The sequence below is a fragment of the Xyrauchen texanus genome, chromosome 11 (assembly GCF_025860055.1).
Source record: "Xyrauchen texanus isolate HMW12.3.18 chromosome 11, RBS_HiC_50CHRs, whole genome shotgun sequence".
Lineage (NCBI taxonomy): Eukaryota > Metazoa > Chordata > Actinopteri > Cypriniformes > Catostomidae > Xyrauchen > Xyrauchen texanus.
Genome location: NC_068286.1, coordinates 42,678,489 through 42,729,765, shown reverse-complemented (window position 1 = coordinate 42,729,765; position 51,277 = coordinate 42,678,489). Strand labels below are relative to the sequence as shown.

The window sequence follows — 51,277 nt, the reverse complement described above, 5'->3', positions numbered from 1 at the left end:
AACATCCAGTGAGTGGCAGTTCTGTGGACAGAAATGCCTTGTTGATGAGAGGGGTCAACAGAGAATGTCCAGACGGGTTTGAACTGACAACGTCTACGGTAACTCAGATAACTGTTTCAGATAACTTCTCATACACAACTCTGTACAGTTGTGATGAGAAGAATATAATCTCAGAATGCTATTCCGAAATGCGGGTTGGTATTGTTTTGGCAGCACGAGGGGGTCCTACACGATATTAAGCAGATGGTTTTAATGTTCTGGCTGATTGGTGTAATTTTCTGATTATCCTGATATGTGTTAAGACACATTGTGTATGAATGTGACAAGAATTCATTAAACTGCTATTTGGTTTAAGCCTGAAAAATTATCGTTCTTTCTGTCTTTCAGATCTCTCAATTCTATTAAGGCACGAATGTCATCAGAGAGAGAGAGAGAGAGAGAGAGAGAGGGAGAGAGAGAGAGGTGTAATTCCCTTTCTCCCTCTGTGCTTTTATTATACTCGTTGTCACCGCCAGAAGTGCTCCGTGTTCCGTTACCAAGACAATCACGGATCACGAGGCTCGTCATTCCGTCCCCGCGTCTCCCGTAACCGGAGTCTTGGGAATGTCGAATCCCAGGAAAGACTTTGACGTTAAGCAGATCTTGCGCATCCGCTGGCGATGGTTCGGCCACCCCACATCTCCTCCTCCCGATAGCCAGCCTTCGGGAGATCTTTTCAGCAGCATCCGTGGCACCGGGGGCCCCTCATCCTCCAGCGGGGATCCTCCCTCCAACGCCACCGCCGGTGCCAGCTCGAGTAACGGCAACTCTTCCTCCAACATATACAACAACCGAAAGTTTGGGGATTCGGGTCCGAGCAGCGGGCAGTCGGCGGTGGTGGTAGTGGGCGCCTCCGCGTGTCCTCGGTCCATGAGCCAGCAGGAGTGCCGGAGCCCCCCGCCGGTGCCTTGGGTCTTTCCTGCCCACTCGCGCTCCAGCGAGAGCCTGGAGCCGCTCCAGCAACAGCAGCAACAGCAGCAACAACAGCAGCAGCTGCAGCAGAAGCAGCAAAGGTCCACGCGTGTATCAGACGCTCCTGGCCCTGGAGACGAGGAGAACAACAACCACAACGTGGAGTCTGACTCGAGCTCCTGCAGGTATGGGAAAGCATAACTACTGGTCTGGCAACAGTGGTGCTCTGCATGGCGCTTGTACTGAACTGGTACCACTTCACACCAGATGCATCGCCAGCTGTTCTCCATTAGAATGAAAACTGAAAACAAAATCGGGCAATAAAAATAAAAATAACGAGCTATAAACGAGACACTTGCTTTATGTTGTTTCCGTTGCGTTGCGTGCGTGTACCTTTTTTTTTTTTTTTCTCCTTAGAATTCTATTGTGTGTCTGTAACACCGAATGTACTAAAATGCAATTTTCTGCTATTTAGGAATTGTTTTATAGCGTGTATCTGAGGAATTTCTTAATAAAATAGTCATTTGTAATAGTCTAATAATCTGTGCCTGATATAGATTGTGTTTTAATTGATAATGGAGATTTAGGAGATTGATTCACTTCACCTTTAGGCTAATATCAGGGTTTTTTGTGCATGACTCTCAGTCTACATGTAATTTAAGCCTGCCTACTTAAAGTGAGAGGTTAATGCATTTTAACAGCGGTTTTAGAGAACTGCAATATATATATATATATATATATATTGTAAATTCATGCATATATTCACTATTTAGTTGACACCAGCAGTCATAGACAATGTTGGCTAGGTTACTCAAAATAATTTAGTTATCCTCTACAAATGACTATTTACTTCTCCAAAATGATAAAATATACTTGGGATAATACCATAATACTAATTACTTTTAATTTACTTTCTAAAACAATTTTCATAGAAAAGTTGTTTTTCTGGTCATCAAATAAAAGTGTATATTTCCTCCTTGTGTATCGTTGAACACCCTTTAGCTGTCACAGAAACACAAGCAGACATACTGTACATATGAACGTATGAATTCACATTTTAAATATATTATATATAAATGGTCTTTAAAAATTGTGTAACCCAAGTAATGTTGGCTATACTTACTTTAATTGAAAATCAATAATTGTAAACTGATTACAATCATTTAAAATTTAACATGTTACATTTTTTTTCAATTTAAAATAATTAGATTTCAGTAACTAATTACTTTGTAATCTGATTACACCTATGGCTCTTTTTCAGCTGCTTTAAATCACTTTTATGATGTGTGAAGAGTGGTGATACTTCAGTGTGACAGAAAGATTTAAATTCATGTTCCTTTTGTTGCATCATAATGGCACGTAAAGCTGTTATTTGTCTTGCCTATGATGTAGTAGCGTTCTTATGCAGAGTAGAGTGATTATAATGTAAAGTCCACCAGATGCTTGTGTATCGTGGTGATGTATACATAAATTGTGTAATTGTCCGTCACACAAATTCAGCGTGATGAAGAGATGGGAAGAGCTGTGAATTTGAAATGAGAGAGTTTGAAATAGAGACGAGAAAAGGAAGAGATAAACAATCATTGGTTCTATGTGAGGTGTTGCAGTATTACAGAAAGTTACTTTAATAAGATTTAATAAGATGTGTTTTTGCAATTGTAGCCTGTTAGTTAGTTTGTCACAGGACAGAAAAGACAGAAAAGTGTTTGTGCAAGTGTCTCTGTCTCCTTGATTTGACACCCATTATTGGGTTTAATGATTCATTCTGATTCCTACTTGATGCAGTGTCTATTTGCATATAGTCAGTTATGTGATTGCTATCCGATTATGTTTGCATATTTCATTCACATGTTGCGACAAAAATGTGTCTCCACAAATATGCATATAACAAGTTCACTTCTGTGACAGTTGCAGCATTTGATGTGGCCATTATCAACTAAACAGACTTCCAAATTGGGCTTCCAAACATCCACTGATGTAGTTCCTTATAGGAGGAGTAAAGTTTACATATGTGACTAGAACAAAGAGATGCATTTACATTTGGCGGTTATATTGTATGCATCTCATATTGCATCTTGGATGGCATTTACTTGCTAGCAAGTGTAAATTCCCCCTTGGTTTAGGAAAAAATAACATTAATGCATTGCACTTGGTTTGTGTGTGTGTGTGATTTGATTGTTGTGTGGAGTTCATACTCTGGTTGTAATAATAATAATAATAATAATACGTTTTATTTATATAGAGCCTTTCTAAAACCCAAGGTCGCTTTACAGAATCAATCATTGCAAGAAATGAATCAAGGAAATGGTAGTTGCTTATGTATGGGTATGTTTTAGAGAGACAAGGTGTATGTATTTGTGTGCTCATGAGAAAGAGACAAGGATGTGGGTCTGTCAGTGTGGTGCAACTCTTAAAGGCACTTAGTCACTCGTCACCTTGGAGACGGTAGATTGAACTTAATGCTTCTGCTCACCCAGTGCAGAACAGTTGTTACCAAAAGAGATAACCACACAATCACACCCACAAGAAACGGAATCTAAAAACCATGAGAATCTATATCTGTAACTTCTCTCCCCACACAAAGCCCTATCAGACAGGTTAAAACATGTTTCTTATTTATGTGTTTTGATTGGCTTAGCTGGTTAGGGAATGTTATTTTGGGCAGCTTGTCTTTAATTTCCCTCATGACAATCCTTCCTCCTCCTTTTTTTTTTCTGCTCCGTTTCTATGGTTTTCTTTGTGCGCGGCTCCTCTACATAAGTGTGTCAATATATGTATGTGATGTTATGTAAATCCATTTGTAGAATAAGACGCCGAGTCTTGTAAGTTGCCGTTTGATATAAGTGTGTGCGTTTGCATAATTAATGTTCACCAGACTTTTCTAAAATGCTAAATTCTTCTCTCACCCTCTTCATCTGATCTATTCACTCCTTCCCTTTCTGAATTGGCCTACAGAGGCTTAAATCTGATCCAGGAATCAGAACCAGAATGGTGTCATAATCCCAGCTCAAATCCATTCTGAAACGACAGCGAATTTCAGAGGAGCTCATTAAAGCCTGGAAACCACCTCTTTTCCCTTTAACTGCAACTCAAGTGATTATACATGAATATGCATATTTTAACTTTTCATTTTGAAGACCTGGATGTCAGTGTTTTTACAGGTGGTTTAGAAAAGGGAGCATACTAATAAAAGGATGGAGAGAAAGACAGAGATGGAGAGAGCAGTAGTACAGATGTCAGTCCTGTTTTAGAACGCTAAATACAGTTTCAAGACTCGCAGTTGAAGTTGCGAGTCTTGTGGGTTTGGTTTTCTGTGCGGTTTTGTGAACTTGGTGTGACCACATTTTGTGCTCTACACTTATGGCATTTTTCCACTGCACATTACGGTTCGACTCACCTCAACTCTACTCACTTTACTTTTCTGAGCTTGCATTTCCATTGCAGTTTAGTGCCTCCTCAACGTGGGTGTGATTATAGGCTGATCGTCATAGTTGCGCCGCCTCTACTGCCGTGACATCATCTTAAACACGACACAAACTGACCAAAACAATAACTCGACCCAAGCTGTTAGCTACTAGCTCATTGTAATGCATAAAGCAGTTGTTGCATGGTGATTTTACACAATGTGTAACAGTTAAATTGGCCTGGTTGTTTTAGAAGCAAGCTTCCAGTAGTTGATCAAATAATAAAGTGAAGCTTTCAAGCAGAGTACAGAGTTAACGTTACAAAACATACCATCCTCCATTGTGGATCAACACCAGTCCAGGGCACTCTCCCTCCCATTCAGTGGGGATTTCTTTAAGACTGCAAGGGAAGCTCAGCTTCCCCTATAATGTCAAAAAAATAATGGTCAAATATGTACTACTGTGTAAACTATTTATTGACTAAAAATGCGTTAGAACACGTTCATCTCGAAGACGAGTTCGTTCAGAATCAGCTACATTACATATAGCAGGTCGGCTGACTCGATTTACTTCTCATACATTCCCGTAGCGTCAGTGCATTTCCCTGTTGAAGCCGAGCGTCCATTGACTTCAACGGGGCTGCTCTGAACAGTTTTTTCAGTGCTCCGAAAATAGACGGTCATTGGATAAATGCTGCGATTATGTCCCGCCCACGGACGCGCAGCGTCTCTGGGGGTGAATGAGGAGTGGGCTGGCCCGGACTCCGGGCTTCAGCGTGATGATTGGAGGATCTGTCGAAAGACTGCATCTCCTTTTGATTGACAGCGAATCTGTACTATAAGAAGTCACTGAAGCTATTTCGCGCTCAGTCCCATCGCGGATTTCTCAAGTGTAGTCAAAAGACAAACTGCTGCAACCTATTTCTTTATATTTGTTTGGTGAAATTGCTAGTCAATTTGCATAATACATTTCACACAATTATACACCACATTCCTTGTTTCAGTTTTACCAAGTTTAATATATTTTGTTTTAGAGCGTTCGTTTGTTCATTCATTCATTCATACAGTAGGCTAGGCTAGCGTTGTACGGGTGAAACTGCGCACGATGGCAGACGGTGCTAATATTGTCGACCTGATTTTGGCGAAGCCATTTGAAAGTCTTCCTTACGAGGAAAAAATTAGAATTAAACAGCAGGGCAGATCAACACCTAAGATTGATTTAGTGCAAAAAATAGGGTAAATAAGTTTATAATGTAGGCCGAAAATGAGCTTCCCCTCTTTGAAAGACCAGCAGCCGCCACTGCTCCCATTGCTCACCGGTCTAGATAGCGTCCATTTGGTCGAACCACTTCCACTTTTCCTTGATATTTCTGTAGTCACTTTAAAAATTTTTTTTTTGCTTTTCCCCATACTGTTGGTAGGTCCGGTGGTAGCCGTGTGCGGCCAACAGCTGATACACTTCCTGAGAGACTTTATCGTTTCGCTTATCGCTAACGAGTGGACCGTCTGCACCTAGTATATTCACCACGGCGTGTTTGTGCGCACAGCCATGTCTTTTTTCACAATTCGAAAGTCGCGTGAACAAATTATACTGTTATCGCTGTTAGTATCAGGTACCAGGTACTATCCACAGCGGAAAACCCCCAAAAAGCGAGCAGAGTCGAGTTGAGTCGAGTTGTACCATGCAGTGGAAAAGCCCCATTAGTTCAACTTAAAAAAGCATTTAAATGCACTGTTGGTTAATTACCTTCTGACAGATAAACTCAATTAGACTTTGTTCATTAACTTACGTTATATCAGTCCTGATGATACTTTCTGATGTTATACAAATTTAAAAAAACTATGTATTTTACTTTATTCATTGTCACTATGGTATAGACGTCGACCGATAGTGAATTTTGCCAATTCCGAGCAGGTGGTGCAAAAGGCAGATAACCAATTAAAATAGATAAAACCAATAATATTCTTAGCACTGGCCACAGCGGAACATAGAGGATTATAAAGCAACTATCGTCACCTAAAACTATTTTATCGGTCTAACTCTTCTATAGGAACAGATGATATTTGTGGCTATCACGAGAAAAAAGAGTTGGCAGTTATTTGTTCCAACAGACAGTATTCGAGCTACTACTGTAGGCTGTTGTATGAACAGGGCAATTTGAGAGTCACACCCCATTAGTAAATGCGATTGCCAATCCCAAATATCAATTGTTTGAACGTAGCCAGAAAGAACAGAGAAATATGACAGAAAATGAGGATATTCTGAGAAATGCAAACTGAAGGAGTAAGTAAAAGAGTGCAAATATGAAGGGACTAGTTTCCGCTGGGGATGTTCAGGAACTGGCAGGTGTTTATCTGGCTTTTGGAGATAACTTGCTGCCTCTCTCCTGTGTGTGTATGTGTTTAGGTGTGTGTGATGTTTACTTAAGCAGGTTGTGTTTGGAGGATTGTGGATTTGCTTGTGTGCATGCTGTGTTTGAGAGAGACTCAAGTGTATGTGCGTGTGTGTGTCTGCTTTATGTTGACTTTAGTCTCTATATTCATATGAGACTAAATCCAAAAAAAAAAAGCTGGAGGGTGGAAACCTGCTACCCAAATGAACAATAATACACTTAAGAGACGGAATCTCTATAGTTTCTCTCTGTAGCTGTACTCGTCCTCCAATCTTCCTAAATAAATAATGCAATAGTGGAATAGTTCACCCGAAAATGAAACTTCTGTCATCATTACTCACCCTGTGTTGTTCCATACCTGCATGGACATAGCAGCCATTGTAACCGTGGTGAAAAATATCCCCTCCGACACACACACTTACACAAACTTACTGGAAAATTATACATTATATTTTAAGACTTTTAAAGCTGGCATGCAAAGAAATTGCAGCCGACCACCACATAAAACAATGGCTTTAAGACTAAGGCTTAATGATTTTCTAAGTCCCAAAGACTTGATTCCGAGTCAAGTCAAGTCCGAACTCGAGCTCCCAAACTCTACAAAACAACTTTTGACATAAAAAAATTTCTCTTTTTCTCTCAGTCTTTATAAATCCTCATCTCTTTCTTGTTTCAGACCTGTAGCTCATTTGATTGGTTCACGAAACAGGGGCTAAAATTGTTGTAATATTGCATTTTATTCTTGGTTTGGTTTGCTTTCACAAGGCAACATTTCAAAACGAACCAAAACTGTGTTAATTAAAGTCACATGTCAGCAAACTCTCCCCTTATTTGTCACAATGTTTGTGCGCTGTTCCGGGATTTAGTGCATACATTGAAATACCTGTTAAAAATACAGTATATACACCTGTAAAAATTTGTCAGCTGTTACAAATTTTCAAGTATTGTTTATGTTATGCGTCACCGCATGGTACAGAATGCGCATTCCAATCAGAGTTTGCGCTGCAAATAAACATTATCCGACATGGATAAAATGAGTTGTAAAATTTACGCCATGGTCTTTTTATCCATAATTTGTTGCTTTTGCATTTTTTTCTGCATTGAAAAGTGCTTGTTGCTGTTCTCACTGTCACAGAGCTCACTCTCTCCTTCTTTCGTTTTCGCGAGCACACACACAAACACAAACAGCAAAGTGGAGCCATGCAAAAATGTATTCTTTTTTTCATCTTCAAAAAGTTGCTGACACCATCTTGCAGCACCAGTGTTCTGCTGCTATCCTAAAGAGAGAAGCGATCTTGCTAATATTACCTAGTATTACATTACCTGTTTTAAACATACAAATATATAATATATATATATATATATATATATATAGATAATATAGTTGCCTAAAGGCTATATCCACTAGTGGTTGGCTGATTGTGGCAGGGCGGAGGGCGGGGCCGGGTCGTGATTCTGCACACCCGCCCCTAATCAGGCTAATTAAAGGCAGACCGAAGATGGCAGTGCGACAGAGAGAGAGATTTACAGACAGCTGTCTGACACCTGTGTGTGGGTGTGTGTTTGTGTTTTTGGTTAATTTTTATATTAAACTATTATTTATATATATATGGACGGGGATGACCTGCCGGCAGATGGGGCGGAAGGCACGCCCCTCCCCAGGGAAAGAAGGGTGGGAATTTCTTTAGAGAATTTTTTTATTATCTGCATCGGCCGATAAATTTTCACGTTTGGCCGATTTGTTTCTTGAGTGCACTGAGAATCGCCTGCTTGCATGTGGAGCGACTGACACAACCATAAAATGCATAAAAGCAGACGCGTTTGAGCTCATAATGTTAAAGTGCCCGCCAGTTTCATTCTCCCTCTCCCTCCTCAGCAGTTCCTTGTAACTTTTAACTTTCTTTTCTAATGATAAAAGGCAATTATCAATAAAACTTCTATTATATACCATTGGCATATCTTGTTTAAACAGATGTAATAAACTAACCTCACAAAACTTCAGCAGATCCAGCATCCTGTGGAGCGCTCATATATCTTCCCCTGAAGCGTGTATTCTATCAGCCTCTCCTCAACAGTTCCCTGTAATTTTTAACAGTCTTGTCTAATGATAAAAAGGCAAATATCAATAAAACTAATGTCTTAAACCATCTGCAAATATGCACAAAACTCATTTAAAGACATGTAATTCAGGAACCTCACGAAAATCCAGCATTTTCTTCCCGTCGAGCGCACATCTAATTTTCTCAGTTTTGATAGCGCTACAGTGTTCTCCTTCTCCACAGGCTTACTTGCTGGATATTGTGATTAATCACAGCATGCACTATTAATTTTCAAGGATCCTGGATGAGTCAGAAGCTCGGCAACTGTGATTGTAGACAGAATTTTGACTATAGAGATGTGTTCACAAAAGCACCATTAAGAGAGGCAGAGAGAAAGAGAGAGAAAAGATAAGTGTGAACATGGGAAATGGGCACTGGAAAGGCAATCTGTGGAGGAAGAGAGAAACAGAGACAGAAATGACAGGAAGCGAGTGATAAAGAGAGAGAGAGAGACAGCGGAGACGACAGCCGTTTGGGAGCAGCCTAAATTGCTTTGTGTATTTCACGGCCAACTTCATCATCAAAGCTAATTACTAACAGCTCTCTAAAGCCCTCTATATTTATCCATCCACTGATCGTGCACACGTGTGTGTAATTGTGTGTGCGTAGATCTAATTTAGCAAGGAAAGCTTATACCTGAGTTAAACATTATTTACATTTTTTAAACGTTCTTTTCTTTACACAAGAGTAAGGTTCCAGAAGAAAACTTCCCTTTTATTTCTACAATAGACAAACTTAATTTTAACAATGATGTATAAACCTTTCAAGACAGGCATATGAGCTCTGAGTTTGTTAATCAATCGACTTAAAACAAATTCTGTTGAATAGCCTAATTACCAGTGAACTATGCTACCCACAATCCTGAAGAGGGATCCACCAATCAGAGAAGTTGCTGTTACAGTATTATGACAATGTAATTCGGTTGGTTAGATGTGCCCTTCCGGCCCCGTCTGCTGGCAGGTCATCCCCGTCTTCCTGGATCTGGGAGGGGACAAGGGGAGGGAAACAAAAAAACAAACGCGGTACTTACACAATGTAACCAACCACAAACACAATAATAATATTTTAAATGAGAGGGAAAGGCCAACACGGAGCAGCAGCAGGAGAGAGAGAGGAGAGAGAGAATTTTTTTTAATTTACTCGCCGGTTCTTCGATTTGCCATAGCCTGGTCCTCGGCGACTCCTCCACCCTATATTGGATGACAGCCGTGACTCCCCAGGCAGATCCGAGGCAGTCCTCCAGCCCCTAGCGGACGGAACGGCCCACGCGTTTTCGGTGGACGGAAGGGGTCTCCCCCGCCCCTGGCAATGGTCCTCCCGCTACAGGCGGTCAGCCAGGATCCCTTCCCTGTTTGCGGTCGGCCGTTCTTTGACCCCGCTGCGTTTTAGCGACTGGTAGGTGTCCTGACCACTCCAGACAGTCAGCTAGGAGTCCCTCCTCCCCTCGCGGTCAGCTGCCCTTCCTCCGCTCTCTAGCGGCCAGGCTCCTCCAATCCCCCGCGGAAGGCCGTGGCTGCTCCGTTTTGGTGGATGGTAGTGGTGAGGACTCTACTACGGTGCATCCCTCCTCCTTCCCGGGTTGCAGCACCAGTGTAACACAGTAAAATGGAAAGGTGGAGGCGAGAACTGGCTTGACAATATAAATAATAGTTTAATAATAAACTTAAACAAAAAGACAAACACATGCCGGGAAGCTGCCCGTAACTCTCTCTCTGTCGCACTGCCATTTCCAGTCGCCATTATCCCTCTCTGGCTTAATCCACCTAATTAGGGGCCAGGTGTGCGGAATCACGACCCGGCCCCACCCTCCGCCCTGCCACAATATTGTTTTTACACTTGTAGTTATTCACAAAAGGCTTCATGAGATAAGAATTGATGTACACAGTCTTGTACTTTTGTTAATTTAATTCGATTTACTTATAGCCTACTTTCATGCTTCAATTTAAAGTAATGTTGCAGTTCATCTTGAAGCTAGTTGTTTGATTTGTGGCTCGAAAGTAGAGCTGGGTATTGATACACATTTTTCAATTCCTGTTCACAAGCTCTCGATTAGAATCAATTTGATTAAATTCCAATTCATTTGGATATATTTCTGGAGTGGTGGTGGTGTAGTGGGCTAAAGCACTAAACTGTTAATTGGAAGGTTGTTGGTTTGATCCCCACGACCACCACCATTGTGTCCTTGAGCAAGGCACTTAACTCCAGGTTGTTCCGGGGGGATTGTCCCTGTAATAAGTGCACTGTTAGTCGCTTTGGATAAAAGCGTCTGCCAAATGCATAAAAAATAAAAAAAATATTTCAGCTACATTTTTCTTACATAAGATAGAAATTGTCAGCTAATGTGGTTAATGCAGTGTATCTTCTAACTCGGTTAATGTTATGGGTAACACTTTACAATATTGTTCCATTTGTCAAGATTAGTAAACATCATTAGTTAACATGAACTAACAATGAACAATACTTAATACCATTTATTAATCTTAGATAATGTTAATCTCATCATAAACTATTAAACATATATATTTTTTAAATCCAAAGTTGTACTTGTTAAAATAGGCACTATGAACTAAGATTAATTCATTCTTCAAAAAAGTTATTGTTAATTGTTTGTTCATGATACCTAATGTCTTAATTAATAAGCAACAAATGGAACCTTATTGTAAAGTGTTAGTTTTTCATAATTTTCGGCACCTTTTAGCTCTTACAAATTTACACCCTCCATGTAGGCCTAGCCCATCAAGAAATATGATGTCTTGAAATTGCATTTATTATAGTACATATATATTGTTACATGTTTATCCTTTACATGCATAATTTGTACTATTTACTAAGTATTTATATTGATATTTGCAAATCAGAAAAAGTGCAATAATTGAAAAAGTGGGTGGTCACTTTTGCACTCTATTGTAATCAAACAGGTTCTCATTTCAGCCATACTTACCAGTTCAGTTAAAATTTGTTAATTTGTGTTTTCAGGACATCAAACAGCAGTGTGACGTTGTCCTCATGTGTGTCGATGGAGCCATGTGTGTCAGATGAACACTTCCAGGCACACAGTCATGCTGAACACACCTTCATACGCATGGAGACCTACTTGAGAACCAGGAAGCTCTGTGATGTCGTACTTCTCGCCGGGGAACGCAGAATACCAGCACACAGGTTAAAAAAGCAGCACTACACCCACATATCAGAAGATTCACACAAATAGGACTTAAAACAAACTGCCTTAAATTAACAGGGGGAGAGATCTTTTTAAAAGGCAGTTTGACCCATGCTCTTGGTTGCCGCGCATCTTTTCACTTGTAAACAGGCCTTTGCATACTACTCGTGCTACATAGAAAATGAGAGAAAACTAATTTGACCAAATATACACTATAATGGCCCCACTAAATATGGGCCCATATTTTTGGAAGCTTTAGCCACATACATAATGCAAGTTTTTTGCATTAAAGTTAAAATGTAGTTACATTACAGTATAAGGCTATACAGTTTATTAGGTTCATTATAAAATAATATATAGATTTTTTATTTTTTACACTTTTTGGTTGTCTACAGTTAAAGTAAGGAATTGAACCTGATTGAACATGAGGGGAACAGTCTCAATATATCCATTAAAAGTCACATTTAGACCAATTGGTTAAAAGTATTTTCAAAAATGGCTAAGAAATGGGGAATCTTGTGTTGTGAACGTTAAAGTACGTTTACATAGCACATCCAACACTTGTATTTCAAAGGAAAATCCTGTTTTTAGATGTCTCCTTTAAAATCGAGCTCACAGAGTTTGGTCTTTCATCTTTCACTATAACATTTCAGTATATCAAGAATTAAGGCTCACACACACAAATCATGCACACCCACATACGAAAGTGGAAGAAGTTTTCTTTAGATTGAAGTGTTATGTAAGGTTATATGGCAGCACCGTGGCACTGCATTCCTCTATTGTTCTCTGGCCCATTCATCCTCTCTCCCCTCCTTCATTATTTTACCATCCTCTTTGTTTTGTTTCCATGTTTTTGTTGATGGCATAGTTTTGCTGATTGCAGAGATAGAAGGTTTAGTTGGTGTTTCATTTATAATGATGCACAAGAACACATAGAGACTCTGAGAGACTCATGACATACTTGGTCTTGGTGGCGACTCATTTTGGGCTAATGAAATCTGTGATGATCTATCACCTAACCCCAAACCCTGTTAGGTGTTCTGACATTATGGGGACCAAATAGGATAGTAAAACCTGAAAGTAGCTACATTGTATGGACCAACCATCGGTTTCCAGAATAAAAAACTATTTAATGTAGGGTACAGCTATGTTAGGACTGAAGGCACTTTTGATTTAAATTTCCCCAAAACACTAAATAGCAACAAAAGCTTCCCGGTACTTTCCTAAATGCCTGTTTGTCACTAAGCACTGCAAAATAGTGATGATTCATGAAGTCATCGCGTGTAATAATGTTTGATTTTGATGTAATTTTATATTATATTTAATAATTTTTTAAATGTTGCAAATGTATAAAGCTAATGAAAAACCCTGAAATTCTCACATTTATTTTGTGACAAAATACTAATAGTACTAATATATCAGTCATTTTCAGTTTTGTTCAAGGTGATTAAATCAAAAGTTTATAATAACTGTACAATACGTGAAAGAATAGTATTTTGGGTAAACAAATGGTGCACCCTTTTCTGAAGTGGTTATTTTGAATAAGCATTATCTTAAATTGTTATTCAAAAAATAATTTTGAACAAATTGACAAACTTTGTACTACAACTACATTATTGTCCCTATATTTACACAATATCACTATAACCCCCCTGGGGGTCTTTTACGCCAAATATGGGGGCCTTTTACACCAAGTGTGGGATAAAAGTCACCCTCACCATCTTTTAAAAAAAATAACAAATAAATCTGGAATTGTTTCTTGTCACACAAATTACGTTGCTCCATTAATATTCAATACAAATAAATAAAGTTGTTCAAAAAAAATAACCCTACACATTTTCCTTAAAGGAGTATTTCACCCAAAAATGAAAATTTGCTGATAATTTACTCACCCTTAGGCCTTCAAAGAGTTTCTTTCTTCATCAAAACAGAATTTAAGATTATTAGGATTTAATTTCAGGCCTCATCCTTCAAACATCAATGGTACAGGTGATATCACACAGAAGAGAAGCTTCACAAACGTGAATTGAGTGCAGGTGCGGTGAATTAGAAATCGAGTGATGAGGAACGGAGTGCTGAGGGAGGCGTGACAATGACAAAGTTTTCAGACATACCTGAGTTCACTGGGAAAACTGCATGGGCACAGCCAATGAATTCAGATATCAACCCTTTGTTTCTTTCGATGGTCTGAAATCCTCAGGGGTTAAATGTTCCCTGCACACCCTCCAATATTTGAGAGAACGTAGGGGTGTACTGATATAGAGGACTCAAGATGGCGCAGAGTGTGGCTGCTGCATTGCGAGTTTTTTGTTTGTTTTGTCTACAATTCTTATGCTTTTGTCTTAGATGTTGTCTGCCTTATTGTCTACGATAGACAAACACTTTTTGACAATAGCACACCATAAACAGGACTTTATATACCTCAATGCTGATTACAAACAACACAGTGAAGCCCTTTGTCTGGGCAGCCCGGTGGCGGAAAAGCAGCCAGAAAAGGGGAAGGAGAGTCAGCGTTCTCATCAGACTAAGAAGTCGCGCAAATCGATCCCTTCTACCCAGTATTCTACTGGCAAATGTTTGAACAACAAGTTTGAACAAAAGTCTCTGAACAACAAGCTCTGCGAGCTGAGAGCACGGATCTCTTTCCAATGAGAGAAGAGGGACTGCTGCCTTATCTGCCTTACAGAAACTTGGATGTCTGCGGAGACTCCAAACTCAGCCATCGAACCCACGGGTTTATCCGTGCACCAAGAGGATAGAGCGAACGACCCCTCAGGAAAAAGCAGAGGTGGTGGTGTACAGTATGTTTTATGATCAACCAATTCTGGTGTGATAAGAGGAAGTCTTTCTGCTCTGCTGATCTGTGTTGACCATTCTGACTACCGAGGGAATTCACAGCAGTCATTATCACAGCTGTGTACATCCCCCCACAATCCGACACAGACCGGGCACTCAAGGTACTGTATGGGAGTACAAGCAAGCAGGAAACCGCGCACCCTGAGGCCGTGTTCAGGGGACCGGGGACTTTAACAAAGCCAACCTCAAGTCAATATCACTGAAATACTACCAACACATCAGTTTCAACACACGAGGGGACCGGGTTTTGGACCATTCTACTCTCCCGGCCGGGATGGCTACAAATCCCTCTCCACCCACCATTTGGAAAATCAGACCACTCTTCCGTTCTACTTCTGCCCGCTTACAGGCAGAAACTGAAATGGGAAGCACCCGCCCTCAGAACGATCCAGTGCTGGTCGGACCAATCAGATTGTATGTAACAAGACTGTTTTGATCATGCGAACTGGGAGATGTTCCGGTCCACCTCCGATGACGATAACTAGCTCTACGCTGATAGTGTTTCATCAGGAAGTGCATAGAGGATGTTGTACCAACCAAAACAATACGGATCTACCCCAACCAGAAACCATAGATTAATAGCGCTGTTTGTGCGGACCCCCGCATTTAATTCTAGGAACATGGAGGAGTATAAACAAGCCAGTTATGCCGATCAGAGCAGCCAAAACGATCAGAGCAGCCAAACGCCAATACAGGTACAAGATTGAAGTAAAGTTCAACACCACCAACTCTAGAAGCATGTGGCAGGGAATTAATATCATTATGGACATCAAAGGGAATAAAAACTCTGTGAACTCCGCTGCCTCTCTCTTTGTGCTTTTGTTTCTAAAAATAATCAATTATTTGGGTTCAGAAGAACTTTATTTGTCGACTGGAGTTGTGTGGATTTATTTGATGCACCCTAAATATGCATGCATATGGACTGTCAAAAAATGGAGTACATTCACTTGCGTTGTTTAAAGGAGGAGGCCTGAAATTAAATCCTAAAAATCTTAAATTCTGTTTTGATGAAGAAAGGGCCCTGATGTTCCCTTCATATTAAATATGCTTTTATTAAAATCTAAAAATGCTAAATGTTTTGAGTGAAGGTTAGGGGATAGAACATATCATTAGCTCAGTATGAAAACAATGCAAGTCAATGGAAAGTCCACACCATCATGTTAGAAAAACAAATAGGTGTGTTTGAGTGTGAATTTATGTATTCAAGATGTATTTGATGTATTTCAAGATCTCATCCTTTACAATATTCTACACATACCCCACCCCCTCTTTTTTTTTTTTTATACATTTCTTTCAGATACCAGTAATACCTTATAAAAATAAGTAGTATACTGTAGTATACTACTTGGATGATTTGATTTGATTTGGCAAATTTACCACCACAGTGGTATAAAAAATACTTGCATGTGGGCAGAATTCAGGTAGATCTTGTTTCTGCCAGTCACCAGTACTATCAAAACAAAAAATCTCTTTGAGGGATCATAGCAGTGTTGCCATTTCTTAAGGATCCTTTTTTATTAATTTCTACATGCTTGTTGGGTTTATGAGGTTTAGTGTCCTGCTGTTTCTAATCTGATGTACCTACTAATAAGGTATTTAATGTAAATAAATTAAATCTCACAACTTATCAAACTTTATTCTTGGCACACACAACCAACACACTTCACAAATCACTTGGTAACTTAATAAAAAAGTTAACAAAAACAAATCTCACAAACTTTGTTTTTCTTTCAAGTTGGCACAACTCAGACACACACACTCAGACTGTATTCTTTGCTACAACAATTACCTTTTTTTCCCTATAAGTCTAATAGATTTAAAACCGCAAGCTTTGAAAGTGTGTTTGTGTGTGTGTGTGTGTGAATATCTTTGGAGCTGGATTTAAATAGGATATCCTCAAATTTGCCGTGCTTCAGTTCACAGATCCACAAATCCCGTCTCTTACTGTGATTTCTCTCATTCTCTGTTTGTGTTGTGAGTCTCGCTCTATTTTTTCTTTTTTCCGATTTTCCAGCTTTCTGTCATGCTTTACCTTTAGCACACAATAATCCTAACCCTGTCTATTCAGTGATCCAGAAGATATATAAAAAATATATTTTTTAAAAAGAGAACATGTGGGCACTCAGTGAGATAACATAAAATTTAAGTCTCTCTCTCACTCTCTCTCGTTTTTAGACTGGTTCTCTCATCAGTGTCTGATTACTTTGCGGCCATGTTTACCAGTGATGTCCGAGAGGCAAAACAAGAGGAGGTCAAACTGGAGGGTGTGGACCCAGATGCTTTATGGGTCTTAGTTCAGTATGCCTACACAGGTATGTGTTTTTACATTTACATTTATGCATTTGGCAGACGCTTTTATCCAAAGCGACTTACAGTGCACTTATTACAGGGACAATTCCCCCTGAGCAACTTGGATTAAGTGTCTTGCTCAAGGACACAATGATGGTGGCTGTGGGGATCGAACCAGCAACCTTCTGATTACCAGTGATGTGCTTTAGTCCACACGCCACCACTTTTTATGGGACAGAAGTTGCAGATAAGAATTTGTTAGAGAGAAATAAACATAAAAGTGACCTTTTTATGCCGTAAACGTTTGAACGTTGGATTTTGAACTTTCTTTTTTTTTTTTATGGAATATTGTTATGAAATTGAAATGCGTTAATCTTATTTATTTATGTATTTTTTGAGCATTTTTGTCTTTGCTCACCCCTCCACACCCAATTTAGCAACATTTGGTGTAATTTTGTGGTGAGACTATCTGTTTTTCGACCAATGGAAGAGTATTTGGGTCACCTGTTTGAAAGTAGTCATTATTTTTGCAATTCCGCTTGTTGCCACTAGTGGTGCAAAAATATCAAACTGCACCTGTAATATTGAATTTGTTGAATCATTTTGGAGTCCACTTAGACGCACACTCTTTCTCTCTGCAGGACGTTTGGAGTTAAGAGAAGATACTATAGAGAGTTTGTTGTCAGCTTCCTGTCTTCTGCAGCTATCTGCAGTGGTGCAGGCCTGCTGCAGTTACCTGATGAAACAGCTTCATCCCTCCAACTGTCTGGGCATTCAATCCTTTGCAGATGCTCAGGGCTGTTTGGACCTCCATAAGGTGGCATATAACTACACTATGGTGAGCGCACACACACACACACACACACACACTTAGTAGTTATACACTCCCTTAAAGGAATAGTTCATGCACAATAAAAAATCAGACATTATTTATCGACTCCAAACCAGTGTGACTTACTTTCTTTCATGGAACATGAAAGGAACATTTAAAGAATATCCCGATGACTGAATTTTTGCACATAACAAACCACACTAAAGTGTCATAAAGGTAGTCCATATACCAAGTCTTTTGTAGGAATACGATCTCTTTGTACTTTATGATGAACAGACTTTTTTAAATTTAAAGTCGGCACGAAACGGATGTTGTGACCGATTTAACTTCCGTATTGTAATGTATTTCCGAGTAAAACAGCTTATTGAACAAGACATTTTTGGGAGGGGATTTGAGTTTATCCATTTGTTTTTTATTTATTTATTTTATTATATAAAAGTTATCCCATTTTCTCCCAAATTTGACATGCCCAATTCCTACTACTTACTAGGTCCTCATGGTGGTGCGGTTACTCACCTCAATCCAGGTGGCGGAGGACAAGTCCCAGTTGCCTCTGCTTCTGAGACACTCAATCACATGGTTCACTGTGCATGACACTGCAGATACTCACAGCATGTGGAGACTCATGCTATTCTCCACGATCCACTCACAACTTAGCACGTGCCCCATTAAGAGCAAGAACCAATCATCATGACCACGAGGAGGTTACCTCATGTGACTCTACCCTCCCTAGCAACCTGGCCAATTTGGTTGCTTGGGAGACCTGGCTGGAGTCACTTAGCACACCCTGGATTCGAACTCATGACTCCAGGGGTAGTAGTCAGCTTCAGTACACACTGAGCTACCCAGGCCCGAATAGCGGAACGGAGGCAGATCTGAATGCGAGCTGACAGTGGATACACACACCCCTACCACGTGCTGCTCGAGTCAGAGCTAGTTACCGGTGATATTGAGCAGTGATCTGAAAACATTTATGATCAAACTTAAAACATACACGCACAAGCACATTGTGGTCTTTGCTTACTAAGAGGCTGTTGCCATTGAAAAAGAGTGAGTAAAAGATAACCATGTTTTAACCTTTAAGCGGCTGTGCCTCAGGTGGTAGAGTGGGTTGGTCACTAATCGTAGGGTTGGCGGTTCGATTCCTAGCCAACATGACTCCACACAAGTGTCCTTGGGCAAGACACTGAACCACAAGTTGCTCCCAATGGCAGGCTAGTGCCTTGCATGGCAGTTCTTCCATCATTGGTATGTGTGTGTGAATGGGTGAATGAGTTCACAGTGTAAAGCGCTTTGAAAACCGCTATACACCTTGCCATCTTCACTAATATGTGATTGACGTGAGTAAATCAAGTCAAGCCATTTTATTATGTATAGCACTTTTCAAAGCAGCTTTACAGAGAATTATGCAGGAATTAATGATGTGATGTCCTCATTGTGCAGTAAATAATGACAGGAGTTTTATTTTTGGGTGAGCTATTCCTTAATTGGCTCAAAAGATTCACGGGCAAATTCAGAAATAACCTCCCCACCACGAGAGTTTAGAGAACATTAAACCCCTTTGCTTTTTATCTTTAATGAACACCCGTCTCTTTTAGCCTAACTTTTCTTTCATTCTTTTTTATTTGTTTTTCTCCCAACTAGTCTTATCCTGAAGGATTTAACTTTTTCAGTTCACTGAGCCATAACTTTCTACATGCAAGTGAATTAGAGACCACTTTTGTGTTGCGCGCACAACCTCACACGATATGCTTAACGTTAAAAAGAAATGCACAAACAAAAGGGGTGAATTCACTAAACAGCGTTGCCGCATTTCTGAACAGTAATTCGCAGGAAAGTGCAAAAACTGCCGTCTTATTCAGTAATCATCCTCAAAACAGTTCAACCAGATGCTAACCTTGCACCATATGCATTTAAATCAAGTAATTGTCATTCTTTGTACACAAACATGGATTCTTTCCATGTAAATAAGTGTCATTTTAGATTGTGCTTTATGAGAATATTTAGTGCTATTTGCTTGCCGCAGTTAACAACACTATTACCGGCCACATAAAGCAGGCACAGGTGGTGATTTAAATTTCATTTAAAAGAGATTGATAGACACTGCCGACGGACATGTTTGTTTGTGTGTGTTGTTGTTTCATTATAGCGCATAGCAAACGTTGTAACAGTATTTGTGTGTGTGTGTGTGTTGCTCATCCAATGTTGCAAAACTGCTGAAAAAAACTCTACAACAAATAAATAAATTTGGAATCAAATAACCATTCGTAAACTTCCTGGTTCTCTCTCAAAGTTGTTACTTCTGACGGAGTCTCTCCCTCATCAGTGTCTGACTCCGGTTCAAACATATAGGGCTGAACACCACTATTTTCGATGTCAGTCATATTGCTTATTATATCTAGTTATCCAAAGCAGAGATGTCAAAACTCCGCCCTATTCTGGATATGGGGCGGGGCGCACCAGCTCATTTGCATTTAAATACACACACACACAAAAACAGCTCCTTTTTATTCCCACCCAAAAATTGGCTGTAGGGGGGGTTCAATGAGAAGGAAGCGGCGAGAACCGGCTTGTCAATATAAATAATGTTTTAATTAAACTCAAAACAAAAAGCACAAACATAAACACACACATGACGGACATGCCCGTAATTCTCTCTCTCTCTCAAACCATCGTCAGGGGCCGCCTTTATCCCTCGCGCGCCCCATCAGGCTGATTGGGGACCGGGCGTGCAACATTCCAGCCCGACCCTGCCCCCCTACACTCCACACTCCTCCGGCGTTACCTCAGGCCAGGGTGCCACCAGCATGACCACCCTCCCCTCTTTCCCTGGGGAGGGGCGTGCTTTGCGCCCCGTCAGGTCATCCCCGCCTTCCTCAACCTGGGAGGAGACAGGAGGGGAAAAACAACAACAACAAAAAAACTAAATAGGCGAGGGAAAAGGCCAACATGGTGTGACAGAGAGAGAGAGAGAGAGGAGAGAGAGAAGAAGCTCACTCACCGGTTCTCTAATGTGCCGTCGCGTGGTCCTCGAGCACTCCTCCACACTCTTCGGCGGACGACAGCCGCTCCTCCCCGGGCGGACCGGAGTCAAACCTCCGACCCCCACTGGACAGAACGCCCCTCCGCTTTTCTGGCGGCACATGGGGACATTCCTCCGCCCCTGGCAGCAGCCCTACCGCTCCAGGCGATCGGGGAGTTACTTCCCTCCTCCCCTCGCGGACGGCGGTCTTCCCTCGACCCCTCCGCGTTTCTTGGGTACAGCAGGGCACTCCTCCGCCCCTGGCAGCGGCTCCATTGCTCCAGGCGGTCGGGGAATCCAGTCCCCACTCACCCCGCGGACGACGGCCATTCCCCACGTCCGGGCGGTCGGGCTACTCCGTCACCCGGCAGAGGCAGTGGTGCTCCCCGGGTGGACTGCAGTGTCGAGGACTCTGCGACGGGCATCCCTCCTCCTTCCCTGGTTTCGGCACCAATGTAGGGGGATTCAATGGGAAGGAGGAGGCGAGAACCGGCTTGTCAATATAAATAATGTTTTAATTAAACTCAAAACAAAAAGCACAACCATAAACACACACATATGACGGACATGCCCGTGATTCTCTCTCTCTCTCGAACCGTCATCACCTGCCGCCTTTATCCCTCACGCGCCCCATCAGGCTGATTGGGGACTGGCCGTGCGACATTCCAGCCCGGCCCTGCCCCCCTCCGCTCCACATTGGCATTTTCAACATGGTATAATAAATGATCTGTAAAGTATTTTGAGCTGAAACTTCACAGACACATTCTGGGGACACCAAATATTTAAATTACATCTTGTGAAAAGGGGCATAATAGGCGCCCTTTAAAGCGCTGATTAAGGGTGTCTGAACTGCAATGATGTAGTGAGGCTGGAAAGTCCAAGCACAGTATGCCAAATCACGTAGTCTACTCAGATCTAAGCCCGCAAAAACTGAAAATTTCACCTCGCAAATTGTTATGTTTGCACCTTCACCTGATTTGCAGAATTCCTTTTATGAATCAGGTATTCTAAGTGTCTATGTGGCTGTCTGCCTCATCTATAGGCATCTGTGTCCATCTGGCTATCTGTGTTTGTGTCTGTGGATGTGAGTGAGCGAATGGGACCATTTTGCATAGCTGTGAAGGCAGTGTTGGTGAAAAGCTCCCTGAACGAGGCGAGTGTGTTTAATTGGACATGCTGCCGTTCCTCTTCACAAATTTTCCGCTCAGCTTTTGAAGTTCTTCTGCTCCTGAGGGAAACTCATTCAAGGATGTATAACCCCTAATAGCCCGCCCACAGTTCACAACAGGAGGGTTGTTGGGGAGACTGCATTGAAAACTTGCTTGATTTTCCATCTGTTACCTATATGTCTTTCCTGACCTTGTTTATTTTTTTTTTATTTCCCCCTCCCTCAGCAATGCAACGATGTCAACCCCCCTCTTCTCTTCTCTCTTATCAGTCAATGTGTAAAAGAAGATGCAAAAGTTCTGGCTCAAAAAACCTTTACTGTGTTGTAATGGAATTCTCATTAATACAACACTTCATTCCGGACGGTCCTCTAATATGATTGGACAAGCTGCATTCCAAGAGTGCTGGTATTTAGCTGGATAAATATGGGCAAAGTGGGACACTTTTGGAAATTTTACTTTTCCTGGCACTTGCAATCCAAATTCCATACAACCTGACATTATAGCTTGATTGAAAACTAAGGATGTCTCCAATGTTAGTCAAAAGCAAAAATGAAGAATTACTTACAGCAGTAAGATGAAGAAACTTTGAAGACCCTCTTTTGACCAAATCCCAGATTTTTTCAGACAGTACTGGTAAAGTGGGACACTTGTATCGTCAAAGTGGGACACTGTGGGTTTATTGCAAGTATTTGTCTTGTTTGTAACAGGCTTACAAAAACATTTAAATATTTACTTGTTAAATCAAGTCAAATATATATATATTTTTTAATTCTCCTTAAAATATTCATTAAGATTAACCAGTTTTAAAATACTAAATCAGTGTGTATCAATGTAAATCAGGAAGGAAAATCTTTTGAAAAAGATAAACACAGATCAGTATTTGAATATAGGATCATTTTGCTTGCAACAGTGTATAGTCTTGAATATTAAATGAATGTTCTGGGATCAATACAAGTTAAGCTCAACTGGCAGCATTTGTGGCATAATATTGATAACCACAAAAATGTATTTAGATTTGTTCGTCCTTTATATTGACTTTTTTTTATCCCCTCTTCTCCCAATTTGGAAAACCCAATTCCCACTACTTAGTAGGTCCTCGTGGTGGTGCGGTTACTCACCTCAATCCAGGTGGTGGAGTACAAGTCTCAGTTGCCTCCGTTTCTGAGACAGTCAATCACGTGGTTCACTGTGCATGACACCACAGAGACTTGACACCGCAGAGCTTGTGGAGGCTCATACTACCCACCACGACTTACCACGCCCTATTGAGAGCGAGAACCGCTAATCACGACCACGAGGAAGTTATCCCATGACTCTACCCTCACTAGAAACCGGGCCAATTTGGTTGCTTAGGAGACCTGGCTGGAGTCACTCAGCACACCCTGGATTCGAACTCACAGCTCCAGGCATGGTAGTCAGCATCAATACTCACTGAGCTACCCAGGCCCCTCCTTTGTCCCTCTTGTGTTTTGAGTGAAGCTGTACAGAAATTGTTGGTTATGTTTTAATAAAACAGACTCACGTGAACTGCGGAAACCAGTTCCCGCTTCCTCCTTTGTCTGGCCAACCCAAACCTTTGTTACAATCATCAACCTAAAATCTCTCGATGTTTTGCCATTTAAGGAAATACATATGAATAAAATGGGGATCAAACTTAACTGTCCCAATTTACCCATAAATATAAGTATAAGGCTGTGTGCCTGTGGCTTGGTGACATGTTTGGTTGATCCTGCTTTGGCCTCATTTGTAAATATTCAGCATTAGCTCCCTCATTAGGCTTTTGTAGGAATATGTGAGCATTGCCCTATTAAATTTAGGTAGAATGAAACCATACATATAAACCAGTGTTGTATAAATTATCCATTTGTTATACTTCAGTAAAAGTAAAGATACCTTCATGGAAACTGACTCAAGTAAAAGTAGCTCATGAGAAAACGACTAGTATTAAAGTAAGTGATATTCAATTTACTTAAAAGTACAAGTACTGTGAATTGCATAAATTACGGAACAGTTCATCAAACCCATGGCAATTTATTTGATTGTTGGTGCTCATCATTTTTCACCCTCATGCCATCCCAGATGTTAATGAGTTTCTTTCAGCTGCAGTACCATACAAAGATTTTGAGAAGAATAATTCAGCTCTATTGGTCAATTTAATGCAAGGTAATGGTGGCCAGACATTTCAAGCTGCAAAAAGCACATTAAGGGAGCATACAGTTATCCATACAACTACAGTGGTTAGTTGTAAAAGGAGTAATATTTTCGTCTGTTTTCACCCAAAACCAGTTGGATCCATTCAGAAGACATTGGTGAAACAATTGGAGTCTTATGGCCTAATCTTATGCTGCATTTATCTGCTTTTTGGAGCTTCAAGGTCTGGCTACCATTCACTTACAGTGAATTGACCTACATAACAGCAGTATTCTTCTGAAAATCTTTTTTTTAACTATCCCTTTATTGGCGCATTCAAGTCACATCAGAATGATAATATTTATGGGACTAGTGTAAATGAACATCACATTCCATAAAAATTGGAACATTGAAGGAGGGAGTTGAGTCATATTAGTGACCAGAACTGAAACTTGTGGGGATGGGTTCTTTTCATTTGGGCCAATAAGCAACCACCCAGAACACCCTGACAACTGCATAGCAATGTGCTGAAACAAACGTATCAAGAGCATAACAAGAACCTGACAACCACCTAGAACATCCTGTCAACTGCAGAGTAATGTGCAAAAAACACAGAAAGACTGAAACACTACTTAGCAACCACATGGTAACAACCTGGCAACCACATACAGTAGCAATGCGCCAAAACACACTGCAGAGATCACCTTGACAACTACATAGCAGGCCCTAGCAACATCCAGAAAACCCTAGTTTAAACATACTATAGCATAAATGTGCTACAAAGCAAATATAACACTTTAGCAACCACCAGATAACTAGTTTTGCTTAGGCAAAGACCATTCACATCTTCATAAAATATAACAATACATATTGTTGGACATTTTCATGAGTGTGACTGGTGTAGTCTGCGTTGTGTTATTTTTTTCAGTGGAAATAATTGGACACCAGGCAGCGATGGGAGAATCAGCTAAACATTTACTTTCTGATGAGAGAAAGTAATACAAAATAGTCTTTGAAACGTGTGCTCACCCTCCACAATCTGTCAAATAAATAGGCAATGCAATCACCATGTGCTCAGCCCCAATGACAAACAGAACCCCCCCCCCCCCAATAAAAATAATCAACCATAGCATAGTAAAATAACATTAAATACATTCAAAAAAAGAGAAACATTTGTATAAATTTTTTTTTAAAACAAAGATGAAATTTGATTTATAGGAGCTCAAAATACACCTACCTCTCCCATGCAGGCACATGCCAAAAGGGAAGAGGAGGAGCCAGAAAAAGGAAATTAAAATGACTGGTACATTGCAGACAGTAAATTAAAGGGGATAATGCACACACATACAACCAGACACATCAGGCATACCAATTAATATTTTGTGTAATTCTATACATGAAACATATATAAAACACAGAACATATTTACACCTGTTACATGAGCACTGGTAATTATTCATCCACATCATACCTTGTTTAAATGTAAAATGTATATGCATGTGATTGACTTTTATATGTACAGGTCTACCGGAAAGACGGGAGACTGATCGTACATAACTTTATTATTTAACAGCTTTCATAATGTTTAAGCCGAAACGTTTCAAATTAATTAGTCAAACATAAATAAAAAAATAAAAAATAAACTGACATGAGCGGTTTCTTGTTTTCGCCTGTGGAGACAGACGTCGGAACACATAATCTGGTGCGTGCTTCCCTTGTGATTTTGATTCAGATTTGTGATTCGCAAATTATTTATTCAGACCGCTTTTTTGAATCTTTTTGTTCAGTTCAAAGGAGCCAAATTGAAAAGATTTGACTCAAATGAATTTTCAACGAATCACACGTCACCATAGCCGATCTGCGTGCATTTTTGCACGTACAGCTGTTATTTTTTTGCGGTGTTCATTCGCAAAACTAACAAAAGGGTCTGGAGAATTTTTCCGGAGTAAAAGTATCAATTTTTTCTTAAAAATATAGTGAAGTGAAAGTAAAAGTCCAAAGAAATAATTATACTCAAGTAAAGAACAAATATTAAAAAACTGTACAGTAACAAGTAAAGTAAAAAGTATTTTTAATTTAATAATGTGTAATTTGTCAAGTTGACCTTTGGCAATCATGGCGCTAATGCGCTAATGTGCTAACATGCATGACCAAAAAAATTTGCCGATTAAACTCTTTTATTGTAATTTAAGATGACACTGATACAACTGCAAAGATGGGTGTATTAAAGAGTGTTAATGGGCAGAATACAAACAAATGAATAATGAGAGGCATATGTTTGAATGGCATTTGGCTGCTGATGGCACATGAGTGAATGGACACTACAGAGCATTTGAGTATATTTGATTCCTTTTGTAGATAAATAAAAAAATAAACATTTGCATGACATTCGATATTCTTGGAAAAATGTCTCTACGCAAACGGTCGTACAGATGTTGGTAAATTTGCACCTGTACGCTAGTAACTATAGATGCTAGTATATTCATTTTAACTGACGTTAACTGACTGAACGGTAAATTAGCTGCTGGCCTCAAAGTAGGTGGAGCTCCAGATCACACCAACTTGTACCAATGGCAGTAAGAAGGTGTTTCACAGCCGGTTAGAAGTTTTCCTGAAATTTCATACTGGTGAGCTGTTACAAACCACCAAAACAAACTCAAAAACCCCTTCATTTTGGCAAGAATTTGTTCTAAATGACGTCACACCCGTTCATTCTTTGATTCCATCTGAAGTGTGCAGGGGACTTTACAGTGAGACATTTACAATGGAAGTAAATGGGGCCAATTTTTGGAGGATTTGAAGGCAAAATTGTGATGCTTAAAATTTATGTAAACCCTTACTGTAAATTAATTATTGTGTTAAAACATGTATTATATAAAATCATGTTAACACACGCATATTGGTTACATGTTGTGTCTGTAATTTTGAAACAGTGAGTAGTTTATTGATTAGCCCCATTAACTTCCATTATAAGTTTCTCAGTGTAACCCAGAATTTTGCTATTTTTTAATAAATGGAGGGGAAAAGTGATTGTGGGAATCAACATTTTGTTAAATATGCTGTCGATTGAGCTTCACTTGTATTGAACACAGAACATTCCTTTAAACCTCTCTCTCTAGGAGCACTTTATGGAGGTCATGAGGCATCAGGAATTTCTGCTCTTGCCTGTGTGTGAGGTGGAGAAGCTGTTAGCTTCTGATGACATGAATGTTCCTGAAGAGGAAACCGTGGTAACGGCCCTGCTCAGCTGGGTCCATCATGACGCGCCCACCCGTCAATCACAGCTGCCTGCTCTCCTCGCTCACATCCGCCTACCTCTGCTTAAACCACAGGTGAGTCCACCATCCAACTTTCCCCCATCCATCAGTCAGTCAGTCTTCTGCTGTGCAGTTGCATAATAAGACAGCATGATCAGTCTACCCATAAATCAACATCAGAAAGTCATTCATCTGCATTAATCCTGCAAACAGCTTATCAGTTAATTCAGTGATCAGTCAGTAAGGCAGTCAGTCGCAGTGCTACGTGCGCTTGTGCTTCATGGTTAAAGTCCTGCAGTAGAATGCTGAACAGCCTTTACATTTTTGCAAAGGTCCAAGGGGCCCCAAAACAAATTCTAAACTGTATTTTTGAATAGGAAAGGGGCCCAGAGACATTTTTTCCAAAGTTTTCCATGCTTGTTCAATGAACCATAAACAAGTAATGAACATGCACCTGTGGAAGGGTCATTAAGAGTAGCTTCTTTCAGCCACTCTGATTTCCTTATGCAATGTGTTCCTGATTTGATTGTGCAAAATTGCATCCCCACATCTGTAAGCATCCTTTTTGGCCTGACAAAGCTGCCTGAGTTTGGCTGTAAACCATGGTTTGTCATTGCTGTATGTAAAATAAGTCCTAGTAGGAATGCACATGTCCAAACTGAAACTGAAATACAATGTCACTGGGAATTACAAAAAAGCTTAAAAGAAAAACATCCGGATGCATTATGGTAATGAGAATTTGGGGGGAAAAGTGCTTGTCTGTTATGAAATAAATCTCGATAGTCCAAAAACAGGCTTCATGTTTTGGAAAATATAAAAAAAAATCGTGGTGAAATTTGACCTGTTTTCATCAGATTTTCCCAGCTAAAAGCGTTTGTGCTCATGTTCTTGTGTAGAAAATGTTTTGGACTTAGTATCGTGTCTGGTTCTTGTATGTGTGATTGTGTGTGTGTGTGAAGGTCAGTGCGGTTCTGCAAGGCTATGAGGCTGTGTACGCAATGATGGGATGTGTTTGGAGCCTGGAGAGTGTGATAAGGATGGTGTTATGGCTCTCTCTTCCCTTATCTCTTCCTGTCTCTCTCACACACACACAAACACACACACACACACACACACACACACACACACACACACACACACACACACACACACACACACACACACACACACACACACTGTAACGGATCGCTACACTATGATGCACATTCAAAGTTTTCCATTTAATGCCACTTTCAACTAACGAATGATCACAGAAAATAACGTTTCATTTCATAATGATCATCATCATTGTTTCACTGAGTTGAGATTTATCCTGTGTCCATGCTGCATTCATTATTGAGAAAACACACTCCTCAACCTTGGCTAAGACTCTGATGTTGATGGTCTTGCACTTATCCAAACTCTTAACTCTTAACTTCTTCCTCTGACAAAGGAGCAAGTAGGCCTATGTTGCATATGACAGCTTCAGATTTGGTGCGGGTAGAATCAAATTTCGGATCATACAATTTCTTGATCAATTTCGCAGTGCAGCCGAATTAAAACTATGGCCGTGAACAACAGAATGACAAGCAAAAAGTCCTTCACTTGCATGCACCTTGTCAGATTCTTAACTTTGCTTCACTTGTAACACTTGGTGTGGCACGCTTACTTTTAGCAGCATCCACATGCTTTTTTGTATGAACATGATGCGCAATGTCAGTGTGGCCTCCATGGGCAATGGAAAAGCGAGCTCCACAACAAACCATACATTACTAGGCTTTGTCTGTGACTCTTTTTTAAGAAATGTAAACTCTTTCTCATTAAATGTACATGCATGCTTCCTTGACATTTTTACTGCCTCAATTTAATCTGTGAGCACTTTAAAATTGACTCTTCAATCAGTTCACTATCTGGACGTCTATTGATAGAGGACTGTGATTGGATAGTTTAATCCAATCATGCACTTCAATTAACACTTGTGATTTTATTGATATGATCTAACAAAAAATGCAGCAAAAAATTGTTAACAGTCCTAATGAGATGTTAGTAATCAATATTATGGACCCCTTTCCTCGCAGCTGTCAACAGCATGAGAATGTGATTGTGGTTGTGGACTAACATACCAGATGGGTAGAGATCTTCCTCATGCAAAGGCTCCAACCATAGCGCGCACCCTAAGAGCGGAAGTCTTTACAAGATGGCGAGTTCCAACCTACATACCATCAGATCGTGGTTCAGAGTTTGTTTCTGCAGTTTTTCAAGAACTCTGTGAGAAGTGGACAGTTACTCCGAAGCTTACCACCGCTTATCATTCACAAACTAACATGACAGAACGTGTCAATTGTACCTTCAAATGTATGATTGCATCTTATGTTGAGGAAAATCACAAAAAGTAGGATGCTTACCTTCCATAATTCAGATTTGCTTTGAACTCTGCGGTACAAAAAAACCACTGGGCTGACACAAGCAGAACACACACACACACACACACACACACAGTTGTGTTTCCATGTTTTATGGGGACTTTCCATAGACATAATGGTTTTTATACTGTACAAACTTTATATTCTATCCCCTAAACTTAACCCTACCCCTAAACCTAACCCTCACAGAAAACTTTCTGCATTTTTACATTTTCAAAAAACATAATTTAGTATGATTTATAAGCTGTTTTCCTCATGGGGACAGACAAAATGTCCCCACAAGGTAAAAAATTTCGGGTTTTACTATCCTTATGGGGACATTTGGTCCCCACAAAGTGATAAATACACGCTCACACACACACACACACACACACACACACACACACACACACACACACACACACACACACACACACACACACACACACACACACACACACATGTTGGTCTACCTATCATTATGAGGACTTTCCATAGACATAATGACTTTTATACTGTATAAACTATAGATTCTATCCCCTAAACCTAACCCTACCCCTAAACCTAAACCTCACAGAAAACTTTCTGCATTTTTACATTTTCAATAAAACATTGTTTAGTATGATTTTTAAGCGATTTGAATTATGGGGACACTACAAATGTCCTCATAAATCACATTTATAGCATAATAACCTTGTAATTACCAGTTTGTAACTTACAAAATTGTCCTCGTAAATCACAAAAACACGCACACACACACACACACACACACACACACACACACACACACACACACACACACACACACACACACACACACACATCCCAATGAAAGTTTTGTTGGTTTCTACATCTTAAAAATGCATAAAACCTCTCTGACCACGTTCATCTGTTCTAAACATGCATGTCTCTGCATCTAGGAAACATGGAAAATATCACATTCTTCACCTTTTGAATGCTACACTGTTTGATATTTTTGTCATGTCTTTGGACACAAGGCATGATGTTCTCATGGATGTGAAGTTTAATTGAGCCTCTTTAACCTTAGAGCTTTAATCTTTGCTCTTTTTTCATTTTAATGCATGATGAATTCCACTGAACACTCTCTTCTCTTTCTTTCTTTATCTCTCTCTCTACCTTTCGATCTGTCTTATCCCCATATTTTAATATAGTGAAGAAAGAGACATTTTTTAAATAATTCCAGGCAATCGCTCTCTCACTCGTGACTGGCTAGCTAAGATTGTTCAGTTCCATCTAAATGTAAATCGCAGGTTGTTCGGTGCTCTCCAGTGCAAAACAAGACTCTAAGCCACGGTCAGACTGTCTCAACTCCGGCACATTCATTTCTCCTCAACACATTTCCTCAGTATTCACATTCACCAGAGATGATTGATCTCGGCCAATGACAGATGCACTTGTTCCCTGTATGTGACATTGGCACTTTTATGAGAGAGGTGGAAATGATTAGCTTTTGTTTTTAGCACAAAGAAGAGAAGCAGAAGGGGAGGAGTGGAGAAAAGGAGATATAGGGTGATGAATGAATACTGTGAGGGAGGTGAAAGCTGAGACAGAGGAGGTGGAGGTGCAGTTGTAAGAGGGCAATGTTGGGGCTCTAACTAGAATTGTTTTCCCCCCCAGCGCAGTGATTGATGCAACTATGGATTCAGTGAGATGGGACTGTATGCTGGTGCACATGCACAGTTTCAAACCTCAAGCAGCACTGTATAATACACATGCTGATTGGAAATATATTGTTATCTTGAAGAATGTACAGAATATGTTGTGTGAGCGTCTGTATGCATGTACGTGCATGTTTTTGCAGATTTGCAGGTAAATGCATGTTGTTTATGTGGAGTGTGTGTGTATGTGTGGATGTCATAGTACCAATGTTTTGGTAGCCGATACCATTAGCAATTAAATTTCACACATTTCTGATTCCACAGATGTTTCTGTTTTTTTTTTAATTATTATTGATTTATTATTGATTTATTATTATTTCTATTCCTACAGTGATTATTACATTTTACTATAAAGTTGTAATATATTTCTGTTGCAATTTATTCAATTTCAGGCATCTAGCTTTTATTTTAAATTGTGCTTTTATTTAACAAGAGCATTTATTTTTACGTGTGTTTTTGATGGAAGTTTCACAAGTCTGGATTAACAGTTCAGTATATGGCCCAGTGTGATCGTAAAAGCACAAATGCTGTGATTTAAATGAATTTTCCTGGTTCAATACAAGTTAGGCTCAATCGACAGCATTTGTGGCATAATGTTGATTACCACAAAATTTATTTTGACTCGTACACATACTTTTGAAAAAGTGTGTATTTTTCCATTAAAAAATTTCCCCCCATTGTTCCATTATAAGTGCCTCACTGTAACCCAGATTTTTGCTTTTTAAAGAAAAGGAGGAATGAGTCTAGATAAATTGTTTTGGTAATCAACATTATCGATTGAGCTTAACTTGCATTGAACCCGAAATATTCCTTTAATTATATAAATATGCAGTGTACATGGGATCATGGCATCATTTTTATTTTAGTATCGACTTACCGGTAGAACCGGTACTTTTGACATCACTACTTGAGACAGAACTAAATGTGTTTTCATTAATGACTTAACAAGAAGTTCATTTTGATCATTCATTTTTTGTACCAATTTGGTATAGCAAACAATTACCAGTATTGTTGACACATGTGGATGTCTGTGATAATACAGAGCATCTCCATGGGGCTGTAGCACTGCATCAGAATGAATTATACTCTTATTGCCATGACTATCCACGTAAACTTCTAATTAATAAGCTCTCCTTTTACCAGCAAGCCGAGAGAGGGGACAAAGAGGTCAGATGAGAGAATGAGTGCGTTAATAGAAGGCTCGTTAACACAGGCACAAGTGGTGTAATTTGGAAAGTGTTACGAGAGAAAGAGAGACAAGGAAGGAGAATAAAGTACGTCCCAGTGATGTTTATGTATGAGGTTGTAATGATTCGGTTTTCATAGAACTTGTAGCAGGAAATGAGGCTGTGCGTGCATGTGGCTGTTTTAGATTCTTAAAAGCATGTTTGCTCTAGAGTTGTAACCCATATAAGAGTCTTTGCATTGTATTTATATGCCCAGAGGGACACAAGCTATGTCTCTCACTGGGATTCCCTGCTTTAATATATGAATGTAGGTTGGACCTTTTGTCAAATGTTTCACCGCAAGCTTGTTTCATCTTTTTGTTCTGTCCCCTGAGTCCTCTCCTGAGGGGCTGAGAAGCTGGGAAGGATTCAGTACTGTCAGGTTATCAAAGTGAAGTGCATTTTTAAGTGCAACAGGTGAATGGTTTGGTTTGGAACCCGCTGTATTGTGTAGCTCTTTGTGGTTATGCAGCTTAAAGATCTCCTGCCAGAAAAATGGACTTATGTAATTGGAAATCTATTTTCAGGATGTTTTGTGGAAGAAAACATATTTCAGTTTGGTTTTGAGGCAATTTGAAAGCTTATCTAGAAATGTACGGAGCATTTGCTCATCGTTAACTTACAGTGCTTTCAATTTTTGGCATTTGCTGTGTTTACAATGTTAGCGCATTTAAATAATTTGTACCGTTTTGTTGCTTTACATTATTTCTGGACATGGCAATACTATGTTTTTTTTTATTTTTATGGATCTGTGCCATAGGTACCATACCATGGTGTTCAGTGAAGTACCTTGCAGTACAATGTTAATACAATGTTATATGAGTGTAGTAATTATTTAGAACCTTTGAACATGCAGTGCTCTGCAAGTCTTTGCATTATATTTTAAAATGGTTATTTTACGTATTCTGCTTTTAGTGAATCAGTAAGAAATATGAATTTTAGATTTCAACATTTCCTTTCCAAATCGAAAAGATAGAAGAAGAACAAGATGTCCTACAACAGATGGAACGACCCCCACAGAGCCCGGATCTCAACATCCAGTCAGTCTGGGATTACATGAAAGACCTGTGCTATATTGAAAGCACTAAAACAACACATTATTTGATGTTTTACATTGTGATTTCTTTTATTTTAAATATACTGTACACTCATTTTAAATCAGATGATTTAAACAGGCTCCAAAAAAGTTGGGACAGTCACCATTTTTCTAATAACACTTCTTAAGCGTTTGGTCACTGAAGACACACGTTTGTTATGTTTAGCATGCGGAATTGCCCCCCATTCATCCATAATGCAGGTCTTATCATTTGTAGTTCTTGGCAGATTGATAAGGTACATAGTACAAGTGCGTATGGGTTCATGTTCATTAATGTCTTTTGTTGCAGTTTTTGGCTGATATGGAGGCAAATCCCTTGTTACGGGACAGTGTGGAGTGTCAGCGGTTGGTGATGGAGGCCATGAAGTATCATTTGTTGCCAGAGAGACGGCCGATCCTCCAGAGCCCGAGAACACGGCCTCGCAAGGCCACTGTAGGAGCGCTCTTCGCTGTGGGTGGCATGGACGCCACGAAAGGTACATATGTCTTATTTATCTTTTGATGTTGATTTTGTAGTTCTGTCTACCTTTGTTTTCATGGGTCAAACATAATCTGATCAAATATCGTTTTTGCCATTTGAATTCATGGTGCTTTAAACAGTGGATGAATTTTAAAATGTTGGATACTTTGTTGCCAGTCTGTTTAAAGGTCTAAAAGGAGACCATTTTTTTTCTGTTTAAATTTGTTTGTTGTCCTCTCAATTTAGTATGCATTACTTTGTTGAGATAAAGCACCTGGTGGAGTTTTTTGGGGAGGAATATCTGAAGTATGCATTATGTTGAATGAGGCTGGTGGTATATTGCCCAGGGACGTATTAACCACCAGGCCGTTGCCCAAGGACCTCTAAACCCAAAGGGCCCTGAGCTCTAAATCAATTATTTATTTATTTTATGATATCTATTATATATTCACGGAAAGTCAACCTTATGGAAATTCCATTTGTTCGAATTTGACGAATGCGTGCTGGTCTACAGCAGCGCCATTACAGGCACTCGAGTGCACGCTCAGGGAATCTATGTCTCACATTTGCAGCGCATTTATTTGAAGCACTGCAGAAAACCACCTTTGTTGTACAAAATGCTTTCAAACACAAAGATAAGGTTCAGTTTACCCTGGCTGTGTACAAAGCTGCTGATGGTTAAATTCATATAAGTAACAGAATTCGTGCAACAGTATGGATTACTTTAAAATGCTGAAGTCCTGCATGCATTAAATGTTTAACGATAAATCGAAAGATGCCTTAATACTCTAAATATGTGCACGGTAACCTTTTGTAATATTTGGTTAACCACGACAGTTCATGAATGGTTATTGTGTTATTTGTTGGGAGTCGGGACTCAGGAATAAAGAACGTTTATTGCCATGGATGCATCAAACACAATCTCAAATTAGCATGGAATAAAGTGCACAGTGAGCTATTAGTCTAAACCACACAATACATAGATCTTCAATTGATAAAATCACATTCAAGTCGAACAAAAATAATCTCTATCACTGCCTGCAACTTGGTAGGCCTATTCATAATCAATCGACAGTGCATAATTCTGCCTGGACAGGTTCACTTTCCAGGATGCTTTTTAAATGATTCAGCATTTCACTTGAGTAATTATTGTCTGCACACTAGAGCAAAAGTGGAAAAAAACATTGACTCATAATCTTATCAAGTGCTGGAAATTTGTCAGGTAAAAAACAATCTGGAATCATGCTTAACAGTCACATTAAGTCCTCCTTCCAACCTGAACTTCATCAGAATGTCGATTTGTGACACCTGAGCTGAAAAAGCTTGATGCATCGCAGCAAACGGTGAAACAGAACACAGGTGTCTCGAGATACGTTAATAAATATTGAAATTCTTTTAAGTTATCAGTGTCTAAAAAAATGCAACTGTCCTGTGCGGTACACTGAAATGAGTTAGTTGTGGCTTAACGATCACAGAAATCCGCCCAGTACGTGTGAACAGCCCGTAACTCGCCCTATAGCCTACTTGAAAAACTGACCCGAACCTGGCCCAAAACCTGTTGGTTTGTCGGGTTCCATCGGACTCCGATCGGATTGAAAACCTCTAAACACGTGCAGAATAACCAAAGAGTGATTTGGTATTTGAATGCCATGCACATCCCTATTAATATTGCATGATTTTGGATTAGTTCATAATTAAAAAGTACATATAATTGCCCGTGTAAGACATTGCTCCAAACTTTTCCTCCATCAATTTGAAAAACCCAACCAAATCTGGGAAGCATCCTGTAGCACTTAAAGGAGAACGTAGTCACGTGACATGTCATGGGGGGGCCTCCATGATGTACCGGCCGATGGGCCTCTTAGTTTTTAATCTATCCTTGATATTGCCTGAAGGTGAACTGAGGCAGAGCTGTGCTTTATTAAAAGTAAATCATGTAGGCTTTAGTTTTTAGGTGCTGCATTGACTTGATTTAGGCATTAACCAAACCACCTAATGATATTATTTTTAATAATTCATATGTTCTTATGTTCTAACTGTGCTTAAAGGCCTGTTCCAACTAAGAACAAAATGAAGAAGAGAAATCAATCATAGACAAAAGGTCTATTTACAGGAAGAGTGAAGTTAAAATCCTCTCAGGTCATTCACATGCAAGATGTAACAGATCTGGCAGTTCCACAATAATGTGACAATAGAGATTTCAAATGTCTTAATGTGAGATACAATCATCTCATAATATAAATTTCACTCACTTGAATGCAGTGATAGTGATCAGTGCTGGACTGATAATCTGGCATACCGGGCATTTTCCAGGTGGGCCGGCGCACTTTGGGGGTGATCAGGGGTGGACTGGCCATCGGGAGAACCGGGCCGGCTGCGAAGCTGAAATGAGCCGCCACGAAACAGGGCCGCGATATCCGCTCAGCAACTAAAGGGACTGCGACCCCTCCACTTTTGGGCCAGTTTCTATGTAAAATCCAGGGCCGATTTCTCTTCCCAGTCCAACCCTGATAGTGATAGTGTGATACAGGAATATGTATATCATAGCAAAATGACAATAACAGAGAATACAGTGTATTGATATAAATTTTACAGCTGTTGTAATAAATTAATGATATAAATATATACTGAACACATTTGCATTCTGTTACAGTTACAGTATGGCTTAATCTCCGGTGTGAGTTGGTTCATTGAAATACAATGTTTCGATTGAAGTTGCAAATATTCGCTGTCTGTGTGAATAGGCCTTTAGCCAGTCACTAATGGGCCTGTTACTACTGTCATTGTTTTTAAAGGGGCCACCAGTATTGAGCAGTACTGTTTACGGAGAGACACATGGCGGCAGGTGGCCGTCATGAGCGGGAGGAGGCTGCAGTTTGGCGTAGCAGTTCTGGATGACCGCTTGTATGTGGTGGGGGGGCGAGATGGTCTGAAGACTCTCAACACAGTGGAGTGTTACAATCCTCGCAGCAAGAGCTGGAGCGCCATGCCCCCCATGTCCACACACAGACACGGCCTCGGTGAGGAATAGAATCCTCTGACCTTTGACCTTAGGGACTTTTCTTGGTCATTCATCTTAAACAGACAGAAGATCATTGATTGCTTGAGACACTCAAGTGCAAATTATCTTTACTTGTTTCTGCACTTTAAAATATGTGCAAATAACCATTTAATAAGTCATTTTTATCAAGCATATCATTATGAAAGCTTACCTGAAGGCTCTGACCATTTATGTGTGTAGGTGTTGCAGTGTTAGAAGGCCCCATGTATGCAGTGGGAGGTCATGACGGGTGGAGTTATCTCAGTACGGTAGAGCGCTGGGACCCTCAAGCTCGCCAATGGAGTTTTGTTGCATCCATGGCAACGCCTCGAAGCACTGTGGGAGTTGCAGTCTTAAACAGCAAGTACGTTTTGACTGTTAAATTCTGGCTGTTTGTGTGTTATTGTAATTAAATAGACAACTACACCTTTGCCCTTAAAAAGCCATCTGCCTGTGTAATCAATAACATTACCCTTCTCTTTTACTGTGGATTTGTTTTTAAGGCTGTATGCATTGGGTGGCAGGGATGGCAGTTCATGTCTTAAAACAGTGGAGAGTTTCGACCCTCATACCAACAAATGGAGTAGCTGTGCACCCATGTCGAAACGCAGAGGTGGTGTTGGTGTAGCAACGTGGAATGGTTTCCTGTATGCTATTGGTGGCCATGATGCCCCAGCTTCAAGCTTGGCATCACGACTGTCCGACTGTGTGGAAAGGTAAGTGGGCACAAACTCAGTGAGTTCAGGAGGCACAAACTTTCAATAAATAATTTCTCAATTGGGATGGTGTTGATTTGTATTTAAAAGGGGTCAAAAATGTTCTTTGTTAGATCTTTTGAAATAAAAATTTACCATGATATGACAAGCAAAAAAGGCATGTTTATGATCATTTAAAATGAAATGATTATCTGTCATGACCGAAAGGTCGCGAGTACAAGCAGCCGAAATGGGCTTCCTCAAAAGGGTGGCGGGCTTCTCCCTTAGAGATTGCATGAGGAGCTCAGTCATCCGTGAGGAGTTTGGAGTAGAGCCGCTGCTCCTTTGCGTTGAAAGGAGTCAGTTGAGGTGGTTTGGGCATCTGGTAAGGGTGCCCCCTGGCCGCCTCCCTAGGGAGGTGTTTCAGGCACGTCCAGCTGGGAGGAGGCCGCGGGGAAGACCCAGGATTAGGTGGTTAATGTGGCTCGAGATAGGGAAGTTTGGGGCTCCCTGCTGGAGCAGCTGCCCCTAAGACCCGACTTTGGATAAGCGGTTGAAGATGGATGGATGGATGGATGATTATCTTTTGACCTTGACTAACATATTAGACCTCAGGGAATAAAAACATTTATAATATTATTTAGCCCTTTAAATATTTTCAATGTTGCGGGCTTAGCCTATTTCAGATCAGTTTATCTGTCTCTTTTATACTTGAGAGGTAAAGGTTTCTTCTTGCTCTGGACTACAAATGAGACTGCACTCATGCTGAAAATGTGAAAATTGAATTTGTTATTTGGTATGTTTGTGTCTAAAGCTAGATCCCCCTCTACTAACTGTAAATTATTAGTCCTTTCAGCCTGTAAATAATATACCACTAATATGAAGTAATCCGTCCCTGGTGAAGAGAGAGCATCCTTAAATAAAAGTCAGTTTGTTTTAGCACAACAAATAAGTGCAAGGACGTTCCTAGAGAAAAATGATGAATTATCCTTTGTTTGTAGCAGATCGTTTAGGGGCTTTGTACTGCACGGTACAACTCGACTCAACTCGACTCTGCTCGCTTTTTTGGGGTTTTCCACTGTGGATAGTACCTGGTACCTGATACTTTTTTTAGTACCATCTCGGTCGAGGTTCTAAGCGAACAAAGCCGATACTAAATGTGACTTCAAAATCCTGCAGATCACTGATTGGTCAGGGAAAATCGTCACTACCAGCATCACTGGATTTACGATACGTGACATCAACCCCCTAGTTTTAAAGTTAGTAACAGCGATAGCAGTATCATTTGTTCACGTAACTTTCAAATTGTGAAAAAATTAATGGCTTTGCCCAAAACCTTGCCGTGGTCAATAAACGAGGTGCAGACGATCCACTAAACTAAAATGTCTCTGAGGAAGTGTCTCAGCTGTTGGCTGCACACGGCTACCACTGGACCTACCAACAGTGTAGGAAAATGTAAAAAAAAAAAAAGTAAAGTGACTACAGAACCATCAAGGAAAAGTGGAAGTGGTTCAACCAAATGGACGCTATCTAAACTGGCGAGGAATGGGAGGGAGAGTGCCACGATGGAGGATGGTATGTTTTGTTATGTTAACTCTATACTCTGCTCGAAATCTTCACTTTATTTAGTTGACCAGCTACTGGAAGCTTGCTTCTAAAACAACCAGGCCAATTTAACTGTTACACTTGTCTAATATAACCATGTAACAACTGCTTTATGCAGCACAGTGAGTTAGTAGCTAACAGCTAGCGGTCGTGTATTGGTAGTGGTCAGTTTGTGTCGTGTTTAAGATGATGTCACGGCAGTACAACTATGACGATCAGCCTATAATCCCACAGTTCGATCCCCACACAAGAGTTGTAAGGAAAAAGCCACTTTGAAACAGAAAAACAAAAGAAAAGGTTAGAGTGGGCAAAGAAACACAGACATAGGACAACAGATAATTGGAAAAGAGCAGTTATGGATCTTAACTGCATTGAGCTTTTTTTATTTTTATCGTAATATTCATTTTTCACATTATTAATGTCCTGACCATACATTGTGATCAGTTGAATGCCACTTTGGTGTACCAATTATCTTTCCATAAGAGCAAAACATTATATTACATTATTCCAAACTTTTGGCGTCCAGTGTATTGTGCCACAGTGTGAGAAATGTGTGGTTAGGATGAAGAGGTCAAAGAAGAGGTCGAAGAACACCCCAGCTGCTGGTTTGTATGGTATCATATCATAAACAATGAAACGGAGCAAAACATGGTAAATTGGCAAAGAATTCTGTTTTTGTATCTCTGCTACACATTGTTTACACAAAGGAGGCATAAACATCTCTCAGAGGTTTCTAGAAGCAACAAAGTAACCATGAACATCTCATGTATCATCTCTTTCATCTCTGCATACATTTGAATATGATCATCTACCTTGAAAACATGAATGTATAGATAAATTATTACAGAAATACAGATACATTAATAAGATTTCATAACTGTTTAGAAATTGTGAATATGTCTCATAACATAAAGAATCTACCATTTCTAAGTCATTGAAATCTAAATAAAACATATTTTACCAATGCATCAGCTTCTTAAATAAAATCTTAAGATAATTATACTGGAAAACAGTGCAGGCTTCAAAACCGAAGAAGAACATCAAGAAGACAATACAGAACTCCCAGACCAATTGTGTTTACATCAAAGTTCTACAGATCCTTAAAGTCCCAACAGACTCAACGAGTGCTAACACACTTGTAGTGAAGGTTAGTTGAGGCCTGTTTTTTTCTCCTTCAGTATCGTTTCATATAAGTTGAGAGTACTTCAGATGATGTGCATACTCAGAGAAAGTTTTTGGGCAATTTATAGCCATTTTTCCTTGAACAGCCCTCTCTTTGTTTGGCTTGAAAAATGTATTTAGTGTCACCAAAACACCCATTTCATTACTGGTAGATGCTCACCACAATTTTGAAAAATGCACAAAGATAAGTGTGGAAAGCTGCAGAGAGGAGGGAGGTCTGTGTTCTAGCCAATTCTGTATCACTAATTATGGCATTAAAACAGTATCAAAACCTTTCAAATGTACTCGGCAATTCACAATTGCTCCAAATGCACCAATGGATACAATGTTTTGTAATCTCACAATACAATCACATATACACATTTAAAACACAAATACAGAACCATTTGCATTTGTACTCAGTTATAAAGTTATACAAAATGCAAAAGCGCATTTATATATAATTTTGATACATTCGTGCCATTATTTTTCAGAAATATATTCAGAAGTAGACATTAGTTTATCAGCAATGTGGGAGAAGAAACAATGTTTTCACTTTGGAAATACACATTTTAAACCATTGTTTTTGAATGGCTGAAAAAATGTCTCTCAAATATTGCTGATGTAAGTACTGTATGTACATTTCTGGTAAAAACCATACATATATACATTTCTGTTACAAACCATACATACCGGATCTACTTAATATTCAGTGGCGTTCACTTATTGATTTCAAACCCAGATGAAAAAACCCAAATGAACCATTTTCCCCTTAAACTTAAAAATAACGCATATTATCATTGTCTTGCTGAGTTTTGTGACCCATCAAAGATTGTGTATGTCTAATTGTGGCTGTTACTTTCCAAACTGGTCAATCAGATTATAATCATCAAAATGATCAGCCACAGCTTGAATGGACTTTATCCACATGGGAAGAGGAACTCAACAAGATTTTCCAGTTATTAATGCTTGATCAAAGTTTAAATGAGATATGATGGACAATGTACAGTTGCTCAGTTTTGTAGTGGTTTTAGAGATGTGAAGGAACCAGATTAGCATCAGACTAGTTATTGCTGACTTTATGCCATATTTATACCATTTACACAACAAATAACTAGTTGTTTGAAAGAACCAGTTTGTTCTTTCATTATAACACATATCAGCCAAACTCACTCTCAAAATTCAGTTGTAAGCCCTGAAAATTCTCTTTTGTTGTACTATGGTTGTCATTCATAAAACTAACTGAATTGTGTATGAACATTACTATATTTAGCACTCCAAACAGGACTGACAACCATATTCTGCTGCTGTATGCACAAGGTGTCTCTGATGCTGTCTGTCACTGCCCCTGTTGCATCTTTGTTTAAAAGAACTGCCTGTCTAACATCTTCTGCACCCTGACTGCCCCCAGTCTGTCTCTGCGTTTTGTCTTGTCATTCAGCATTTCTGACTGAAATCAGTTCTGTACTGAGTAAAACTATTCCACAGATTTTACTCCTTCACAGTTAAAGGGATACTTCACTCAAAAATGAAAATTCTCTCATCATTTACTCACCCTCATGCCATCCCAGATGTGTATGGCTTTCTTTCATCTGCTGAAAACAGATTTTAGAAGAACCTGTATAAGCTCTGTAGGCCTAGACAATGCAAGTGAATGGTTACCAACATTTTGAAGCTCAAAAAAGCATATATAAGGCAGCACAAAATGAATCCATAAGACTCCAGTGGATAAATCGATGTCTTCAGAATCGATATGATAGATGTTAGCGAGAAACAGATTAATATTTAAGTCCTCCCTGCCTAGTCAGTGGCGAAATTTACGAAGAATCCGAGTCACCAAAAACAAAAGAAGAATGTGAAAGTAAAAGTGGAGATTGATAGTAAAAAAGGATTCAAATATTGATTTTAAAAAATATATATATTTATATTGAATATTGAGTTTCTTACCCACACCTATCATATCGTATAAACCACTGGCGTCTTATGGATAACCTTTATGCTTTATGTGCTTTTGAAGCTTCAAATGTTTGGTACCCATTCACTTGCATTGTATGGACCTACAGAGCTGAAATATTCATCTAAAAATCTTAATTTGTGTTCTGGAGAAGAAAGAAAGTCATACGCATCTGGGATGGCATGAGGGTGAGTAAATGTTACTTGCTTAATCTCAGTAACTGCCTTGTTATTGGACACTTTCACTCTTGGACTTTATTAATCATGATGCTGCATCCACACCACTAGGTGTCACTAGGTGTCAATGAGCAAAAAGTTACTGAGTGCACCTTTATTAAATTATTTGGTTAAAATACTTTCTCCTGTCTCAATTACATTTTTGCAGAAACTATTAAGTAAGCCATTTGTATCTTAATTTCCCTGAAAAGTTAACACTGTTGTACTGTGGTGTTATCAAAACATTTGGTTTGAGCAACCTGAGAAGCCAACAAGGCAATGGTATTGGCTCAACCAATGCAGTGAGTTTGGGGCGTGGCTTTTTGTTTGACAAATAATGGAAGATGGATGTAGTATTGGAGAAACCTGTTTGAAAAAAATCATTATTTTTGTAATTCCATTTGGTGGCCAGAATTACACAATTCACCTTTAAGCATTTAGATTCATTCGCTAACATGCATTGTTTGTTGGAATGAAAATGACTCTGTTTAACTTGAATCTACATTCTCTTTCAGGTACGACCCAAAGACGGACATGTGGACAGCAGTAGCTCCCATGAGCATCAGCAGGGACGCGGTAGGGGTTTGTCTTTTGGGGGACCGTCTGTATGCCGTGGGTGGTTATGATGGCCAGGTGTACCTGAACACTGTGGAGGCCTACGACCCCCAAAACAATGAGTGGGCACAGGTAAACATCTTCTGTCTTGCTTTACTGATGATATCTGCGTGTTTATGTTATTCATCAATATCTTCCTTCATTCAAGTCATACTTGCAAATAACATCTCCGTTTTCTGTTATGTTGTGATTCTGCCTCGTTCCTTCCGGCGCTGTTTGTTTATAGTGCTGTTTGCTCATTATGTAAATGCAGGGTCTCCATAATTTTGACAGGAGCACAGCTACTCTCTGCATCATAGCATCTGTTATTACCTCTTGCCATGGCAACCGCCTGATTTCTCAAGGGCTTAATTTCTCGTTATGTTTTTAGGTGAAATTTGTTCTCCCACATGCAGAGAGCTTATATTGTTTCACTTGTAAAAACCAAGCCACAACTGAGTGTGTGCATCAGTGCATGTTTGTGCATACTATAACGGTGTGTGAGTATGTGAGGAAAAGAAAGCAATAAAGCAGTGCATGTGTTGACAGAGAGAAACTGACTCATCATTGAGAACATCAATCCAATAAATGTACTGCCGAGACTGAGACAGTGTGTGAAGCTGAATGCATCTTCTCTCATAGCATTTCGTATTTTGTTTCTAGGTGGCGCCATTGTGTTTAGGTCGAGCTGGAGCCTGTGTGGTTGTCGTGAAGCTTTGAATTGCCTCCTGCTTTCAGTCATCTCCATGGTGACAGTCCTGGAATAAACCTACAGTGCTCCTGATGCTGTGTATATGGACAGATCTGAGCATCTCTTTACCAGAGCAGAGAATGTCACACACTATGGCACACAGCAGAATATTCAACTGTGGTCTCTTATTATGCCTTCAAGTTTGTATGTATCTATTAAAAGCAGTTTATTTCATGGCTATGCACATCAAGAACTAGACTCCCCCCTTTTCTGTGGCTGACAGGGTTGAACAATTTAAATGGCCATCCATTCATCTGTCTAATAATTCATCTGTATTATTGATACATCCATTTGTTTCTCATCTTTGGTTAAGTTCACACAGTCAGGGATATTTACTAACAGGTGTGACTTTCAAATTGCCCTGTACACACAACAAGCTACAAGAGTGGCTCGAAGATGTTTTTATCAACGAGTATCCAAAGTAATTATTTTTTTGCCCAACCACATTTTTTACTTTATTGAGAGCAAGTAAAAACTTTAACTTTGTTCTCTTCATCACACAAAGTGATCATATTGCTTCAGAAGTCTTGGAATATATTACATTAGCCCTATCAGTTACTTTAATTCATTTTGCACTGTATGGTTGTCACTAGGAATGACAATAGGAATATCAAGATATCGATTATTGATCAGAAAGTTATTTTCTCAATGTTTTTTGAGGCTTTGATATATTCAAATTAGCCAACATTTAAATTAGAAGCCTAATTTCTGTGCTTTCCCAATTGCCGCTCAAACTTTACCAAAGTTGTGACGAGAAATGTGAATGAAGAGGCAAGGACTATTGTGCAATGAGAAGCCCTATTTTTTATCTCAAAATATGGCAGTATAGATCGCTAATCATTGGGAAAGTTTTTGTATTATCGATGCATAAAAGGCATAGATCCCAAGCGTAGTTTTCACTCTTGCTGATTAACATACAGAACCATACTCAAAAGCAGGATTGACAGCTGTATTCTGCTGCTGTTTATGTAGCCTTTTGCTGTCATTTTCTCTGCAGCCAAGAGAACAATAGCTGCGTTTCCACTGTGGGGTCAAATGAGGGTGTGGTAGTGCGTGCCAGGGCCAGTTGCATTCCCACTGTCATTTCCGGGGCTTAATCGTGCCTCCTCGGGGGTTATTCAGGGACAATAGCCAATGGCCTATTGGCCCACTGATTACCCTTGGGCCAAAGATAGCCAACTGGGGATTGAGGCACAGTCAATTCCAAAGGCGGAGTTTAGCGAGAAACTCATGCTGCATTTCATTCAGATCGGATATGGGATATTCCTACTTGAATTCTCCGATCTCCGGCCATAAAGGAATTCCATTGCCAGATGCTCGGAAAATTATGTTTAAACAACCAAAACTGCAATGCTCCCTTTAGCCAGGGTTCACCAGATACGTTTCCAAGCAACCAACTGATAAACAATGCTGCTCTGCAAACATTTGTAAAACAAGCTTTAATATCTTGTAATGTAGGAACTTTGACTCATTGATCGATATCATTTAATAAAAGTAAATGTTTATCATTAACGTTGTACATCTCTGGGTGCCGACATGTTTGTGTGACGTCACGCACCCGCATCTCAGTGAAAACAATTGCGGACACATTACAAATCTGTTAAGATGCACAATGGACAACGCGTTGCCCAAAGGGAGAGCTTTCCATGGTGTGAAATCATGGACGGTGTGCTTGGACATCGTCCCGCTGTTAGTGGAGAGACCATTCTCCACTAAGTTGGTGAGTTGTCAGCAGTTACTTATCTTGCTTGTTAACGTTTACATACAATATAAACTTGATATTCTAAATAACTAGATGGCATATGTATTTGGTTTGGCTTGTGAAATGGGAGGGAGTGTGACATTTGCCTCAGTGCGTCTTATTAAGGGCAGGTTTTAGGGCAATGCTATGGGGCTTTTGACCTGATGGTGGAAATGCAGAGCGATTTCAGTCTCAAGGCCCGAGGCTATTGGCCCCGGCTGACCAATTTATGGCCTTGGCTCGCACTTACCCGATAGTGGAAATGCGGCTAATAAATGAGGGTTTGTGCCAATATGAGAGTGTGTTGCGCTCTCTGGGGATGCAGTGGAAATGATAAAAAATAATGAACTCTAAGTCAATTAAAGAATGTAACTGGAATGTGTGCCACCAAATGCTCTCTCTAGAAATAATCTGTTGTCTAAGAATAGCCTGAGTGCAGTTTAGTGTCTCATGGGAAAGAGGGATAGAGAGAGAACAGGACTGTGTGTGTGTGTGTGTGTGTGTGTGTGTGTGTGTATGTCTAAATAGTGCTTTAGCAGTGAAACCATGGTTGGTAGCAGTGTTGGGTTTAACCTGATTACAAATATATTAGTCTAAAGTAGTGTAAAGCATTACATTTTCAACTCTTGTAATCAGATTACAGTTACTGACTTTCGATTAAAGTTATTACTTTTAAGTACATTACTTGGGTTACACATACTTTTTTTTAATAAAATTTAGTATGTATAATACATTTATTTAAGATATATATTAATGTGCGACAATGAAGGAATAAAGGAAGCCATTATTGTCAAATCGCTGAGCGGAAAGTGTTTTTAAAAGCCATGTAAAAGTAAAGTAATTAGTAACGTGATGGATCCGACCCGTTTGCGTCAGCATCTGGTTCCGTTAGTGTGCGTTTTGTTCGTTTAAAAAAGCAGCGCATATTCTTCACATTTGTTGCAATGCATTTGATGTCAGATTTTATGATGACAAAACTACTATATACAAATCAAGAAGCATCTTGATTAGTCTTTCTACCAAAACCACATAAACTTTTACTAGAGGTTGCAAAACTGATCAGTAAATGGACAGATAATTATAAAGATGAGCTTAGAGAGAGAAAAGGAACATGGGTAAAAACTATGTATGGAAGGAAAAAGTTGGGAGAGAAATGCAAGAGATGGAAATCAGGCCGCATGCCGACAGTAGAAATTCACTTTAGCGTCATCAGTCTATTATAAGCGTGCATGTCTTCGATTTATCTTTAATTTATCTGCCTGAAGTCAGTTAGAGCACATCAGCAATATTGCATGTGAATATGATAATTATACCTACAAGGGAGCAACACAATCTTTCATTATTCCCCAACTCGCTTCAAGCTCAGAGAAAGAAGAGCATAACAAGGTCTAATGCATATTCAAAACCTATGAATCATTGGTTCTATTTTTTGAAGTTGGAAAAGCATCCCAGTACTCAGCAGTGAAGGAAGTTAACAGCACAACAGTGGAATGCTGTTTCTGTAGCAGTTCAGCAGTATTTTGTCAGATTTAGCAAAAAAGTTCATTGTAAATGGTTATTGTGATTTTTCCCCTTATGCTTACTCAATGTTCTAATCATATTTCTTTTTTTCATACAGCAATTCATCTTCATAATAACTGAGGATATTCTAGGTCACTGTCCATTTAATGGAAATACATTCTGCCCAAGAGCAGGAAAAGCGAACAAAGGCTTAGAAGCATATAAACCAAGATTTAGATGTACGTCCCAAAATTCATCTCTCATCTCTATTAAATAGCTAGTTCCAACAGAATGATCAAATAAAATAAAATGTGTAATACATAAATATTATTTAATGATTCTCTTGTAACCGAAATACCACTTTTACTTTCAACATTTTCTTATATGGTGAGAATTTAGAATTCCTTTTTTCACGACTATATGTCTCTGTGTAGAGAAAGAGCATCTTGTTTGTGTGTTGCGTGTGTTGTGTGTGTGTTTAAACCCCATGCTGAGTACAAAGTACAGCTTGAAAAGTCACAGAAAATAGATTTGGTATTTTGATCCGTATATTCAGTTCTCTTTTATATCCCAAAATGTATTTCAGTGTTCTTTTAAATTGAAGAAAGATAAGATTACAGTTGAGAATATGGTGAAAAACAGAATGACAGAACAAAGCGATCAGAACAACTACAGATGCAGAAAAGAGAGAGAGCAGCACATAACATTTTAATAGGAATATACACCTGATTATTTTCAGTCAGTGGATATCACAGGTGCTGTGACCACTGTAATGTCTTATTTGGACACCATACTGTTGTCTACTATCATATTTCATCATTATGCTGTTATGTCTGTTCATTGTGTTGGGTCATGCCTGTGTAGCTATGAGATTTTATGCAATGTAAGATGAGTAAATGACAGACTTGTGAATTGTAAAAGCAAGTTTATGTCCAATAATATCCAGGTTGCACCGGTAAAAATAATATAGGTCAATGCGTTATATTTTGGTACACATTTCAAGAGTGTCATGGCCACTTTATGTGTGTTCTGTTGGAAAGTTTTACTGTCTTTGACCATATTTATACATGACACATCATTTGTACTGGGCATCATGCATTATGCCAATCGTAAATATAGAAGAAGCAGAACATATCAAAAGAGAATACAACTGCTTTGAAAAGACACCAAACACATATGGATGTGTAAAATGTATAGAGCAAATTTATTTTATACAATGTTAAATTGTATCTTGTGGAAAATGTAAACAGTTTGTAAAAAAGTGTAACACAGCAGTTTAACTTCATTGTGCTGCATTATAAGAGAATGCCTTTTATTTTTATTTAGTTATAATAACCTCTGTTATTTTATATATATATATATATATATATATATATATATATATATATATATATATATATATATATATATATATATATATATATATTCATGAAGATGTATTACATCTGATGTTACAAATGTGACATCTTGAGTAATGAAAACAGTACTGTTTTATATGTCATCTTTTATATCTTAAATACTGTGAAATGTCTCGGTTTGAAGAGTGATTGGCCAAAGGAGGAAATCTCACTTAAATGTTATGAATATTATGTGTTGTGCTTTCAGCAGAGGTTGCTACCTATACTGCATGATAATGAGAGGCAGATGTTTTTTATATATATATATATATATTAATATAAAAGGAATTGGTGTCCCCAAAGTGTGGAATGCATAAGAAAAACTATTTAAGTGAATTGTTTGATTTGTGAGTATTTTTGTTTATTAAATTATAAAAAAAAACATAATGTCTCTTTGTATTAAACAAGTTTATGTGGATGTGTGCGTGTGCATATGTCAGGTTTTGCTAACATTGTAGGGACCAAATATTCCCACAAGGATAGGAAAACCTGAAATCACCTACCTTGGGAGCACCAGCCAAAGAGTCTTAATAAACGCTATGGTAAATAATGTCTTAATGAAAATGTAAAATGCAAAACTGTTTGTGTGAGGTTTCAGGGCTAGAAAATATCATTAGCTCATGATCACATCTATTAGAAGTCAGTGCAAATCCCCTCTATTATAGAAAAGGTAGTTTTTTGTGTGAGTGAGCATGCATGTGCATGAGTGAGTGTGCATGTGAGAATGAGTTTATGTATGTATGTGTGTGCAGTGCCGGTCCTAGCCTTTTGGGGGACCATAAGAAATACTTTGTGTGGGGGCCCCCCATCATCGTGTCCGTAATTCCCAAAACAACCCTGTTTCACAGAGCAATTGTGTAGTAAACAAACAACATACATTGAGTTAATTCTAAGGAATGCTATTATTTTTTATACTGACAATAAGCTAATGTTATATAAGGCGCCAATTTTCAATGAATAAAAGGAAATGGAACTTAAGGCCATTCTGAAGGGTCAGTTGGCAGGGCACTTGCTGGCTCTGCATTACTGGGGTCTGCACTTGTGCCTGCTTTAACTAGCTGTACATTACTGATGTCTTGCTGGTTCTGCTGGTCTTATTGATGAATTTGAGAATTGTCCTTCAAGGCAGATTAAAAAAAAAGTATAAAAATAATTATACTTCATTTAAAATGGCCAAACACAGTAACAGTGCAAAGTAATAGTATCAGCTATGTTAACAGACAAGAAATGTAAAAGTTTTTCCAAACAATGAAAGAACAAAACACTGAACAAGAGTAAATTAATGAAGACTAAAAGAGAGATAAAAAAAACATTTAAAATTGGAGGAAGACAAATGTCCAAATTAACGCTCTAGCGCCATCTAGCGTTCCAAAAAGTATTACGGTTTAATGTTTTTACTATCGCCCAAAAAAAAAAAAAAAAAAAAAAAAAAAATTAAGATTTTCTTTTCTCAAGAAATCTGAAGTAAACATATGCGCATATTTTTTTTTAAATGTGCACACTTTGTACAAAAATTTCGAATGGATATTGTTTATTGACAGGGTTGGGGAGTAACGGAATAGCCTACATGTTTACAGGATTACGTATATAAAATACAAAATATAAGTAACTGTATTCCACTACAGATACAATTTAAATAATTGGTAATTAGAATACAGCTACATTCAAATAGGATTTTGATTACTGAAGGGATTACTTTTTCTGGTAATACCTTTGATATTAGGGCAAAAATCGTATTCTTAATAATATTTTTTTAGTGTTTTCTTGTAAAAATATCTAAAAATCGTTAAAACAAAATAAATTTGATTGATCTTGTTTTAGAAACAACACTGCATTATATATTTATGTTTTTCAGATAATGTATTTTTAACATGTGTATTTTGTCTTACTGTACTGGCAGAGTTTTTTAGTCAAAACAAGTGAAAATAATCAACCAGTGCTGAAGAAGTAATCCAAAATATTTAGAATATGTTACTGACCTTGAGTAATCCAACGGAAAATTTACAAATGACATTTTACAGCATGTATTCTGTAACTGTAGTGGACAGGGGCGTAGCACCAAATTTTGGGCCCTGGGTACAAACCATCTTGCTGGGCCCCCGTACCAAATATGTATGTATAGAAAACTGACTTCTAAGGGGCCCCCCTGCCTCGGGCCCTGGGTACTCGGTACCCTTTACCCCCCCAGTCCGACGCCCCTGGTAGTGGAATACATTTCAAA

The 51,277-nt window shown here is 39.2% G+C and overlaps 1 protein-coding gene across 1 annotated transcript; it reads left to right on the top strand.

Moving 5' to 3' along the window:
* Positions 1-528: 528 nt before the first annotated feature.
* Positions 529-48,964, top strand: LOC127651755 (kelch-like protein 5). Its single transcript, XM_052137757.1, has 11 exons — positions 529-1,136; positions 11,823-12,005; positions 17,038-17,174; positions 17,793-17,989; positions 27,424-27,636; positions 34,233-34,419; positions 37,199-37,423; positions 37,645-37,807; positions 37,947-38,159; positions 43,589-43,760; positions 44,331-48,964. Exons 1-11 carry the CDS (start codon positions 604-606, stop codon positions 44,385-44,387), a joined length of 2,280 nt encoding a protein of 759 aa, XP_051993717.1. The 5' UTR covers positions 529-603; the 3' UTR covers positions 44,388-48,964.
* Positions 48,965-51,277: the final 2,313 nt, after the last annotated feature.

Coding starts and splice junctions, on each gene's coding strand:
- LOC127651755 (XM_052137757.1), top strand. CDS start 604: ATGTCGAATCCCAGGAAAGACTTTGACGTTAAGCAGATCTTGCGCATC. Junction 17,990..27,423: donor TGGCATATAACTACACTATG/GTGAGCGCACAC, acceptor CTCTCTCTCTAG/GAGCACTTTATGGAGGTCAT. Junction 43,761..44,330: donor AAAACAATGAGTGGGCACAG/GTAAACATCTTC, acceptor TTTTGTTTCTAG/GTGGCGCCATTGTGTTTAGG.